At 50.7% G+C, this 70,147-nt stretch overlaps 4 protein-coding genes across 4 annotated transcripts in view; 1 reads left to right on the plus strand and 3 right to left on the minus strand.

The window, feature by feature from the left end:
- The window catches only part of LOC309973551 (antileukoproteinase-like), a gene marked incomplete at both ends in the record, with an annotated part of 12,556 nt that extends 12,004 nt beyond the window's left edge, over positions 1–552 (minus strand). Inside the window, one exon of the mRNA XM_082857837.1 lies at positions 471–552. Coding sequence (XP_082713963.1) covers positions 471–552 — 82 coding nt within the window. The remainder of the gene's footprint in view (positions 1–470) is intronic.
- A 12,104-nt stretch (positions 553–12,656) lies between these two features.
- Positions 12,657–24,713, minus strand: MATN4 (matrilin 4). Its single transcript, XM_082856642.1, has 11 exons — positions 24,674–24,713; positions 21,877–21,990; positions 20,562–21,131; positions 19,707–19,829; positions 17,765–17,887; positions 17,553–17,675; positions 17,337–17,459; positions 15,358–15,771; positions 15,104–15,256; positions 13,051–13,158; positions 12,657–12,971 (listed from the first exon to the last, which is right to left on the minus strand). The coding sequence occupies exons 2-11, from the start codon at positions 21,953–21,955 to the stop codon at positions 12,913–12,915; spliced, it is 1,875 nt and encodes a 624-aa protein (XP_082712768.1). The 5' UTR covers positions 21,956–21,990; positions 24,674–24,713; the 3' UTR covers positions 12,657–12,912.
- Positions 24,714–25,028: 315 nt separating this feature from the next.
- On the plus strand, positions 25,029–32,976 carry RBPJL (recombination signal binding protein for immunoglobulin kappa J region like; the record flags this gene model as incomplete). The annotated part of the gene is made up of 11 exons (XM_082856643.1): positions 25,029–25,201; positions 26,020–26,145; positions 27,341–27,411; positions 27,581–27,696; positions 27,965–28,139; positions 30,365–30,502; positions 30,917–31,026; positions 31,300–31,452; positions 32,201–32,356; positions 32,489–32,592; positions 32,703–32,976. 11 exons carry the CDS (start codon positions 25,029–25,031, stop codon positions 32,974–32,976), a joined length of 1,596 nt encoding a protein of 531 aa, XP_082712769.1.
- A 7,323-nt stretch (positions 32,977–40,299) lies between these two features.
- On the minus strand, positions 40,300–60,743 carry SDC4 (syndecan 4). The gene is made up of 5 exons (XM_082857488.1): positions 60,655–60,743; positions 47,763–47,901; positions 46,611–46,657; positions 45,592–45,790; positions 40,300–42,348 (listed from the first exon to the last, which is right to left on the minus strand). Exons 1-5 carry the CDS (start codon positions 60,721–60,723, stop codon positions 42,197–42,199), a joined length of 606 nt encoding a protein of 201 aa, XP_082713614.1. The 5' UTR covers positions 60,724–60,743; the 3' UTR covers positions 40,300–42,196.
- Between the last annotated feature and the right edge of the window lie 9,404 nt (positions 60,744–70,147).

Raw genomic sequence — 70,147 nt, forward strand, 5'->3', positions numbered from 1 at the left:
CCAGCCAAGGTTTCTTTCCCCAGGGAGAAGCAAGGCTCCACACAGGCAGAGAGGCAGGCTGAGCATGATGGAGATGGAGGGAAATAAACAGAGATAAATAGAACCGACAGAGCAGGTGAAGAGCTCGAGCCAAAGACAGGAAAGCAGAGATTAACGGGAAGAACAAGCAAGAGTCAGACTGATGATTGGAGAGCCACTGACCGGGAAATGAGGCAGAGAGAAAGAGAGAGGAATAAGAATAGAAAGGCAGTGAGACCTGGGCTGGCAGATGGCTGAGGAAAAGAATTTCCAGATGCTCAGAAGCTTGCACAGAGACCTTGGAGCCCAGATGGACATGAACACACCCCCAGGGACGTCTCCTGAAACTAAGCTGAGAGATTACAGTCTAGAGAAGGGGCCATCCCCACACCACTACGAGCCCCCGTCTCTGACCCTGCAGCCAGGATCATACCAGGGTGACTCCAACTCACCATTTCCAGCACCTTCCACAGCCCAAGGTGCCAGGGTTCCCAGGGCAAGAAGCACGAAGGGGAAGAGGCCACTGAACGTCATGGTGAGGGCAGGGGTGGCTCTGCTGGCCCAGCCGCCCCCATTTATACCTTCCCTAGTGGGCGTGGCCTCACGAGCATTTCCTCGGCCCCTCCCAGCTTCAATGGCATAAGCAGGAAGCTTGGCCAGAGACCGGGAAGCTTGATACCGGTCATTCCTGTCCCGAGCAAGACTGCTAGGCCAACAGAGTAAAGGCCAGAGAAGAAATAGGAGAGGCTGGCCTGGGAGATGTCGCCAGGCTGATAAGGAAACCATTTCAGGTGGCCATCTGAGCCCTGAGCATTGTAGGGGCCCCAGGCTCCTTAGCCTTGTTAGTGGAGATGGAGGGTAAAAGGTCAAATGCAAAAATGCTATTTAGACCTGGATTCTGAGCTGAGACGTTGGGCAATGCACCCCTAGTTCTCCCACTCCTGGGGGCACTATGCCAGGCCCTGGGGATACAAAAGTTAATGGGACACATAGATACGACACAGTGTAGTAGGCAAATGTATGAATGTTAGTGTTAACCTAATCTGGATTCAAACCTTGGTACCACAACTTACTATCCGTTGCCTTGGACAAGTCAGAAGACCTTCTAGTGTCAGTTTCTGTAAAGTAGGCACCATTATACTTTTTCTTCTTATAATTGTCATGGGGAGTAAATGCGCCTCTGGCCCAAGGCCTGGGATATAGTAGACACTTAAAAATGGTAGCCATTATAATTATTACTATTATTACAAAATAGTCTCTCTCTGATACACACACATGCACGTGCGCACGCACGTACGCACACACACATACCTCGGAGCTCACAGAAAGTTATCAAGTCTTCTGCTAACTCGGATTATTTATTATATCTCAAAAGATCCTTAGTCCAACTGACTGTCTGTGGAATCTACTTCTGTACTCTAGAGCCTCTGTCACTGACTCGCTGTGTGACCTTGGTCAGAACACTGCAGCTCTCTGAACCTCCATTTCCCCATCTGTACAATGCGAGGGTTAAACTACGAGGTGAAGTTCTCGTCTAGAACCGGTACTGCCATGACTCAACAGCCCCACACTGCTGACTGAGGGCACTGCTGGTAGAGGCTCTCCTATTCTCAAAGCCCATCTGGGCTGTGCTCAGAAGATGGCCTCTTAGGATCGAGGGTAGGAAGAGAGACCAGGAGAAAGACTGGCGGCTGTTCCTTCGTAAGGAAGGCTACCATACCTCATCTCTGGTTCTTGGCTGTAAGACTCAGTCATGCCTCTGGTTGGCTCTCTCTCTTTCACTCACAAATACCATCTGCCTTGCCATCCACTGGTGTTGGGGGAAGGGAGAGGAGGGGGTCTCCGACATCCTTTATGTCAGATGCTCTTCTCTGGGCCTCGCTTTACCTACTTCTTTGCCTATTGATTTGTTTCCACACAAGACTATGATTTCTTTGAGGGAGAAAACATGTCATTAAAAGATCACAGACTTTGGAATTACACTGACCAGGTTTCAAATCCTGACTCTCCCACTTAATGAACGTTCCTTTACATAATTATAGCTAATAATTACTGAGAAGTTGTTGCGTTTCAGGCACAGTGCTGAATACTTTGCGTGATTTAGCACCCTTAAACCTCATGACAATATATTAAGTAGGTAATATGAGTCATCCAGTTTGGTCTGCCATACAAGGTGAGAGGAAGAGGAAATACTTTGGGCGAGGTTGGTCAGGGACGGCCTAAGAACTGATGCTTCTTGCCTAGACATGGAAAGCAGCCAAGAGGTACCGTGAGTCCAAAGCTGGGGTCAGAGGAGAGAACCCCTGTGAGGTTCACATCTATAGTTTGTGCAATTCCTGTGCCAGATGTGCAGATGATAAATGAGCTCCAGAGAGAAACATCAGTTAGCATAAACTTTGTGTTTGGTGTCATCTTTTAAAAAGGATAGGGAAATCTCTGGTGGTCCAGTGGTTAGGACTCGACACGTTCACTGCCGTGGCCCGGGTTCAATCCTTGATGGGGGAACTGAGATCCCGAAAGCTGTGTGGCATGGCCAAAAAAAAAAAAAAAGGATATATATTTTTATTTTGATGGAGTCAGTTTTACCCATCTGTCCCTATATGGATTGTACTTTTTTTTTTTGCGGTATGCGGGCCTCTCACTGTTGTGGCCTCTCCCGTTGCAGAGCCCAGGCTCTGGACACGCAGGCTCAGCGGCCACGGCTCACGGGCCCAGCCGCTCCGCGACATGTGGGATCTTCCCGGACCGGGACACGAACCCGTGTCCCCTGCATCGGCAGGCGGACTCTCAACCACTGCGCCACCAGGGAAGCGTACTTTTTACGTCAAACCATCCTTACACAATCCTTTCCATTTTGTTTAAATATTTTCACAAGTTTTGTCTTCCACATTCAAGTCATGAATCCATCTGGAATTTATTTATTGTGAATGGTTTGAATTAGGGATCTTGTTTCCATTTTTTCCTATTATGGAATGCCAGTTGTTCCCCCGTATCATTGATCCCTTATTAATTTATAAAACCACATCTATTTTGTACCAAGTTTTTGTATATAGATGGATGTGTTTCTGTGTTCGATTATTACTCAATTTATTTATTCTCAAACCAGTCTTCCTTGGTGCTCTTTTCATTAACATCTCCGTTTTACACACCTTGTTGCTTTGCAGCACAAGTCTTTTCTGTTTTACTTATTCAGAATTGTTTTGTCTATTCTTGCACTTTTCCTCTACTACATAAATTTTAGGATCAATTTCTCAAGGTCCTCAAAAAAATCTGTTGAGATTTTTATTACAATTACATCAAAGCTATAAATTACTGAGTGGAACCAAAATATTTACCATATTAAGTCTTCACAAATAAAAAAATGAGCATTACTCTATTCAAGTCCTCTTCAAGTCATATAATAAATTTTAATTTTTTCGTGTAATTCTTGCAAACGTTTTCTTGGTTTATTTTTAGGTAGTAATAAAATTCATGACTATTGTGAATAGGAGCTTTTTCTCTCTTTAATTTATTTGATAGTTTTTGGTGTGTAAGCATGCAACTGGTTTTTTGTATATTGACTTTTTAAAATAAATTTATTTATTTTATATTTGCCTGCTTTGAATCTTTGTTGCTGGGCGCGGGCTTTCTCTAGCTGCGGCGAGAAGGGGCTACTCTTCGTTGTGGTGAGCGGGCTTCTCATTGCGGTGGCTTCTCTTGTTGCAGAGCACGGGCTCTAGGTGCATGGGCTTCAGTAGTTGTGGCACATGGGCTCAGTAGTGTGGCTCCCGACTCTAGAGCGCAAGCACAGTAGTTGTGGTGCATGGGCTTAGTTGCTCCATGGGATGTGGGATCTTCCCGGACCAGGGATTGTAGCTGTGTCCCCTGCATTGGCAGGTGGATTCTTAACCACTGCACCACCAGGAAAGCCCTGTATACTGACTTTTGTAATTGCAAACTCAATATATTTTCTCATGAATTTTAATAGTTTACCCATGACTCTCTTGAATTTCATCTGAAGACATTCATATTATCTGTACGCATTAACTATTCTATCTCTTCTTTTCCCACCCCTATTCCTCTTTATTTTTATGTCCAGTTTTATTGCATTGGCCTACGATCACTAATTTGATATTGAATCAGAGTGGTGATAGAGGGCAGTCTGGCCTTGTACTGACTTTAAGGATGCTGCTTCTAGAGTTTCACCACTGAGTATAATACTTGCTGTAGGGGCTTCCCTGGTGGCGCAGTGGTTGAGAATCTGCCTGCCAATGCAGGGGACACGGGTTCAAGCCCTGGTCTGGGAAGATCCCACATGCTGCGGAGCAACTAGGCCCGTGAGCCACAACTACTGAGCCTGCGCGTCTGGAGCCTGTGCTCCGCAACAAGAAAGGCCGCGATAGTGAGAGGCCCGCGCACCGCGATGAAGAGTGTTCCCCACTTGCCACAACTAGAGAAAGCCCTCGCATAGAAACGAAGACCCAACACAGCCATAAATAAATAAAATTTAAAAAAACTTGCTGTAGGTATTTGTAAATACCCTTCATCGGGTGAAGAATATTCTCTTTTGTTCCTAGTATAGTGTGTATTTTTATCATGAATGAACATAGAACAATATGGAATGGTTTTTATCAATCAATTTAAAGATTCATTTGAATTCTTTTCTTTAAACTTTTAATTTACTTAATCACATTGATAATTTCTGGTTCTTGAACTACCCTTAAACTCCTGGGATGTACCCTATCTATTTACAAGGTTTTTTAGCACACTGAGAAATTCAACATCCTAACATGTTATTATACTTGTCACTTTGAAATAATGTCAAGCATATAGAAAAAATTGGAAGAATAGTACAAAGAATTATCATCATATTCCTTTCACCCAGATACACTAAATGTTAATATTTTGCCATGTTTATCATTCTCTTTCTTCCACGTGTGTGTGAAAGATAATGGTTTATTCTGACCATTGAGAGCAAGTTGTGTACATCACACTCATTTATACATGAGGACTTCAGTGTATATTCCCTATGAATAGCTTGATTACATCATTACAGTAGCCCTGATGGAACATTTAAATATTGGGGTACATATCACTTTACTACAACTTTTCCTTTGCTTTTATTTCATTCCTATAATTACAGTTAGGACACCATATTAACCTGTTTTTGATATTGCATGTATAGCAAAGTTATATTAGATATTAATTTCATTTCAGATTAGTAAAGGGGATATGACTAAAATAAAAAAGGCACCAGGGTCTATAGGGTTGAAAATCACTTATATAGATAATCTCCAGAGAGCCTCTGACTATGGTACAAGTTTGGGCTTGACTCTAGACAGCAACCCCTCATCCATTTCCAACCCACCCAGAGATCCCAGCAAACAGGGAGGATCCCAGCAAACCGTTTCAGAGATGGAGAGCAGAGGCTGTAGCAGAATCTATGGATTGACTTACTAACATCCGTTTCAACCTTTTTGCTGTATCTCTATATAGACCAGAGGCTGGAAAATTAAAAGCTACAATTCTGAGACCAACACTCCGCCCCACTCCCAGAGCTGTGGTTCTGGATGTGATTTGAGTTTCACCAATCAGGTTCATTCTCTAAAGTGTCCAACCAGAACTTAGTCTGGAAGGAAGCCAAATGCAGGGCACAAACCGTGGCAGAACAGCATTCCTGAACTGTGGCCAAGGCAACATGACTCGGGATGTGTTGGGGAGTGGGGGGGAATTTATCCCAGAACCTCAATTTACAGCCTCCTTCTCCAGCCCTTCAAGCGATTTTATAGGATACCAATTCATGATAATAAATAGCTTTCTGCTTACGCTAGCTAGAGTCACTCCTGGTTTTGCAACTGACGCTTAACCAATATCAAGGATGAGAGAGATACAGGGCTTGCCTGTAGTCAATCAGCCAGTCGATGGCAGAGCTGAAGTTCAAACCCAAGGCTCTTTAGGATGTGGCCTCCTGCTCTCCATTCTCAAGCAACCCTCACTTCCAGGACCCTGATCAAAAGTAACCGGGGTAAAAGCACTTCTCAGGGAGACCCCATTGGTGAGGGAGTGACTCCTACCCTAGGGTATGAGGACAGCCAAACACATGATCCCCAGCACTGACTGGATGAGATCAACAGCAGTTTATCGGTTCTCAGCTCGAGGGAGAACACCACACACCACACAGGACCACGTGAGGTTGCACTTGGGGACAGAGTGGGCAACCAAGGGTCGTGGGAGGCAGGGTTAGTAGTGTCAAGAGGGCGGGATGTTCCCTGGTTCCCATATGAGGATGTGATTGGCTTGTTGAAATAATTCCACGAGCTAGCAGGGAACTGAAAGGCGTTACTCAGAGGTAAGCAGGAACCGCGCCTGGTCCTTGATAAGGGGGTTGTTTAGCTAGACGATCTTATCAGTGGGAGCAGAGTGGATAGGGGACCCTGAGGTTAGGACATTCCAGGTGTCCTCCTATCTTACCATATGTCAAGGCAACGCGTCATATTGAATCCTAATTTGAAGTCTTGCATCACAGCTCCCTCGTACAAAATTGTTAAAGTGATGGAAGAAGGTGTTGAAGTTAGAAATGTCAGGTAGATGCTCTCCCTAAGGGGGAACGGGCAGGTGATCTCTTATCCATCCATGGTCCAGGGCAACAGAGGCTTGTGCTCACAAATGGGTTTTGTGTGAGGTCAGCCTCCTTTGATCTTTCACGATGGGGATACACGGGAAATACACACTCTTGCAATTGTGTGGGGGTTTGAGGATCACATACTGGACTCTGGATACATCTAGGCTTGCATCACAACAGGGGAGCACAAAGCCACAGGTTATCTCCATCACTATGCTTCTACCCAGCTACTCCCATAGGTGCAGTAGAGCCTGAGGAATACTTTCAGGCATGGGAAACCCAACTGTTGGCCAACGTTGGACTTGCCCTGCCAGTACAACCTGTAACTTAGTCAGCTTCTGGCCTGTTGGCTTCCAATCAATGCCATGGACTCGCAAGCTTCTGGAAAGCAGCTGAATTGAGAGCACTCACCCCAGCCCTTTCCCCAGTCTCCTCTCTTCTCCCAGACCTCTGCCTTTCGGCTGCTGGTACTAAGTCAGGGGAAAGCCTCCCAATTTCACTCCAAACATTCTCCCCATTACTGATAAAGTGGAAAGAGCCCTGGACATAGATGTGCTCCCAGAATGGCTTTGGGAACATCTCTTCCCCTCTCTGGCCTCAGTTGCCTTTTCAGTGAAATGGAACTGGTGATACCAGCCTCACAATGTTGCCATAAGAATGACATGGGATCGTATAGGATAAAGAGCCCATCACCATCCCTGGAACATAGGATGGTCTCTGTTCAGGTATGTGACCCTGACTGCCTGAAATCCCACCGTGAAGAGTGTGCCCTGTGGGTGAGCCTTACTCCCTTCCTTCCAGGCTTCTTTTAAAGTGCAGATGCCCCTGGGAGGGGGACACAGAAGTCACTGGTCCCTCAAGGCATCAGAGGCTGTGCAGATGTTTCCTCCCATGCTGAACTGAGATGATGAAGCCCAACAGGGGGAGGGGAGGGGTCTGGGCATGAGGGGCCCAGGCTGGCTGCCCAAACACACCTGCCTTCCCAGAATCATCTGTCACTCCCTTCCTGGCCCACTGAGCTCCGTGCTATTCTAAACGTTTGGCCAATCCTGCCTTGATCAAACAGGCAGAGGATCACAGCCACCATGTGAGCCTGTGGATGAGGTCACTTCCCACCCAACTGTGAGCCTGTGGGGGTAGGGAGAGTCAGAGATGAGGTTACAAGGGCTGGAAAATAGGTTCTAAGAAGCATGTCATTGTGTCTGTCTGTGGAATGTCAAAGAGCTATAAATTACCCAGAATCCTCCAATAAGGGGTGCTGAAATGAAATATGACACCTACATAGAATGGAATACTATGCAGCCCTTACAAAGAATGCAGCAGGGCATGGCCAGAGGTCTTGGGTGCAAGCAACAGACACACCAAGCCTGGCTCGCTAAGCAGAAAGGGCTCTATTGGAAGGCTAACGAGAGGACCATTTCACAACGCTAGGGGGCACCATTCACACTGTGTTCTGAGTATACGCCTCTCTCCCACCAAGACTTTCGAAACTGTGCAACTTGGAAGCCTTGCCAGGATATCAGGTAGTTTGTGGAAATAAAAGAAACCAAGAAAATCGGCCAAGGTCACCAGCAAGAATCATCTGGTTAGGGCCCCATCAACGGACTCTCAATACAGTAAGTCCATACATACGAACAAGTTCCGGTCTGAGAGTGCGTTCCTAAGTCCAATTTGTTCGTAAGTCCAACAAAGTTAGCCTAGGTACCCAATTAACATGATCGGTTGTATAGTACTGTACTGTAATAGGTTTATAATACTTTTCACACAAATAATACATAAAAAACAAACACAGAAATAAAGAAAACATTTTTAACCTTACAGTACAGTACCTTGAAAAGTACAGTAGTACAGTACAACAGCTGGCATACAGGGGCTGGCATCGAGTGAACAGGCATGAAAAGTTACTGACTGGAGGAGGGAGAGGAGGTGGGAGATGGTAGAGCTGAAGGATCGTCAGCAACAGGAGACGGAGGGCAGGCTGCCATTTCACTCACGCCTGACGTTGATGGCTTAGGTTCTGCTTCCTTGCTGGATTCAATTCTATCTCCCCCCTTGAAAAAGTGATCCAGTGATGTCTGGGTGGTAGCTCGTTTTTTCTCTTCATAGATGACACGGTAGCACTGGATCGCATTCTGAGTGGCTGCTGTAACCTTTGTATACCATTCTACGTTCGGGTCCTGTGACTCAAAAACTAACAGTGCCGGGCTTCCCTGGTGGCTCAGTGGTTAAGAATCCGCCTGTCCCCAATGCAGGGGCAGGGGTTCAAGCCCTGGTCCAGGAAGACCCCACATGCCGCAGAGCAACTAAGCCCGTGCGCCACAACTGCTGAGCCTGTGCTGTAGAGCCCACAAGCCACAGCTACTGAGCCCATGTGCCACAACTACTGAAGCCCGTGTGTCTAGAGCCCGTGCTCTGCAACAAGAGAAGCCACCACAATGAGAAGCCCGCGTACCACCGTGAAGAGTAGCCCTTGCTCGCCACAACTGGAGAAAGCCCGTGCACAGCAACAAAGACCCAACGCAGCCAAAAATAAACAAGTAAATTTATAAAACAAACAAACAAACAAAAAAACCAACAAAAAACTAACAGTGCCTCCTCAAATAAAGAAAATTCCGTTGCCGCTTCCTGTGTTGTGAACCTCTGGGGTTCTTCAGTTACTTCTTCTTCCTCTTGTCGCTCCACTCTCTCAATTATTTTCACTTTTGTTTCCATCATTATCACTTGGCACTCCTTAGCAGTACCAGCTACAACACTGCTGCTTTTACGCTTGCTTCCGGACATCCTGGGCTACTGCACAGTACTGTACAATAAAGTTCACAAAAGCACAACCACTTGTACGGGATGCATGCATGGACAATGTACGCCAGACACATGAACTAACTTACGTGATTGGACATGCGAACACACGTTCGCATCTTTGAAAGTTCACAACTTGAAGGTTTATATGTAGGGGACTTACTGTACTATCACTGCACTGTCTTGAATGACTTCCCAACTGTCCCTGAACCTTGGCCTTGTTCCCTCAAGACTCATAGTCCAAGGAGAAAGCATGGAGTTTATTAAACCCCAGCTGTGCATTTTTGTTTTTTGCATTTTGTACATACGATGTACCAAGCGGAGTTCTAAGAATATAAAATGGATTATCTCATTCAATCCTCACAAAAACCCAGTGGCATCGGGAATACTATCCTCTCCATTATACAGATGAGAAAACTGGGTCTCCTTTGACAGAAGCACAGAGAAATTCAGAAACTTGCCTAAGGTCACACAGCTCATGGCAGAGCTGGGATTCGGATAGGCAGTCTGGCTCCCATGTCTGTGCTCTTAACAGCTGCACTGTGCCCTCATGCCCACATTCTAGCTTCCAAAGAGTGGATAAGGGAGTTCTGCCTCCTGCAGCCTCCCCAAAAGAGAATCAGGAAATGGACAAGGGAACCAGCCCTTGTCAATACCTACACACAGTTAGTAAATAGCAGGGCTGGTCTTCCAATCCAGGGGTGTGTGGTCACTGCCTAGGAAATGAAGCAGCTTCTAGGCTGGGGTGGTAGGGTCCGCCAGAGTCGGGGGAGGGGTGTGAAGGGGGAGGAGGGTCTTTCGGAGAAGGGCAGGCCTGGCTCAGCACAAGTGCCAGCCCCCAAGGCCTGTAAGGGCTCTGGGACCCAACTCCAAATCAGAGCTCCAGGCGCCATCCAGTGGCTACTGTGGAGATTACAGGAGAAGAGCAGGCGAGAAAAGAAACCCCACGGAAGACAGTCCTGGCCAGCTCCAGGGAGGAGGCCTCACCTTTGCCTCAGTGCCACCCCATCGTTGAAGTCCCTGTTACAGTCAGACCCCCGGTTCTCTCACTGTGATCTTGGGCAGACAACTCTGCCCTCTAGGCCTGGTTTCCCGGCCGCAAAACAAAGGGTTTGGACGGGCACTTTTGCTCATCTGACCCTCAGGTCCAGGTGAGACCTCAATCATCCTGTCATCCTGTAGGTTAAGGTTTGGCTGGAAGTCCCCTCCTCTGTGATTTCTCCCTCCTTACCCGCCCTTTGCTCCATCCCTTCACCTGAAGGGTCCTCTTTCTGTTATAGTCAGGTGGACTTTACCCCCTCCAGCCCTGGGCTCCCCCAGCTCGGGGGCTTTTCTCAATCATCTTTCTCCCTCCTCGCCATGGCCAGTGAGGGGCCAGGCATGTGCGTGCTTGGAAGTGCCTGCTCTGAGCTCTGTCCTCCTGGCTTCAAGCCCTGTGTGGTAGGCAGAATAATGCACACGCACGCACACACCCAAAGATGTCCACATCTTAATCTCTGGAACCTGTGAATATGTTACCTTACATGGCAAAGAGCGTTTGCAGACGTGATGAAGAGCTTGAGATGGAGAGATTATCATGGACTATCTGGGTCAGCCCAGTATAATCACAAGGGTTCTTATGCAACAGAGACAGGAAGGTCAGAGTCAGAGAAGGCGGTATGATGCCCAAAGCAGAGGTTGAGGTGATGAGAGGAATTCGGTAGTCTCTAGAAGCTGGAAAGGGCAAGGAAACAATTGTTTCCAGAAGGAATGCAGCCTTGCCAGCCCCTTTTAGACTGCTAACCTCAAAAACTATTTGTGTGTTTTTTAAGCCACTAAATTTGTGGTGATGTTACAGCAGCCACAGGAAATGAAAACACACGGGTTCAGCTTCTTTTTTTTAAATCATTTTTATTTGTTTTATTTATTTGTTTATTTATGGCTGCGTTGGGTCTTTGTTGCTGCGCGAGCGGCGTACGGGGGCTACTCTTCATTGTGGTGCACGGGGTTCTCGTTGCAGTGGCTTGTCTTGTTGCGGAGCACAGGCTCTAGGTGCACGGGCTTCAGTAGTTGTGGCACACGGGCTCATCAGTTGTGGCTCATGGCTCTAGAGCACAGGCTCACTAGTTGTGGCGCACAGGCTTAGTTGCTCCGCGGCACGTGGGATTTTCCCAGACCAGGGCTCGAACCCGTGTCCCCTGCATTGGCAGGCGGATTCCTAACCATTGCGCTACCAGGGAAGCCCTGGTTCATCTTCTTACTTGTCATGTGACTCTGGGAAACTTAACCTCTCTTTGACTCAGTTTCCTTGTCTGTAAAAGGGAATGATAAAGGCAATAATTCCTACCTCACAAGGCTGTGAGAATAAAATGAAAATACCTGCAAATCACTTTGAATAATGCCCAAGACTAAACATGTTAGCTATTAATAGTTAAAAGCTGCCATCTGAGAGCCTAATACGTAGTACCAGGCACAAGGTCAGATGCCTTAGAATAATTTCCTCCATTCTCACCATCACCCTTGGGCATAACGATTTCAATCCCCATTTTACACATAAGGAAACAAACCCAGAGTAATTTGCGCATAATCACTCTAGGACTGGAAGGATTTTCATCTTTGCACTTGGGAAATTGTACCAGTTTGTGCTCTTTACCTAAAGAGGATTCGTTTTTATTTTGTTTTTTTGGAGGTAAAACACAGGCTGGGAAGGCTACGCTGGGCCAGAGGTCCTGGCTGACACCCCCTCCTTTTCCTATCTAGTGCAGGGAGATAAAATCCGGGCGAAACTCACCTATCCTCCCCGCTCCCGTCCCTTTAGGGGATTCGATTACCGCCTCCCGCTTCTCGCCAACACCCCCGCCCCCGCCCCGCCCAGTTCGAACAGTTTTTGAGCCAGACTCGGGGACACCAGGAGATAGGCACGGCCAGAGAGCGAGGTGTCCGATCCGCTGGGGGATGGAGGGGCGCAGACTTGCCCAGACCCCCAGGGTACCCGTGGAGCCCCCTCCCTTCCCGCAGCCTGCATAAGGAGCCATCTGTTCTCAGCTGAATAAACAAGCGGGGGGAAGCAGCTCCCGGTCCCCTGCCCCCCGGCCCGACCCCCGCACAATGCGCCTTTCTCCGAGGAGACGCCGCCCGGGCGCCGCCGGAGCGCGCTCCGTCTGGCCTCCCCTCCGCCTGGCGGCACAGCAAGACACGCACACCGACCCCGTGGAAACCAGATTTTTTTGTTCTTTTTTTTTTTTTTTGTAAGAAAAAGAAAACAAAAAAAGAAATCCTACAAAGAACTGAGCGCAGCACGCGTCCCCCACATCCCCTCCCACGATCCCCCGCAGTCCGGCTTCTGGTCCAGGCGAGGCCAGCTCGAGCGCAGCGCTGGAAGCCCGCCAGCGCCTCCCCCCCGACAGCCCAAGCCTGGGGGACCCAGCTTCTGCCCGGCCCCAGCGCCCGGAAGGCGCACGAGGGGGCCCAGTCCGTGGGGCCGCCCCCCTTGCCCGGGTCCGGGCCACCCGCGGCCCTCACTTCTGGGTGGCCAGTTGGTTCTCCACATCCTCCAGGCGCGCCGTCAGCTGGGCCAGTGAGCGGTTAAGGAAGCCACCGGGCCTCGCGGGGGTCCCTTCTCCCCTCCAGTCCGCGCCCCTGGACCCAAAGGATATGATTCTGCGACAGACTCTCGAGCGCCCCCAGCGTGCGGCCCTGGAACTCCACAAGACTTTCGCACTCGCAGGGGCTCCGAAGCTCTGTCCCCGCGCTGATGCCCTCCTCTGGCAGCCGGGCACAGAGAGTGGGGGAGTGAGAAGCTGGAGGAGGACCAACCAGCCCTGGCTGAGGCTCTCCGATATCCCTCCACCCGGCCTACGGCTGAGTGTTCGGGTTTGGGATTTGGACAGACCTGGGATGAGTACCAGCTAGGTAGCTGTGAGATATTGGAAAACGCCCTCAACCTTTCTAAGCCTTAGTTTCCTTACCTGTAAAAATGGATACAATGAGAACACCTTTTCGTCCGGCGGTGCTCAGGATTCAGTGATTTTCGTGTGTGTACACATCTTAGAAGGTTTCTCAAACCTTGATGCTCATTGGAATCACCAGATCTTGTTAAAATATAGATTCTTGTTCTTAACAGGGAAGGGGCTGAGACACTGCATTTCTAATAAACTCCCAAGTGATGCTGCTGCTGGTCTGTGGACCACACTTTGAGTAGCAAGAGTCCACAGCAGCACTGTCCAAATGAAACTTTATGTAGTGAAGGAAATGTTCTGTATCTGCCTTGTCCAGTGCGGTAGCCACAAGACACAGGCGGTTATTCAACACTTGAAATGTGGCTAGTGCACCTGAGGAACTAAATTATTTAATTTAATGTAATTTAATTTAAATGGGTGTATGTAGCTAGTGGCTACCTTATTGGAGGGTGCAGATCTAGAGCATTTCCTGATGCAAGGAAACACTTTATAGGGTATTTCAACTAGGCCAATGGTTCTCCAAGTGTGGTCCCTGAACCGGCAGCATCAGCAATGCCTAGGAAGTTATTAGAAATGCAAATGATCAGATTCCACCCCAGACCTACTGAGTCAGAAACTCTGGGGTTGGAGCCAACAATTTGTGTTTTAACAAACCTTCCAGGTGAGTCTGATGCACACTAATGTTTAAGAACCACTGATCCAGGGGACTTCCCTGGTGCTCCAGTGGTTAAGAATCCCCCTTCCAATGCAGGGGACATGGGGTTAGATCCCTGGTGGGGGAACTAAGATCCCACATGTCGCAGGGCAGGGGGGGAATAAGCCCATGTGCCACAACTACAGAGCCTGTGCGCTGCAACATAAGATCCCATGAGCCCCACGCAGCCAAAAATAAAAAATAAAATAAATAAATATTTTTTTAAAAGACCCACTGATCCAAGTCTATTTCCTCATACATTTCAACATCTCTGAAATCCAAATAGTTGCCTTACAATTAAATTTGGCATCCTTTTTTTCTTAGCAGTATAGAAAATAATGAATCTTACAAGGGATGGTATCTTAGATTCACTGAATTCTGTAAACGTGTGCCATTTTTAATATTACAGTACAATGCCTGGCACTTGGCCTTCAATACAGAGCTGCTGTTATGATTTAAAAGTTGTATCTTAATCTGTATGTCATGTTTATCAATGGTATTGATAACAGGTCCAGAAAGGCTCCTAACTGCAGATGGGGAAATCAAGGAAATAAATATATATTAAATATATATACTTAATACACATCTTTGTGTACCTGAAACACACCCAGTCCTGCCGCTTTGCCAGGTCTGTAAAGTTGAATCCCAACAAGGTAAAGGGCTTATGATGTGGCTCCCCTCACCAATGCTGAGTTGGGCGTGCCTTTGAAAAAATTCCCCCCAAATTATTCTGAACGCCCACTAATTTGGGGAACAGGTAGTTTAGTCCAGTGCTTCTTACACTTTAACATAATGCTAATCCCCTGAGGGTCTCGTCAAAGTGCAAAACTGTATTCGGTAGGTCTGGAGAGCGCTGGAAATGCTGTAGTTTTAACAAACCACTAGGTGACAGCCCTGCCGCCGGTCCACGGACCACACTTTGAGTAAAGAGGCTCTGTCCAGCGAGCCCATCCCCTGGCTGTCACTCAACGAAGGGGGCGGGAACGAATAGGACCGGGAGATCTCGGAGGGTAGGCAGTGAGAGAAGGGGAGGGGTCCCGAGACCAATGTGCTCACCCGGGCAGATGCTGCCTTTGAGGTTCTCCAGCAGGTGCGTCATGGTGCTGAAGTCGGGGGAGTAGGACACGTGCAGCTCCGCTGGCTCCGAGGCGATCTCTCGCAGCTCCTCCTCCACCGCCTTGCCTACGCCCACGGCGTACATGACGATGCCTGCAGCGTCGAGGGACTCAAGGGGGCACCCTAGGCCTCGGGAAAGCCGCCTCCCCGCATCCAACCCAACCTCAGGCCAGCGCGGCCCGCGCCAAGCCCACCTTCCTCCTTGGCGCGCGCCGCCCACACCGAGACGTCATCCTGGGAGCGGCCGTCGGTGAAGACCAGGCCCACGCGGGGCACGTTGAGCGCCCGGGGCCGCGCGCCCTGCGCCTCTGAAAAGCTGTGCTCCACCATGTGGCGCAGCGCAAGCCCGGTCATGGTGCCGCGCTCCATATACTCCACAGCCAGGACCGCCTGCTTCACCTCGGCCGCCGTGCCGTAGCGGCCCAGTGGGAACTCGGTGCGCACGCGGCTGGAGAACTGCACCAGCCCCACGCGCGTGCCTTCCGGGGACACGTCCAGGAAGTCCACGATCTGGTTCACGAAGCGCTTCACCAGCTCGAAGTTCTGCGGACGCACGCTCTTGGAGCCATCGACGAGCAGAACCAGGTCCACGTGGCCTTCCTGGCACCCTACGCCCACCCGAGCAGAAGAGCTGGGATGAAGGGATCAGATCCTTGGCTGGCAGCAGCCACCTGCTCATTCATTCACTCGCAAACATTTATTATATAACAGATACTATGTGTGAAGTCCTTCCTATGCCAGGCACTGTGCTAACTAATAATAATTATTATTATCATCAGTGGCATCATTATAATCTTTGCCATTTATTAAGCGCTTACCACAAGCCTGCTAAAAGCATCTTTTTAATCATCATCATCACAATAGCTACCATTTATTGATCTTCTACTGTGTATCAGACAGAATTCTAAACTTTACCACTACTAACAATAATAAATAAAAACAAAAACATTACTATTTGACAGCTTACCATGCACCAGGCACTGGGCTAGGTGCTTCATATATTTTTTCTCAATTCTCCCAATAACCTTGGGTATTATCCCCATTTTCTAAGAATCTGAGATTCTGAAGGATAAAGTCATTTATTTGCTCTGGATTCCACCACTAGTAGTGGCTGAGCCAGGATTTGAAGCCAGGTCTGTCTGACCCCAAAACCCAAGCTCCTAACCACTCTACAAGATTGCCTCCCCTGTTCTGAGACAGGGACCTTGCTAGGCCCTGAAGGAGGTTCGCCAATAAATGAAACATAATCCTGACCCATAGGATATCAGGATAGAGCAGAGCAGCGAGGCATGCCATTTGCCACCATCAAGGAAAGTGCTTGAATAGAGGGGCTTGCAGGGAGCAAGGTAGGGGTAATTCATTCTTCCTGGAGTTAGTGACGAAGGCTGCATGGAGGTGGTGACATGTGATTTGATCTTCAGGGATGAGTAGGAGTTCTCCAAGGCATGAAGGGACATTCTAGATGTTGGGGGCAATGTGTGTGGAGGCATGGAAGCTGGGAGCCCTGGACACGTTTGGGAATGGGCAGGCCAGTATGGCTCAAATGTTCAAGTTTGTCAGGAGACAGGCTGATGGGGTTGGCTCAAGCTAGATTATAATGACCTAAGGCGGTGGTTACAAAAATTTGACCACAACCCACAGTAAAAAGAAAAATAATTAATAATAATAATGTAACAATACATCATGATGCACTTATACTCACATATAATTAAAATTAAGTTTCGTGAAACAATACTTACTCTTTCTACATCCATGCAGTAAACTCTATTTTTTCTCTCTCTTTTTAAAAAAAATTTCTAGTTTTTAACCCACTAATTTGATTTTGTTATCCACTGTGGTTACACCCGCCATTTGAAAAACTCAGGGGTAAGGCATTTGATCTTTATTTTGTAAGCACTGGTGAGCCACAGAAGGCTTTCGAGCAAGGGAGAAATGAGATCAAATATGTATTTTTGAAGTTAACCTTGGCAGCAGGGTAGAAGATTGAGGGGAAAGACATGGAGGCAGGGCATGGCACACCCTTCAACTCCACCACCACCAGCGCACACACACACACACACACACACTCATACCACATTCTTGGGCCACAGCAAGGACAGGACAGAGTCAAGGATACTCAGAATGTGGGCAGTGGGTCAGAGGCAGACAGAACCCCCTCCCACCCATAACTCACGGCTGCAGCTCTTGCCATCTGCCTGGAGCTGCCACCGCTCAGGGCACAGGCAGCGGTAGGAGAAGCCCTCACTCACGCACTGGAACTCGCATCCATGGTCTACGCCGTTGCAAAGGTCCTGGGCTTAAAGGAGAGACAAGACAGAACGAGTCAGGGTGGACTCCACCAGCTAAGATCCCTCGTCGCTCTGCACAAATGCAGGAGACCCCTCCTCACCCTGACAGCTCCTGCCGTCGGGCAGCAAGTTGTAGCCCCCTCTGCAGCGGCACCGTGGCCCACCAAAGGTGCTAACACACTCATGCTGGCAGCTGTGGTTCCCAAAGCTGCAGTGGTCAATGGCTGGTGGGAAGGAAGAGACAGCAAGATGTCACTTCTGACTGGAGCCATCAGAGACCTTGGTCCAGGTGCTAATTGGGGGGTTCGCTCACCCCTGCAGCTCCTCTGGTCCTGCTGGAGTACAAAGCCAGCTCGGCAGCGACAGAAATAGAAGCCCGGGGAGCTGACACAGTGATGCTCACAGCCATGGGTCCCTTCAGTGCACAGGTCGAGGGCTGAGGAAGAGGTGAGGTCAGGCTATGCCCTGGGGCTGCCCTTGTCAGCCCTTACAGCACAACCACCTGGGGAGCTTTTTAAAAATACCTATGCCTGGACCCCAACCCCCCAAAATCCTGACTTAATAAGTCTGGGGTGGTACCCAGGCTTCTGTAATTCCTCCAAGCAAAGGCCCCCTTCCTACTGAGCCAAGCGGCCCTCCCAATTCAAGCTCCAGATGTATCCCAGTGGGCCCATGACTGAGCCAGGCATAAGAATGGGAATCCACAGTTGTAGAAGACAGGACCCCTGCCCTCAAAATGTTCACTAACTCACAGAGGAGGACCAGAGTTAGTGAGGCTCTGCCACTTTACCTGTCTGAGCCTCTATTTCCCCATCTGCAAAATGGGGATATAATGGAAGAGAACAGTTGTTATTTACAACTGCCTTCTGAGGAGGGTGAACTATTGCCGCGCTGAGTATTTTCATGGTTTCGATGTGCAAATATGGCCTAGAGCTGAGCTGGGGAATAGGGGCTGGAGAGAGATGAGATGCCCTGCATAAAAGTGTGAGAATGTGGGGTTCCTAGAAAAGAGATGGGGAGTGGAGAGAGGAAAAAAAGGACAAGAGAGATGGTGTGGAGATGATTTACTGTGGGTTGAGTTTGCCAATGGAAAATCCCCTATAGAGGGGTGACTGAGGACTTTCGGGATCAAGGGTGCCTAATATTCAATTATAAATAATGGGTGTTTCTTTTTCTGTGTGTATGTTTGACTTCACTTAGATGTAAGTCACACCTCTGTCCACCCCCCAACTTTAGTAAAATAGACGTATGCACGACTTAACATATACACGCCCTTGTGTGCACAAGTGTGTCAACCAAGGAAGAGGCTGAGTTACATCCACAGGACAAGAACAGCACGTGTGGATTGAGAAACTGCGCGAGGACCCATAAATTGAATTCAGCAGAAGCTCAGAGCTAGAGGTGACCACAGAATGTAAGCACTTGGGGAATTCCCGGAGATCTTGGGAAGGGTTTTGAATGTTCACAGGTTATCAAATGGGGCTTCACGCCAGCCTTTTCTAAGCCCCAGAAACAAGAAGACCCCAGCTGACATCTGGGTTATTGGAAACACAGGACCTCTTTTTCCAGAATGTGGTGAGCTTGAGAGATGATGCATGTAACTAACGCTCCTAGCTTAATGTCTGATGCTAACCTGGCATACAGTAAATGACAGCTGCCGTTATGATCAAAGGATTGGACATATGTACACAGGGGGAAAAATCCTAACTGTATAAGCAAGGCATTGTGTGTCATAGCTTTTCAGAAAGCAAACATGAAGAACCAGGCCTTGAGAGATCTGCAGCTGCAAAGAGGAGTGGCAAGAGCAGCCCAGGTGAGCAGCCCGGAAGGAACTGAGATGCAGAAGCAGGAATGAGCAGCGTATATGGGGGTGGGGAACGTAGGAGATGTATGGAGACCCCAACTCTGTCAAGTAACAGAAACAGTAAGGATATGCCTGTGAAATTACACAAGTTTGGGAGCTGTTTTGAAGCCAGGTAGGAGATGAGCCTGAAAGAGGGGGGAGACAAGGCGATAGAAAATACACTTAACTGTATTAACTGTATGACCTCTGTGAGGTCAAGATATCTAGCCCTGGTCCCACCAAGGACTTACATGACCCCAAGCGACACCTTCCCTTTCCTAGACTTGTAAAGTAAGGGAGCTGGACTTTGACCTCCAAAGGCCCTTCCAGACTCATTGTACTGATGCTAGGCCAATGGGGAGCCACAGAAGGCTCAGGAGCAGTGAGACTGGAGGGTGGGGGTAGCTCTCACCCAAACAGCTCTTGTCATCTGCTGCTAGCCGGTAGCCGGGGTTGCAGGCACAGTGGAACGTGCCGGGGGAGCTGACACATTGGTGCTGGCAGCCGTGTCCCCCCTCAGCACACAGGTCCTTTCCTGAGGACATACAAGAGTAGAATCAGCAGGGGACAGATGGGGAGAACCCTCCAACAAGAGAGAGCTGAATGAGGTCAGAGCAGACCCCATGCTCAAGGATGTCTTTAGATGGAATATGACTTGGTTGAGAGGGGCCAATACAGGTGGGAGGTCTTAGGGAAAGTATAGGTCCTCAGTGGCCCCTGTGAATAGGCTCGGAAGACAGGAGCACGGGGCCAGAGCTGTCAGTGGGATAAGGGAGGACTATACGGTGTAAAGTAGAGGAAGAAGAGAGATGCTAAATCAAGGTAAGCGGCATAACTCAAGGTGTGACGAGAACAGATCTTGCAGCATTGTGGGAGGGGCTAAAACGAGAGGGGGAGGGGTCATCCCCAAGTGGGCGGGGCTTGACGCCCGAGTGGGCGATGGCTCTCAGCCTTGAGGGGTGGTGCTTCTTGTGTAGAGAGGCGGTTTTGGAGTTAGACATTAAGCCTGTGGTAAACCACAACAGCTCATCAAGGTACGCGGGCACGCTAAACGTTGCTCCTTGTGGGCGAAGCCTTGAGCAAAAATGGGCAGAGCTGGAATTCCACACAACCCGCGGTAGGCCAGGGCAACTCCACGGCCTGTTGGGAGGGGCTAAAGATGGCGTGGGCGGGGCCAGCCGGGAGGGGGATAGGATTCACTGTGGTGGGAATGAGAATCGGAGCGGTTGGAGAGTTCGAGTCTCGCTCCAGCGCTCCCCTCACTCACGACACAGCCGGCGCTGGAACTGAAGGCCAAATTCCTGGATACGGTCGAAGGACTCGACGAGGAAGACGTGCTCGTCCAGCGGGGGGGACGCCATGGCGCGCAGGGAGGCCACGTCAGCGCGCTGAACCCCCACGGCGTAGATCTCGATGCCGCGGGCGCGCGCCTGCGCCGCCACTTCGGCCACGCGATCCTGGGGCCGCCCGTCGGTCACGATTACAGCGACGCGCGGCACGCGCGCCTCCGGCGGGCGCGCGCCCTCGGCCACACTGAAGGCCACGTTCATGGCGTACTGGATTGCCAGCCCGGTCATGGTGCCCTGCGCCAGTGGCACTAGAGTGCGGATGGCGCGCTCCATATCCTCGCGGCGTGAGAAGGTTCCGAGCGGGAAGACGCTCTGCACTTGACTCGAATACTGGATCACGCCGACGCGCGTGGCGTTGGGCCCCACGTCCACGCTGCGGAGGAGGCTCACCAGAAACTGCCGCATCATCTGGAACTCGAAGGGGCGCACACTGCGCGAGCTGTCAATCACGAACACCAAATCCAGGGGCCCAGTTCGGCACCTGGGACCTGCGAGGAGATCAGGGAGGATTTTCCTAGGTTAGCCAAGCCTCACCTCCCGGGAGAACCCCACAGAAACCCAGGGCGGAATGGTGCTCTCACGGTGTAACAGCGCCCAGCACAGTCTTAACCTAGCAAATGCAGGTTAGCTCCATCCACTCACGCAGCATTTGAGGAGGGCCTGGACTGGGAGACTGCACCAAATCTCTATCCTACAGCTCTGAGGGCTATACTGAGGAGGTGTTATCCACTTGCGAGGAGGGCGAGGGGACGTCGCAAACTCAAATGCCTACAGGAGTTAGGCAGGCAATATAAATAAATATAAATAAATGAGTGAATGTGACGGGTTAGGACGGAGGACCCAGAGAGCCTCTATAGCTCATAAAGTGGGCAGCTCCAGACAAACGTTGCCTTGCAGCCGTGAGATCTGCCAACCCCATGTTGGCAGATCTTGGGTCTTTTCAAGAGAAGCCCAAAATTAGGGTTTTTATGTGAAATCTCCTGATTTTTTTCAATTAACTTAAAAAAATTAAACACCAACTGGACAGTTCTGCATAAGCCCAACTTGGGTACCTCCAAGCCACATCCTACAGATGGGAAAGCTGAGGCCCAGAGAGCTGAAGCTGTGAACTCGAACCCAAGCCCTATGGTTCCAAAGCTCTTGTTCTGCTCTCCCCAGCAGGCAGTTGGCTGCAGATGGAGAACCTGCTTTTGCTCCCCTCCCCCTGCTTCTGAGGGCTGGGCTCTGGCTCACCTGCGAACTGGAGCTGGGTTTCCCAGGGCTGGAGAAGGAGCAGGAACATGGGCAGCTGCGAGCATAGACGCCCCCTCATCGCCCTCGGAGAACAGAGAACAGGGGTATCAGAGCCTGAAGGGAGGAAGGAAAATAGCAAAGCAGTAGAATTTGCAGAGTTCTTATTCTAGGTGATGGGCATTTTGAGGGGGAGGAGGGTCATGTGTTTATTTTACTAATCTCTCTAGTTTTGTGTATGTTGAAGTTTTTCGTAATAAAAAAATTTCATCACGGTGAGATTGCTGGAAACACAAGGAATTCTGCTTTGCAGAACTGCAGAATAGTAAATATATAGAAAGTAGATTAAAAAGATACAGAATTTAGGGCTTCCCTGGTGGCGCAGTGGTTGAGAATCTGCCTGCCGATGCAGGGGACACGGGTTCGAGCCCTGGTCTGGGAGGATCCCACATGCCGCGGAGCAACTGGGCCCGTGAGCCACAACTACTGAGCCTGCGCGTCTGGAGCCTGTGCTCTGCAACTAGAGGCCGGGACAGTGAGAGGCCCGCGCACCGCGATGAAGAGTGGCCCCCGCTCGCCACAACTGGAGAAAGCCCTCGCGCAGAAATGAATACCCAACACATACAAAAAAAAAAAAAAAGATACAGAATTTAAAAAGGAAAAGCCTTGGACTTCCCTGGTGGTCCAGTGGGTAAGACTCCGCGCTCCCCATTCAGGGGGACTGGGTCTGATCCCTTGTCAGGGAACTAGATCCTGAATGCCACAACTAAGACCCGGTACAGCTAAATATATAAATAAATATTAAAAATAAAATAAAATAAAAAGGAAAAGACTTTCCTTAATGCCAGCCACGATATTAAACGTTTTTCATGCATCGTGGCATTCATTGAACCCTCTCGACAATTCTATGGGTCTAAGGCTGTTGTTCCCATCGCACAGATGAGGAAACAGGCTCAGAAAACTTCAGCGCTAGTACCCGAAGTCGCGCGGCAAGAAAGTGGCTGCACCAGGATACAATCCTACGTCTGCGGGGTTCCGAGAACCAGCCCGCGTGAACCTTTGCAGAGGGAAACGATTCCCCACCGCACCCCCTCCTCTCTGCATACAAGGCGCCTCTGTGTGACTGTCCTCCCGCCCACCCCCCCAACGCACCCCACAGCCAAACGGGCACCGCCCCATTGCAGGCCTGCATCGCGTTGGTCTAAACCCTCCACGCAGATGAAGTCGCGACTTGGCGCCGCCCCTTCCCGCCAGCTCTCAGGAGAGGCCGCCAGGGGACGCCTTCGCGCGTCTGGCTGTGTTGGCTAGGTGGCCGTGGGAAGCCCACATCTGCCCAGCAGGTGCCCCTGCCCAAAGCAAATAGGGGGCTGGGAGCCCCAGGGCCTTGGAGATAAGGCCCGGGCAGAATATATCCGGCGTTAGGGCCAAAGAGCAGAAGTGCGCAGGGTTCCGGGGACAGTGGCATTGGACGCGCCCCGGACGCGAGCCGGCCCGGGCCTCGGAGCGCAGCCATGGACCCTGTGGGGGCAGGTGAGCGCTCAACTCTCCCGCGGCCCTTGGCGACGCCCCTTGAGAGTCATGAAGGACTCCCATTATACAGATGGGAAAAGTGAGGCCCAAGAAGGTGGCCCGCCGAGCTGCAAAGGAACCTAGGACTCCTGGCTTCCCTTCTCCCTTCTGAGCTGTCTGGCAACCTGGCCCCTAGGCGTCACCTCTTTTCCTTCCATTCGCTCCCTGGGTCCCTACCCCACCCCCACCCCCACCCCCGCACCCCCTGCTGAAGCTGTGTTAGCCATTTTTCTGTTTCTGTTTCTTGGCAGAGGGGGCCAGCTGACCCTAATCCAACCGCAGCCCCGCCCCCTCCCCAATTCCGTGAATGGTCCTATTCTGAGCAAGGTCGGGTGCCTGGAGGGAGCGACAGGCGCCCTTCCCGTCCTGGATCCTCACCGTCTTCGCCTTTCAGGCCTGGTAGAGGAACAAAAATCCCTCTGGCAGGACCCATCGTGGGAGGGTGACTAAGCCAGATGTGCCAGCTGGAGGTGGGAGGGTGTGGAATGCCTTCTCCAGCTTGGGCCACAGTCTAGGCAGGCGAGCACCCTTGCGGAGTATGAGGGTAAAGGCACAGGGGCCTTCGCTGCCTCCCATCCGTTCCTACCTGCAGAAGCCTCTGAGCCCCCAAACCTTGATTAAGTTTCCCCTTATCTTGCTCTTGGCCTGAGCCAACATCTCGTCTGGCACCCCACCTCCACCCAATCCTAGAAAGTCGAAATAGTCCTTGCCTCAAAGTTCATCACCTTTCCAACCCCTCATTCTACAGAGGACGAAAGCAGGACCAGAGAGGGTAATGTCTTGCCCAGGTCACACAGCAACGTGGCAAGGTGACAAAGCTGACACTAGAACCCGGAGCGCCTCTGAGGCGGTTAATCATAGCTTTAAGAAGAAATGCCCTTAGGGCGGGGAAAGTGGACTCTTGAGGGAGGAGAGGTCTGCGAATAATTCCTCAAGAGTTGGCTGAAGAATAAACACTTTGAGGACGTTCCGGGGAGCGGCGGGGGGGGGGGGAGCCGGGGGGGGAGGTTCCTGGAGGGAGGAGGTCAGGGAAAAAGTCCCCCCCTCTCCATTTTGGCGGCCGTGCTGGTGGGGCCTCAATTTGGAAAGGACCCTACATAGGTGGGGAAGGGCACAGCAGGTCGGACGGGGGCATCGTAGGCGGTGCAGCCGCACTTAAATATGGTCGCCTGGTCTGGCTGGATGCCTGCTCCCCGCAGACCCCTCAGCGCACCCAGGCCCTCTGACTCACCTAAGCCTGCCGGACAGCTCGGAGGCGCGGCCGCAGAGCGGAGCCGACGGGCGGAGCCTCCCGGGCAGTTGGACCAGGTAACGGCGCAGGAAGCGTGCCCGAGGTGCGGACGGCCAGGCAGCTGGAGCGAGCGGAGGCGGCGGCCGCATTTAACCCGGGGGCTGGCGGGTGGGGAGGGGGAAAGCGGGCCGCGACCCCTCCCACTGGTAGGGAGCGACTCCCCTTCCTCCAAGGGCTTGGGCGGGGCCAGCGCGGCGCCCCCTGCTCCCGCCACCCCTGGAGCCGCAGACGCCAGCTGCGAGGCCGGAATCGGGCTACGGTTGGAGGCTGGGCGGCTACGCTCTCCGCAGCTGGAATGCGTTGGAAGCCTCCGAGGCCCTTCCCCGGGGAGAGCCCCAAGGGGCGGAGCGGGGCCTGGCTCGGCCGCCGGCTGCTTGGCTCCGCTTCCGAGGGCGCGGCCCGGCTCTTATCCCCCACCGTCCCCTCCAGGGGTGGGGAGGGGTCCCGCACTCTGATCCTGCGAAGAGGGTAGCCTCAGGGTTCATTGCTCTTCCCAGGCCCCACCTGGTAGTCCCTCAAATTCCGCCATCACCGACGCCTTTCCACGGTCTCTGCAATTACTTAGGTCTTGGGCCCATCACCCTCACCCATCAAAACTCCCAGGCGAAGACGCCACCAGGCCCCTAGGCTCTAAGTGGCCCACTCCACAGGGCCGATGGAGGCCCTGTAATCAGGAGAAGGAAAGCTAAGACAGCAACAGGCACCTTCTCTAGGGAGAAAGGGGGCTGAGAGTGTTGCTTTAACCTGGAAAAGACGAAAATATTCCCCCAGGATCCTGGGCACACAGTTTGGGGGCCCATCCATTTTCCCAGGCATCTGCAGGTAGGCGAGAGAGCACTCTGGTCCAGGGGTCCAGCAAAAGCTCCCCTCCATCAAGACTGCACCGGGGTGGGTCCCCCCAGGGTGCAGGGATGACAGGCGCCCTCACAAACTCTGCCTCCATCACAAGACCGGCACAAGCGGGGCCTTTGTGGCTCTGGGGCCTCTCCCTAGTGCTCCAGGCTGCAATGGGAGTGGAGCCAGACTTGCAGAATGGCGCCTGGGTGGTCCCGGGTGGGCTCCAGGCAGACCTCAGTGAGCACCACGCAACCCAAATATTGAGCCCACAGCTTGCACCCAAGTCCCCTCCCTTGCCTAAGGCTTCTTCTCTTTGACCCCGAGGGGGCAGACCTAGAACGGTCCCTTCCTCCCATTCATTGCATTCCACCTGCCCCCTTCGGGCGCGCTATGCCACCTCGCCCCTTGACGCTCCCTGCTGTGGGCGGCCCGTCTGTCCCCACTCCCAGGTCATACCCAGAGCCCGCCGCGGTCCTGAGGGAAGGTGTGCGCCAGTGCCTACAGCAACAGTGCGAGCAGACAGTGCGGATCCTGCACGCCAAGGTGGCCCAGAAATCATATGGAAATGAGAAGCGGTAGGTCCCTCAGTGGCCCTCCAATGTCCCTGCGACCCGACCTTCTGCCCTGTGTGCCCCTCCCTTTTTAGTGTCTTTTAGAACCTGGAGAGGACTCAGGGCTCAGCTATTGGCCAATCAGGGGCCTTTTCCTTCAGCCAACATCAGCCCTGACTTCGGTTTATAGCAGAACCTCCCTGTGAATCTCTAGTCCCCATTCACTCCCTCATTCACCCATTCATTCATTCTTTCATTCCACAACTACCTACTGAGTGCTTATCATGTGTCAGGCTCTCTGGCACTGCTGGGCACCAGGCATACAGTTGAACAAGACAGCTATGGTCCCTGCACTCCTGGCATCTTCACTGTCGTGTGGGAGAGACAGACAATAAACTCCTCACAAATCAGTAAACAAGAGGCTTCCAGATTGTGGTGAGAGCTAGAAGGGAAATAGAACCAGGAAAGGTGATAGAAACTGAGGAGCGGGGATGTACTTTAGCTAGCAAGGTCAAGGTGGTAGAAAGACCCTTTAAGGAGGTGACATCTGAACTAAGACTTGAATGTGAAAATGGAGCCAGACATGAGAAGATCACGGGGAAGCGTGTTCCAATTAGAAGGAACAGAAAACACAAAGACCTTGACACAGTACTAGCTTGGACTGTTCCAGGACAAAAGAAGTCAGAGTGGCTGGGATTAAAGAAAGAGGTGGGCATTGCAGGAAGTAAAGTTGGAGAGGCAAGCAGGGGCCAGATCATGTGAGGACTTTGAATTTAAACGGCTGGAGGATTTTAAGAAGATGAGTAACATAGTCTAAAAAAATTTTTTTAAAAACACATTCTGGCTGCTGTGTGAAAAACAGGTTGAAGCGGGTAGGAGTGGAAGCAGAGAGGCCAGTTGGAAGGCTGATGCAGAGGTCCAGGCAAAAAGCTATGGCAGTAGGGACTAAGGTGGAGGTGGTGAGAAGTCAGTGGATTCTGGATATGTTTTAAAGGGAGTGGATAGGACTTACGGATGGATTGAATGAGGAATGTGAAAGAAAGAAAGATTCGGGTGTTCATGGGGTTCACAGTCATGGAGAAGCCTGGGGAGAGCGGTGAGAAAGATGTGTGTGTGGGGGGAATCAAGGATTCTGTCTGGTCTTTGCTACCTTTGAGACGCCTACAGGACAGTCAAGGAGAGATGGATACACGAGTCCAGCGCTTACATGTCTCCGCAGGTTCTTCTGCCCCCCGCCCTGTGTCTACCTCGCAGGTCCCGGATGGAGGGTGAAGCCAGTGCAGGGCCAAGGTGAGGGCGGACTCCAGGGATGCCGGGCGCCACCCTCTGTAAGGGGACCCTCAGTAGGGCTCGGGAGCGGGGCGGTTCTCAGTCGCAGTCTCAACGCGCCCTCTGGCGGCGAGAACTAAGCTTGCCTGACACTTGAGTCCCTCCAGAGCCCGCTCGCGTCCCTTTCCAGCCCACCAGGCAGGGGAGACCGGGCCCAACGTCTGCGGTTACATGGGACTGGACGGCGCGTCCGGCAGCGCTGCCGAGACGCAGAAGTTGAATTTCGAAGAGCAGCCGGACTCCAGGGTGAGAGCGCATGAGAAGGGGGTTCGATTCTTGCTCCCATCCTTGCCTCTCTCTTTGGTGCAGGGGGGCTCCTTTACTCCCCTGCAGAAGCCAAAAGATAGGTGAGGATGCCGAGAGACCGGGGTTCTGCCTTGAGGGTGCGCCCAAGAGCTTGGACGTGCAGCTTCATGTCACGTCCGACGGGGCGGACGTCAGATAACTGGGGAAAGTCAGTTCATCCAGGGACTGAGGGCTGGGGTGAGACGACCCATCTCCGCCAACCCTGTAGGAATTCGGTTGCGCCAAGACCCTGTACATCTCGGACACAGACAAGAGGAAGCACTTCCGGCTGGTGCTGCGGCTAGTGCTCCGAGGGGGGCGGGAGCTGGGCACTTTCCACAGCCGCCTCATCAAGGTCATCTCCAAGCCCTCGCAGAAGAAGCAGTCGCTGAAAAACACCGACCGTGAGCGGGGTGGAGCCTGGCCGCTGGGCGGGGCGGGGAGGTGCCCCTGGTCTGGAAGCTGCTAGGTTTGGGAGGGGGGAGGGGGAGATGCCTGGATTGTAGGGTTGGGGTCAGAGTGGGAGAGGTGGAGTTTGAGTCGGAAGGGGGCGGGGTCTGGGTAAGTAGGTGTGGCTTAGGTCGGGGAATGGGAAAAGTTGGAGAGGCAAGAGCAGAGGGAAGGGGACAGAGGCCGACTTGAGGTTGGGGGGTCCCCAAAATGGTCGGCAGGTGCTGAGCCAAAGACAGATTAAAAGTGATAATGAGGGCTTCCCTGGTGGCGCAGTGGTTGAGAGTCCGCCTGCCGATGCAGGGGACGCGGGTTCGTGCCCCGGTCCGGGAAGATCCCACATGCCACGGAGCGACTGGGCCCGTGAGCCATGGCCGCTGAGCCTGCGTGTCCGGAGCCTATGCTCCGCAAGGGGAGAGGCCGCAACAGTGAGAGGCCCGCGTACTGCAAAAAAAAAAAAAAAAAAAAAAAAGTGATAATGAAAGGGCAGGGGAAATTCAGTTAAAAATATTTATCCAGTGCCTGATGTATGTGCAAGTATCTGTTCTGGAGGAACGGACAGCCTAGCAGAGGAGAGAGACACACACAGCTGATCAAAGAGATAGTTTGAGATAAGTACTGCCCTGGATGCCAAGTGACAAATCCCAGGGCTGATGGCTTTGAAAATACGAGGAAACAAAGCCTGAATGACAATGACAACATCACTGCTACCCTCACTGGAAGATGGAAGGGAGAAGTAGGGGACGGGGGACTTTCTTGGCAGGTATATACATACATCACCCTGTTTGATGCTCATCCTTGTAAGGTGAGTCATCGATGAGGAAAATGAGGTTTGGAACGTTCATGCATTCATTTAAGAAATATCTGGGCCTAGGACTTCCCTGACGGTCCAGTGGTTAAAACTCAGCGCTTCCACTGCAGGGCACGCGGGTACAATCCCTGGTCAGGGAACTAAGATCCCACATGCCATGCAGCGTGGCCAGAAAAGAAAGGAAGAAAGAAAGAAAGAGAGAGAGAGAGAGGGAGGGAGGGAGGAAGGAAGGAAGGAGGAAAAGAAATATTTGGGCCTGTCACCTTCAGGTGACTTGCCTAAGTTTTCCCAGCTAGAAAATGGCCCACCCAGGGTTTGAACTTGAGTCAATGTGACTGTGAAGCCCAGCTCCCACCCCTACACCTTACTGTCTGTTAAAAACCTTGAAGAATGTCTCAGATCCAGGCAGTGCTCTGGCTGGCCCTTGGTGTCAGGAAAGGGCCAGGGAGGGTTAAAGTGGTATAGTGTGATGGTTTCGAGTGCAGATTCTGGGGCCAGGCGGCCTGGGTTTCAATCCTGGCTCTGCCACTGGCTAGCTGTGTGATCTAGAGGGAGTTGTTCTCTTGAGTAGAGATAATATTATCTACCTCCGAGGGTTGTTAAGAGAAGCAAAAGAGCTAACACATTTTAAGCATTTAAAACAGTACCTGAAACACAATAAGCATTAGCTATCATCATTATGCAATGGATAGGAACTTGGGTTAAGTATACATTGCGCACCAACAGTATGCCTAGCACTGTGAGGGGAGAGAGGGCGATGACCCAGTGTTTTCTCCCCAGGTGGTCAAAATCCAATTAGAAAACAAAGTGGCTGCTCTGAGCCTGTGTTAAAAGGCTGGAAGAGATCAATGTCAAGCCCTAGAAATGTACTGCTGTTTCACACCACGCAGCCTTTGCTTATGCAGCCCCCTGAGCAACTCCTACCTACTTCATGCTTCCCAGCTGAGAGTATAACCTCCTCCAGGAAGCCCTCCTTAACCCAGCCAGCCCTCACTATATCATATGGAAATTTTATATTTATTCCCTGTCTCCCCTCTGAGACTGTGAACTCCTCTGGAGCAAAACTGGGTCTAATTCACCCTTTGGCACCCAGTACCCAGCACAGTGCCAGCCACCAAGTAGGCACTTAGTAACTACTTGATAAAATTCTGTTTATTGAACTGAAGGATGCCCAGGCAGCAAAAAGAACCAGACAAAGGTACAGAAGCAGGACTACAGCAGGTGCTAGATAAATAGCGGTGTCATATGAATGCCCAGTGTGTCTGGGAATTTGAGCCAGACTGGCTCAGGGGACAGAGGATGGGAACTTACCTGGCAAGTCCAAGGGACCAAGCCAGGCAGGGGCACTGATTCCACCTCCCCTCACAGTGTGCATATCCTCGGGCTCAAAGGTCTCCCTCTTCAACCGCCTGCGCTCCCAGACGGTCTCCACGCGCTACCTCTCTGTGGAGGATGGGGACTTCGTGGCCAGTGCGCGCCAGTGGGCTGCCTTCACTCTCCACCTGGGTAATCCCACCAGCAGGCCTGGGGCTGGGCACTTCACATGCATTCCCTTTTTAAATCTTCACAACTCCTCAAGGAAAGTAAAATTTGCCCCATGGAACAGAGGCTCAGAAACACAAAAAGACTTGCCAAAGGTCCCAATGAGTTGGTGACTGATCCAAGCTATTCAGACTCCAGTGTCCAGCCCCTTCCCTCAACTCAGCCCCCACCCCAGGGGGCAGACATTGGCAAGGATGGCCACAAATGACATCTCCAGGCTGAGAATCTTCAGCCTTAGCTGCCTTCCTGTGTGCCAACCTTGCCCATAAGACCCATGTGCAATGTGAGGTGGAGCTAGAGGCAAGAAGGGTGGGATTTGGAGCAGAAGCTTGGAACCCCTGAAATCCTCCTTCCTTCCCTCCTTCTTTTTACTCCCAGCTGATGAACACTGTTCCCAGGGAGACTTCCCGCCTCGAGAGGGTTATGTCCACTACGGCTCCCTGGTGCAGCTGATCTGCACGGTCACGGGCATCACACTACCTCCAATGGTATGGGAAGGAAGGGCACAGCTGGAGGGGTCCCCCCAGATCCACACAGAGGGTGTGACCCACAAGTGCAGCGCTGGAGAGTGAGAGCCCAAAGCATGATGACACCTATCCTCACTTGGGATACTCAGTGCTTTGTGGGGCTGGGTGGAGGTCGAGCGCTGGCGTGGGGGGAATATGCCAGTGTCCTGCCTGGCTACCGAAGAAAGAGAGAAGGGAAGCCTGTGGGCACCCAGGCAACTTGCTGCCACGCTTCCTCCCACCTTTTTGCTGTAGATCATCCGCAAAGTAGCTAAACAGTGTGCACTCCTCGACGTGGATGAGCCCATCTCCCAGCTGCACAAGTGTGCATTCCAGTTCCCAGGTGGTCCTCCAGGAGGAGGTGGCACCTACTTATGTCTCGCCACAGAGAAGGTGGTGCAGTTTCAGGTGAGAAGCAGAGAATATCAGCACCAAGGCGTCCCAGATAGTCAGAATGCTGAGAACGTAGAACGTAAGGTCACCATCAGCATCAAGGCTGCTACTCACTGAGCAATACTGCCTCCCGTGGAACGTTAGAATCGTAGACTATCGGGACAGAATCAGAGAATGTAGACAAAATAGTGATCATGGTGTTGAGCAATACTCCTTCCCAAAGGGTATTAAAGTCATAGAATGTTGTGATATAAAATTGTAGAATGTAAATTAAAATAATAATAAGTAATAGTATTGAGTATTATTGAGCAAAGACTATTAGAATCGTAGAATGTTAAGACAGAATTGTGGAAAATTACTATTATTATCATAGTAATAATATATTACTATAAATATAAATAAACTATTATATTATCATAAGAGAGAAAACCATAACATGTAGAAAATAACATTATTATTCAGCAATAATCCCTCCCAAAGAATTTTTAAATTTTGGAATGTTAGGGCAGAGAATTGCACAATGTTTAAAAACATGGAATTCTAGAATTCTAAGAAAATACACCTTTAGAAACCAGCTAGTCCAGCGAGCTGATTTAACTCTAAAGAGAGAACTTAAGGGTTTTGTCCAAGCTCACAGGGCAGGTAAACCGCAGAGCCGAGGACCAGAACGCTAGGAACGCGGAAGCCTCTGCACTGCGCTAGATGGACGCGCTGACAGTCACCATCCGCGGCTTCTGCCCCATCCCCTCGGATCTCCCCCCAGGCCTCCCCCTGCCCCAAAGAGGCGAACAAGGCGGTGCTCAATGACAGCTCTTGCTGGACCATCATCGGCACCGAGTCAGTGGAATTCTCCTTCAGCACCAGCCTGGCGTGTACCCGGGAGCCTGTCACTCCGGTGCCCCTCATCAGCACCCTGGAGGTGAATCGGGCGCTGGGGGACGCTGGCGGGCGTGGATACCGACTGCGCTGGAGGGTGGGAGCGCAGGTGAGGGAGGGCTGCGGGCTCTCGGCCACCGCTTCTCCCACACCCCCTGGTCTCACCCTCCCCCAGCTGAGTGGCGGGGGCGATGTGGCAACACTGGAGCTCCACGGTGAAAACCTCCACGCGGGGCTCAAGGTTTGGTTCGGGGAAGTGGAGGCCGAAACCATGTACAGGTATGAGAAGGGGGGACTCCCATGGGTCCCAGGGAACGAAGCAGGTTAGGGGTGGGGGGATGCATGTCATCACTCTCACTGCAGCCCTAACCTCGATGCCCCACCCCCAGGAGCCCGCGGTCCCTAGTGTGCGTGGTACCAGACATAGCCGCCTTCGGCAGCGACTGGCGCTGGCTGCGCACACCCATCACAGTGCCCGTGAGCCTCGTGCGTGCCGACGGCCTCTTCTACCCCAGCGCCTTCTCCTTCACCTACACCCCGGAGTACAGCGTGCGGTCCGGGCCTCCGGGTGCCTCTGCGCCCGCCGCCGACGCCGATGCGCTCCTGGAGAGCATCCACCACGAGTTTACACGCACCAACTTCCACCTCTTCATCCAGACGTAGCAGGCGCGGCCTGGACGCGGGGCCTGATCCCCGGCCGGTTTTCTGGGTCCTGGGCCCTGCCCTCTGCCCCTGTGCTGCGGAATTGAAGGCTGCAGCCCGAGCAGCAGAAGGCTCTCGCCCTAGAAACCCGTCCCTATGGGTCTAACACGGGTCACTCACTCATCCTTTTCCAGCTAGGAAGACACGACCTGAGTGACGCGCCCTTTGTGTCCAGTCAGGAGTGTGGCTTTCCCTGCCTTTGTTTCTGGTTCACTCTCTAAATCAATCACACACTCTCCCTCCCTCAGGAACTTTGTAAATCTCTCTTATTTGTGCATCCCTATCCCTCCATCTTTGTCTTTCTCCATCTCTCTATGTGTCTTGCATACAGTTCCACACACTCTGAAAAGTGTGTGAAATTCCCAGCCTAGAGCATTTCCCCTCCCGGCAGCTGTGTCTCCCCTAAAAGAGGAAATCCAGAGTTTCACACATCCGGGCAAGGGGCAATGGACTCCTGAGGCATGGCCTGCTTGCCCTGATGCACCAGGTCTTACGTGGAACACTGGATCCCACTCAGAGCACTGAGTCCCTTCTGGAGCATGGGGCCCCTGCCCCGGAGTACCGGGTTTCAGCCTGCAGTACAAAGCCCTAACCCTCCTTATTCTTCCTATGGCTGGAGCCAGGCACAGTACCCATGCAGGCTGTTTGGTCTCTGGTCCACAACTTTGGTGGCTGGTTAGATCCCTGGTGTGGTGGTCAGGTCTTGCCATCTAAACTGTCTACCCAGGCATTTCTCTCACAGGCCCAGTAAAATGCAGTCCTGAGGGTCAGAGATTGCTCTGCTGTCCTATCCAAGGCAGAGTCTGATCTGTATGACCCACCTCCACACAGAGGGAGGTGCCCCAGTGTACTTCGCCCCCCGTACACACAGAGGAAAGGACCACACGTGCGATGGAGAAGATAGCTTACATTTGTGACCCTTTCTGGAGGAGGAATGGGGGTTCAGAAGCAGCCAACATCCCTGAGTCCCTGTCCCTGCCCTGGGGACCATCTGTTGCCTCTGGGGATAAGTTACCCTACTAACTATCCCTCCACCTCAAGCAGAGTGGCACCCCAGGCCCAGGGGCAACCACAGGACACAAAACAAAACTTTCCGAAGACAACTCCAGGCAAAACTCCTGGGATCGACTGGGCGCTAAGCCAGCCAAGAAAGTAGCTTCTTTGCTTGGAGTCCAGGGACCAAATCAAAATTCATCCCTGCCCAGCCTTCCCACCCTCTGCCAAGTCCACGCTCTACAGGGAGGGTCCTGGGTCGGGCTTTTGGAACAATGAGGCAGATCTCAGAGGTGCCAGCGACTTGTACCAGCCCCTGGGGGTGCCGAATGGGGAGAACTGGTCTGAAATGTGGGTTGAGAGCTCTCACCCGTCTGGGTCTTCCTTTGAACTCTAAGTTCATTTCCTGTGACACTCTTCCCCTAGAACATGGAAACCCCGTGAAAAAGAAGAAGCTGACATTTCCCAAGGGGGCGAAATGGGCTTTGCTCTTAGGCTCCCCAAAGTCTTGGCTAAGTTCTGTCCTCTGCCATCAGCAAGCTGAAACCCATGATGATGGGAAAAGAGAAGCTTGTTCAAAGCCTGGCGTGGCCCCGAGAGTGGATCCTGGCTGAGGAACGCAGAGAGCAAATTGATAGGAAATGTCCTCGACATGAGTGCCTGCCCGAGGAGAGTTTGAGCTCACTGCCCCGTGAAGATGTTGAAGCAGGAAGCCACTTGTAAAGAGGCTAAGAGGAGTTTCGTAGCACATCACACGGGGAGTTAGGGCTCAAGGGCCTTTCCAGCCCTGCCCTCAAGAACTTCCTCTACCACTCCACAAGGCAGGAGTCCTAGAAGCCAAGGACCTAGGTTGACCTGAAAGGCCAGGCCCAGCCATGCAGCTCTGTCTTTTTTTGCACTCCCCTCAGGGCACCCCAGGACCCTTGGTTCCACCTACGCACCCACCTGAAAGTCTGTGGCCTCAGAGCTCCAACCCTGGCCCGTCTTCTGAGTTCCAGCTGCTGGACTGTCCTTGGACGTCTTCCCTGCTGCGAGCCTGAATCCATCTAACATCAAACGCCCCTCTCTCTCTCCTTCCCTTTGGTAGAATAGGTTTCTTCCTCTACTCCACTGCTGCCCTGTTCTCCAAACTCAGCTCACAGAGTAACTTCTTCAAGATTTCCACAAGGCAAGACTGGCTACATAACTTGTAGGACCCAGGGCAAAATGAAAATATATGGCCCCTTGTTCAAAAATTATTAAGAATTTCAAGACAGCGATAGCAGAGCATGAAATCAAGGCAGGGCCCTGCTAAGCACAAAGCCTTGTGTGACTTTCAAGGTCACAAGCCCACGAAGCTGGCCCTGGCCCCAGACTTTCCACCTCTTTTTCCCATAGAATCCCACTGGGACCATGTACTGCCCACCTTGGATCAAAGAGCTTTATATATGCGTGAATTGTCCCCGCTAGACTGTGACCTTCATATGGAAAGGAGCTCATTCAGGTGTGTCTAAGAGGTGCATTACAACGCCTTGAACAGAGTCGGCGCTTAATAAATACCAAATTGCATGGCATTGCATTGGCAGGTATTTGGATTTTCCAAGTGCAAAGTGAAACCAGCAGATGGCACTGTTCTCCTCTCAAGAATTGAGTTTGTTTTGTTTTGTTTTGTTTTTTTGCGGTACGCGGGCCTCTCACTGTTGTGGCCTCTCCCGTTGCGGAGCGCAGGCTCAGCGGCCATGGCTCACAGGACCAGCCTGTCCGCGGCATGTGGGATCTTCCCAGACCGGGGCACGAACCGGCATCCTCTGCATCGGCAGGCAGACTCTCAACCACTGCGCCACCAGGGAAGCCCAAGAATTGAGTTTTCATTTATAGCTGGAAGAACTGTTGGGGTCCTTAAAGATAATCTTAACTCTTCCATGCTCTCAGGATTAGAACTCCACAGGGTTGAGAGTCATTACTGTGGTCCATATTTCCTCCTCATTTTACACATGGGGAAACTGAGGCTCTGAGAAAGTCCATGAACCTGAGAGCAGGTTGATGGCAGCACCTGATTTGAATCCTATACTTTTAATGCTAAGTCTGGGGCTCTTGAGATTCTTTTAGTTTTCTACTTAATACTCTTAATTCCCTGCTACGTGTAGGTAGAATGTGTGTTTTACAAGGGGCGGGGGGTGGGGGGATGAGGTAGGGCACATAGTGTACTCTCACTACGAATAAGGTCAAAATCTCCGTTCCAAAATCTCCCAATTTACCAGCTCTCATGCTGCCTGAGACCCCACTGGGAAAAAGCTAATCTTCCGGTTTAAGCACTGACCTTTGGGTTTCTCTCTCTGTTCCGTTTCTTTTCAGTTGTTTCCTCAAGTAGAAAGTCATTATATAACCAGTGTGGGTAAAATTCTCATACCCCTCCTCCCTGAGGATGCTGACAGCTGTGGGCACAGACCGTGAAGATGGCAAGGGAGAGAGGAATTAGCTTTAAGGGGAACGAAACCAGTAAGATGATATATACTAAGTTTTGCAACGTCAGCCCTGACCATATTCACCCAAAAAGGCCCCCCCAGGCAGACCTGGCTCTGTTCCAGACTCCAAGGGACAAAAGGCAGGCCGGGCAGCGGTGCTACGATAATGATTTCTGTGGTTAAGTGGTAAACACCTGTTACGGCTGGCTGTTCGCCTCCTGGGGGGACGGGAGGGGCAGGTAAAGTTCAGGGATGGGGGCAGGGGGTAAGGCAGATCCTCGTGACCAAGTTCTCTATGGACTCACTGTGGTTATAGGGCATTGAAGTGGGCCTCACTCTGCCAAGCTCATCCCCAAGCCGCCATCTGGTTCTAAGTATCCTCCCCCCGACCCTGGCTGGGGTCCGGAAGTACACCAAGAGCCCCTCATCCAGGATGGGAGTATCCTGGGCTTGGCTGGTTGTGTCCTGGTATACACATATACAGATGGTCCCCAACTTACCATGGTTCAAATTACGATCTTTTCACTCTGCGATGGTGCAAAAGCAATACGTGTTCGGTAGAAACTGTACTTTGAATTTGGATCTTTTTCCAGGCTGGCGAGATGCAGTCAGGTTTTCTCTCCTGATGCTGGGCAGCGGCAATGAACCTCAGTTCCCAGTCAGCCACGTGTTCGTGAGGGTGAACGGCTGATACACTGACAACCATTCTGTTTCTCACTTTCAGTACAGTATCAATAAATTACATGAGAGATTCAACACTTTATTATAAAATAAACTTTGTGTTAGATGATTTTGCCCAACTATAGGCTAATAGAAGTGTTCTGAGTACATTTAAGTTGGGCTAAGCTAAGCTAGGATGTTTGGTAGGTTAGGTGGATTAAATGCATTTTCAACTTATGATATTTTCAACTTACGATGGGTTTATCGGGACATAGCCCCATTGTAAGTCGAGAAAGTATAGACGTACACTATATGTATATATATACATTCCCTTCTCACACTAATGACTCGTATGTATTTTCAGAGAAGTCACCTTAAAATGAAGGAATGCAGAACTAACAGTGACATTTCAGACGACAGCCAAGCTGTATGTACTAGGTGGGTGAGTTTGTCTAGTTCAAGGCACTTGACCTCTCTGTGCCTCAGCTTCCTCTTCTGTAAATGGGGAAAATAGGATTGGTTTCGTAAGATATCATGAATAAGATAATACATGGAAAGTACGGTCAACAGTGGCCCAGAGTTAACCACTTTATATGGGCCAGTTGCTGCCATTGTTACTCCAGAGGCACTTTTAGAGACGATCCAAACACTGCAATTTTCCTCCGACAGATGAGGAATCTGATGGTCCAGAGGAGGCAAGTGACCTTCCTGTATTCGTGTTGCATGTTACATAACTAATTACCACAAACATAGCAGGTTGAAACAACATGGCTTACTGTCCCCCAGTTTCCATGGGTCAGGAGTCCACACACAGCTTGGCTGGGTCTTCTGATGAGGGGCTCCCAGGGCTGTCATCAAGGTGTCAGCCAGGGCTGCAGTCTCTCCGAGGCACAGGGCCCTCTTCCAAGCTCACATGGTTGTTGGCAAAATCCATGTCCTTGTAGCTGCAGAACTCAATGGCAGCTTGCTTCTTCAGGGCCAACAGGAGAGCATCACTCATCAGGAAGGTCCCAGACCCTCTTATCCATATCTTCAACTGATTAAGCCTGGCCCACCCAGGATAATCTCCCTTTTTACTAACTCAAAACCCAACTAATTCAGGACCCTAATGACATCTGCAAAATCCTTTCACCAGTGCTACCCAATGTGCCCTTACCATGGGGGTGACATCCATCATATTTAGAGGTCTTGCCCACACTCAAGGGGAGGGAACAGACAGGTTATGTACTCCAGGGGGCAGAAATCTTGGGGGTCACCTTGGAATTCTGACCATCCCATTCCCCAAAACCACATAGCAAATTATTGGCAAGGGGGAATCCATTTGGCCTGTAGGCCTCCCTCTGCCCCAGGAAGGAACTGCCCCATACAGGGGTCAGTGCTTCTGGTGCTTCAGAAGATCGGCAGGATCATGAACAAAACTGGCCCAGTACTGTCCAAAACCACTCTGCATCCCCTGCCCAATTCTCAGAAATAATATGATACCAAGCTCCACTCAGAGTTAGCATTCCACATAAATTAACCCCTGTCCAGAGTTGACCAGCTGTGGTGCTGTAAGAACCAGCCTTTAAGATGGCTTCTGACGAGTCCTGCCTCCTGCCTTCTGTAGTCCCCTCTCACAATGAATAGGGTTGACCCCTTTGATCAATGGGATTTAGTAGAAACGACAGTGTGCGACTTCTGAGGTTCGGCCATAAAAGGTGTTATAGCTTCCACCTGTCTCTCTTAGATCACTCTTTGGGAAGAGCCAGCTGCTGTGTCATGAGGACACTCAAATCAGCCCTATGGGGGTCCACATGGCAAGGAACTGAGGACTCCTGCCGACAGCCAGCACTGCTTGCCATGTACGTGCACCATCTTGGGAGTGGATCCTGCAGCCCAGTCAAGCTTTCAGATGACTGCAGCTCTGGCCAACATTTTGACTACAATCCCATGAGACTCCAGAACCACCTAGCTAACTCCTGACCCATGGAAACTATGTGAGATATTTACATTGTGATAAATCCCCAAGTTTGGGGGTAATTTTACATGGCAATAAAAGATACAGGGCTTTCTGGAACTAATACCTCACCCAAAAGATGTGTTTATGATGAGGATAAGGTGCCACTTATGGAACACTTCCTAAGAACCAAGTTCTGACCCACCTCCCTGGAGCCCATTGGAGCCCAAAGTAACAGCTAATGAAGCTGAAATCTAAATCCTGGGATCCTGAGCTAATCTCACACCATCCAACCTAGCCCTACCGCAGTCGATAATGTTCTATATCTGCTCTATCCAACAGAGTGGGCACCAGCCACGTGTGGCTGAGTACTTGAAATGTGACTAGTGCCACTAAGGAGCTGAATTTTAATTTTTTGAATTTTAATTAATTTTAATTTAAACACTCGCATGTAACTACTGGCCACTGGATTGGATAATGCAGATCGAACAGATGGGAGGAACTGGGACTTCCCTGGTGGTCCAGTGGGTAAGACTCTGCACTCTCAATGCAGGGGGCCCGGGTTCCATCCCTGGTCGGGGAACTAGATCCTGCACGTATGCCGCAACTAAGAGTCTGCATGCCACAGCTAAGAAGTCTGCATGCCGCAGCGAAGATCTCACGTGCCACAACTAAGACCCAGCACAGCCAAAATAAATAAAGATAAATTAAATTAAATTTAAAAATAAAAAAAAGGATCTTACCCACCTCAGAAGGTTGTTATGAGGATCGAGAGGCATCAATGGTATCTGACCAGAGCCTACCAGCTTCGATGCCCAGAGGCCAAGCAGGTGGACAGACTGTGGCAAAGCAGAGAGCCTGCATCTAAACAGGTACCCGCCCATCAGCAACTCCCAGCGGTTGCCATGCAGCCTGAGAGTTGCCAAATCTTGATTTTTTTCCCCCAGGGAGAAGTAGGGAATCAGTCTGGATTTTTATGGGAAACATCCTCACTTTCATAGTCGGCAACTAATTCAAGGATTTCTGCGTTTGTTTTTGAAACACGGTGCCTCCTAAACAAAAGTCCGAGGTAGGCAAGACATGGCCCACCGGCCAGTGTGCATGTTCTGACTTTCCTCCCTCCTGTCCGGGCTCTTTCCTGGCGTCTTACATCTCTGCCTCTGGTGTCTGGTAGCAATTACCTCAGGCTCCACTGAGATCAAGGGAAAGGATGACGTCTGATGAACTTAAAAATGATAGAGGCAGGCGATCTAGAAAGTACCAGGTTTTATTATCTTTTTATCAAAAAATCAGTAACAGACAACAGTGTGAGGTGCTCACTCCCAACATGGCCAGAGGAAAAGGACACCAGGGGAGGAAGAGGACCCAGCCGGCTGGGACCCTGGGGTTATGGTGATGAAAGGTGAGGGAAGCAAGGGTAATCCCCCCCCCAACCCCAGCCAATGGGGTCAGGAGGTGTCGCCTGCCCTGGCTAAGCCACTAGGCTTCTCCAGGCCTCTCCTCTCTGGAGAGGAAGGGTCACAGATAACAGGGCCAGGGCCTGATCAGCCCTCTCCCATCCCCCTTTGTCTAGGGAGACAAAGGTCATCTCAGCAAAACTGGGGCTGTGACTTGTTAAACCAGCTTAGTTCTCGAGCTGTGCTGTCCAACCGTCGCCAGTGGGCTCTGCCCACATGTTTGGTACACCAGCCACCAGCCACACGTGGCTGCTGAGCGCTTGAAATGTGGTTACTATAACTGAGGAACGAACATTTGACTTCGTGTAGTTTTAATTGATCTCAATGTGGCTAGTGGCTGCCATATTGGATAGCACTGCTCTCCAATTTTTTCTTAAATCAGGAGACAGCGAATGAAGGAACCCCAGCTAGGCTCAAAGCAAAAGCTGGAGAGAAGGTTTCCAGCCCAATCAGGAGAAGGCACCAAAGAACAGGACCAGAGAAAGAGGCAAAAATCCACTCAGCCACACAAAAATTCACTCACTCAACCACCCAGCTTTACGTGGGAATATCATAGCACACTATTTCCTGAAAAAATATATTTATCTATTTTGCTAGAACCAAGGAAGAATAATAATATATTACATGAAAAAGAGACACAAATATCCCATCCCCTAGGTTATGTTTTGGGATCTGCTAGAAAACTATATTTCAGCAAAAGCTTCTTAGAGGAAGCAGCTTTAGAAAGGGCCAAGGTCATAAGCAGGGAAGTATGAAGAATTAAAAAAACCAAAAACACGGGGAGGGGATTTAAAGAAAAAGAGGCAAGAGGGAAGGAGAGGCCCTGTCTGAAGCTATAAATAGTAAAAAAAAATTAATAAAAATTATATCTCCAACTCTGCTCTCTCTTTCGAGTAACAAAAACAAAAAAACATTAAATACAAACTTAGCAAGTACTGTGGAAAGGTGCAAGAGGGAGGAGAATGCCTCGGCTTCTGTGTATTCTTGCCCAGGTAGAGAGGCTCTGTACAAAGGAATGAACCATTAAAAAAAAAAAATCCCACTAAAAATAGATTTATGAATATTCTACAAGTCCATTTCACAATGAACTTTCAGCTCTTCTCCCCACCCTCCCCAAATAAAAAATGTTGATTTCCAAAAGTCACTTGGAAGAGGCTAGAATGGCCCAAGGTGTACCACAGACTCTCATAGTGTGGTTGCAGGTGCCCTTTGAGGGACACATCTCCAGGTGCAGATAGATGGTTCTGGTTCCTTCTCCCAGCTCCTGGCAGAGGGGCCAGGCTGTGGAAGGAAGGGAGGGTGGGAAGAAGGCCGGGGGTGGGGGCCCCCCTCCAGCAGGATTCACACAATAGCTTAGAAAGGCTCTGGATGAGGCCTGTTCAGTACAGGCTCTCAGCTGGGCCTCGATTCTAAACCGGAAGATGAAGAAACGATCCAATCCCAGACTTGGCCTTGAGAAAGGCCAAGTTTAACCCTGTTTTTCTGCTGGGACAATGGAGGCCCAGAGAATCAAGAAGAGGCAGGCAGGGACAGTAGAAGATGATGTCTCTTCTGACACTGAAATCCTAATCGGAGCTGGAGATGCTGATAGATCAGGACTGGGTTGCCCTCCCCCTCCCCTAATGTCCACCCTTCAAAATCCTTCAGCGGCCCTTCCCCATGAAGTCCAAGCAGGTGCTCAGGAGGAAGCTTCAGGCATAGAACTCGTTGGTGGGGGCTTTTTTGTAGATAGGTTTCTTGCCCAGGTCGTAGCTGCCCTCGTCCTTCTTCTTCATGCGGTACACCAGCAGCAGGACCAGGAAAATGGCAAAGAGGATGCCCACGCCACCGCCCACAATCAGAGCTGGAGAGGAGAGAGGGGAGCGGTGAGGTGAGAGCTGGCTGCCCGTCGCGACCTCGGGGTACACTGGCCACTTCCGCCTGGTCGGTTCTCCTACCACTAGACGTCCTCGCCATCACTCCCCTGGGTGTGCTCTGCTGATGCCTTACTGAATTTGATTCTCACAACCTCATTAATGAGAAGGGGGTCACTGTAAGTCACCGAAAAAACCATAGAACCAGAGTGACAAAGGCACCATTCCAACCCACATCTGCTTGAGTCCAAAGCCAGGCTCTTTCTCAACACCAGGCCAACTCCCAGCTCAGCCCTGAGCCAGGAAGAAGAGAAACTGCAGGCTGTGGAAATCCCCCTTAAACCTACTTACCCCATGGTCCTTAGTACAGCGAGCTCTCTAGCTGACCCCGTGTGCATGCCTCCCTGTGCAGACCTACATGTCTATAGACTGGTATATACAGTCTATACACACGCAGGTATATGCTACCATACACAGTTACCACATGCAAATGTGTCCACACTCCTACGTTATAGATAATTATATATGTGGTTTGGGACTTCCCTGGCGGTCCAGTGGTTAAGACTCCATGCTTCCACTGCAGGGGGCATGGGTTTGATCCCTGGTCGGGGAACTAAGATCCCACATGCCGCACGGTGTGGCCAAAAAAAAAATTGTACATGTGGTTTATGTCCCTACATACGAACTCAGTGCTTAAGGCCTACGTTCCATTCCTATCTCTGCCACTTAACTGGCTGCGGGATCTAAATAATAAAATTCCTTCATCTCTCTCATTGCAAAATGGACACAATAGTGCCTTTCTCATAGGTTTGTCCCCAGGATTAAATAAATTAATCCACTTAGAGAGCTCAGAACAGTGCATAGCATATGCTCAGTACTCATTAATGATGAACCTTCGTGGTTTATAGCTGTGTCCCTAGCACCCTGAATCATTCTGGCACAACAGTAGGTGCTTAACATATGACACAGTTTGGCTCAGAGAGGAGCACTGGCCGAGGGCACCTGGTTAGTGTCAGGCAGGTGTGGGCTTTTCAGGTGAACGTTATGTTCTCTCTACGACACCAGGCTGCCCGGAGGGCTCACTGCTGTTTGTTGAGCAGGCAGGGATATCTCCCAGAATCCTTTCTGTAGCAGATTGAGTCCCCTAATTCAGTCTTAACCTAAGAAGATTAATTTTCTGCCCCTGCACACACTCCAAATCCATGCACAGAATGGGGAGAGAGTGGCAGAGAACCACATCAGGCTCTTTCTTGACTAAAATGACGAAAAAGCAGCAACAAAGTACCCCCAGGAAATACCAGAAAAAGGACGTGGACTATCAGGTATCAACCCCCTTCCCGTTTCTATCGCCTTTCCCTCTGATGACTCCTGTTAGACCCTTGGTCTGTGCTGGGATTCCCCACAAGGTCAAGGGCAGTCTCAGAAGTGCCTGTCGTCCTAGGTTCCAATGCCAGGTCTACCACTGTCTGGTCTTGTGCCTTTGGACAAGTGACTAGGCTTCTCCAAGCTTCAGTTTCCTTATCTCTGAGAGTATAGATAACCATACCTGGCGGATGTGGTTGTTATGGGGACTCAATGAGGCAGGTGCATTAATCACACGGCACATGACAAGCACTGGATAAAGTCCCAGGTGCTTTTTAAAAACTACTGGAATGGAGGGTCCCACCTCAGCTAGCTCAACAATATAACTTTTCAACTGAAGATCTCACACTTGTGTAATTCTCCATTGGAAGTATTGAGATAACCCGGTTCTCTCTTGCTAAATGACCCAAAGTAAGCGGTTTGCTTTCTCTGGGTCTGAGTCTCTCTATGTATAAGAAACACTTGTTTGGACTAGATCAGTGGTTTTTACGTTTTTCTTTAAAAGCAGTAGAATGCTTAGTTGGTAAAAGCCAAAACCTTATGCTTATCCCACATCCACCAGATAAAAGTGAAACTCTGTGGGTGAAGAAAGACGGGGCAGGCTTTACCTCTGAACTTCCACCAAGTAGTTTGAAACTTACAAAGATTAAAAGGTCTCTAAGGGCCCCTCTAGTTTCGACAGCATCCCTCACCCCACCCACATCACACATAAAGTTCAAAGAACATTGACTCTGGGACCCGTGGGCCAGGGTCAGCGCTGAGCTGGGCCCAATGTCCCCAGGGGTTATACCCTGGCAAGATGCAGGCAAGATCCTTCATCTGTCCTGGTTGCAGGCAGCGCACAGGGCTCTTTCCCTGTACCTCCAGCCTACTCGGAGCTGCCGGCCCAGCTGCTTGCCAGAAGACAGGAAAAACCCAGCCTGGGCCCAGGGTGCCCCTTCACCAGGCTGGTTCATCCAGGCTGGCCCTCGGCCTGTAGAATCTGGCCAGAAAGGGAGTTCCCTCTGACAAAGCCCCCCACCCAGCTTTGGGGACCCCCACAGCTGCCAGGGAAGAAGAGAAGAAGCCAAATACCACCCCAGCTGAAGACCCCACAGCCAGGCTACACAGAGCCACTCCTGAAGCCTCTCCCCGGGACAGAGCTTTCGCCACACAGCACATTACAGTCAAGAGTGCTACAGCTCTTGCCAAACACGTACTCTCTCTAGGCCTCTGTTTCTTAATCTGGCCCATGAAGTTTCCCTGGGCGCCACCTACTACTAGTGTACTGTACTGTACCGTCTACTATTGTGAACTATACTGACAAACCAGAACGGCCCTTTACAGTTTGCCAAGTTATTTTAGATTCTACTTTTCATGAAGTCATGAAACCCAAGGGGATAGCACTGTACCCATTTGCAGACAAGGAAACTGAGGGTCACTTCATCCACTGAGGCTGGAAAGCTTCTCAGCCTAGGTCACAAGGCTGCCAAGTGACAGCAGGGGGAGGGGAAGACAGCCCAACCCAAAGGAGCCTCTGGGCTTTCAGGGGAAGTTTTCAAGGTAGGTTAAACTTTTAATAATTGACTCCCCAGGTGCTAAACTCAGGCTGGGAAAGTGCTTTGTAAATAAGAGAAGGACTTATGGCAAGTGAATGACTCAACATCTATTTTTTTTAGCCCTTGATATGTAATTCTTCCTCTCTGTGCAACAGGCACACAGAGTCTTTGGGGAAGTGTCATCCTTCAAGGCCCCAGGGCACCCAGGGGTTGTAAGGAAGGGGTACCAAGTTGCCTAATGGGCTAGAGGCATCCTTGCCTGCAGCTCTATTCTGCCCCCACCTGAAGCCCTCTCCCCCTTCGGGGTATCTTGTGGGAAGCGTGGGCCCTTACCTGCCAGAACCTCTGTCCTCTCAAAGATGTTGCTGCCCTGGGCTGTGCTGGACATGGACACCTTGTTGTACACATCCTCGTCCCCACCAAAGGGTGACATCCTCTTGGGGATGACCTCATTCTCCTCCAGTTCCTTGGGTTCGGTGGGGACCCGGCTCCCAAGCCCTGTCTTCTCAGGTATGTGGTTATCTAGAGGCACCTGGAAAGAGGGAAGGAAAAGAGACCAACACTCAGCATGGTTGGGGGAGGGACCCAGGGCAGGGGACAGGGACATTCAGCCAGGTGAGGAATCTGGTTCTGCATCTCGCTGGCCAAACCACGTGGTCCTAGAGCAGAAATCAGCAACAACCTCTCAACAATTATGCTGTCAACTTTTCTAGTAAATCTGTCCCAAAGGGGGAATGAATAATGTGACCAAGGGCACAGGGAAGCAGGTGTTCTAGAATATTCTAGAGTAATAGAATATTACTATTCTATTCTGGAGGGTGGTTTGGCAAAACTGCAGAAATAGCTTCTCCATTAAGGCAGCAATTTTGCCTCTGGGACTCTGTCCTAAGGGGCTAATCAGAGATTTGTGTAAAAGATGCTTGCTGTAGTGTTGTCATTGAAGGATCAAAAAATCATAAACCTCTTTTCCATCAGTAAGGGAAACTGGGTGAACTCTGATTACGCAGGCCATAAAAATGAATAGGAAAAACATTTAATTACGTGTGGAAATACTCATGATCACTTTAAGTGAAAAACGAAGTACATAGAACTGTATGTATAAATCGATATTAATGTTGGGAAATACCTAGAAACGCACACTAAAAAAGAGGCTGGAAACACATCTAGTGTTTATCACTTACTGATTACCCCTGCAGAGAGGATGGCTTGCCCATGACCCACAGTTGTGCCTGTCCCACGAGTCCAGGGCCACAAATAGAAGCCTTCTTGCAGAGTGAGGTCAGACTCCCACTTATTCTGCTCCCCTCAAGAGGTACTAAGAACAGGAGAGGCAAAAGTGTGTAGCTGCTTACCAAGGGATGGATCACTTCCGGGAAGATAGGGCTGTCCTCTGAGTCATCTGTAAGGACAGAAAGGCCGTGTGAATGTGAGGTCGGTTACCCCCAGGTCAATGACCCAGGGCTGGTGGGAGTTCGAATTCACAATCGGCCCCCAAATGTTCAGTGTCCAGCAGGTGATCATTCCCACCCCAGCCGCAGCCATCTCATCTGTAAAATGGGGCTCCTGAGACCTGCCTCCCTGGCTCTTTCACAGGAATGTTGAGCTGGTAACTGGGCAGATTTTTTTTGTCAGCTCCAAACTCTTGCTCCATATAGATCCCAGGACCAACAGCATCACCCAGTAGCTGGTTAGAAATGCAGAATCTCAGGGTCCACTAAATCAAAATCTGTATTTTAACAAGATCTCCAGGGGATTCATTTGAGAAGAATCTAGATTGCAACAGTAGATATTAGAAATTGCAATATTCGTGTATTTCCCGAGGGTGTGGTAAATGCCAAGGGCTTTCACTCAGTCCCAACTCCACAACACAGACACCGATGCACTGTCATTTCTATTCCCATCTTACAGATGAGGAAACCAAGGCTTAGAGGTCACCGAGTGGCAGTTGGAACTCGGGACTACGTGTCTCCAAAGCTCAAACTTCAAATTATTACACCACCTCACACATAGGAGGGATGCTTCTTGCAGTTCTGTCTAGCCCGGCAGCCGGAGCCAGGAAGTCACAGACCAGGAGAGTTGCCGGCCCCTGGTCTGGGCCCCTTCACTACTCCCACGCCCTCCGAAGCAGGGGGTTTGCTATCCGTTCCCACCCACACCGCTCTCGTCACCTTGCCCCCAGGCTTCTGAGCTGCTCCCTTTCCTTTTCAAAGGAAGAAAAACACTCAACAGTCCTCCTCCCCACGCCCACCCCACCCAACCCTGTCCGAAGGTGGACAGGTTCGGGCTGGCGCAAAGATAGAACTAAAATTGAACTCAAAGCAACAAACCATTTGCCCAGAGAGGGTTTCAGGGATGGGTTGATCTGGCAACTTTGGTTTCCCCCCTTTTTAGGGGGAGGGGCACGATAGGAAAATCCAACTTCAAGGCGGGGTCACCCTTGTAGGAGCAAGAGGATGGGTTCCCTCCAGCCCTGGGCCCTGGCCTGCCCACCACATCCTCCGTACCCAGATCTCCAGAGCCAGACAGCTCAAAGTCATGGGGCTCCTGCCCAGGTACCCCAACATCCTCGTCGTCCGGTAAGTCTCCGGAAAAGTGTCGGCCTTCTAGGAGGTCTCGGGGGTCGATGACCTCAGTTTCTCGGATCTAGGGTAAAAACAGGAGACACATCAGTCAGTTGCCTCCCAGTGCTCTATAGCAGCCCCTGAACCCTGGAGAGGCAGTGAAGTGGGCGTTCAGGAAGGTGAGCTGGGGTGCTGGAAGAGGATCAGGTCAGAGCCTGGAGACCTGGGTCCTGGCCCCCTCCTGGCCCCTAACTTGCTGTGTGACCTTAGACAAATCCCGTTCCCATTCTGAGCTAATAAAAATATAAAGGTGGTCATGAACCGAATATAAATACCTTAGGTGCCCTGTACTGAGGCACTTGCTATATGCCAGGCTCTGTTCTTAATAACTCTAAAGGCCAGTCTTTAACTCCATTTTATAACTGAGGAAGCTGGGTATCAAAGATATTAAATCATTTTCTCTTGGTGACGGGAGTAGCAGATGGAGAAGTGAGGACTCCACATAGGGCTGCCCGCCTTCAGAGCCACTGTTCCCCATCCACACTCCAGGGCGCTATGATGCTATCACAGCTGATTCACCCACGGCAGGGAGAGGGCCACTGGTGCTGGTCACGCCCTGTCTAGGACAACTTTCCCAGCTGAGTCGGACGGGGCTGGGACAGGCAGGGCTGGCCCACCCACACCCCAGGACAGCTTCGGGTCAGGGCTCTGCCTGGAGCTAGGGACTCAAGAGTACATGAGCACACTCGTGTGTTCAGCCTTCCAAACATCTCCCACGGAGTCATTCTGCCATGTGCTAAGTGAGCCCTGCCTCTGCCCTCACGGACCACCCACTCCAGGACCCATATGTATCACTCAGCTGCCACCTATTGGGGCTAGCTGTTCACAGCAGAACCTTAGGTCCATCCCCACTGAGAAGCTTTCAGAAAGAAAGTATGAAAGATCCAGGAAGGCGAAGAACTTTCCCCAAGTCCTACAGAACATCAGCTACCCTGCTCCCATCCCCTCAAGTTCAGCTGAGTGTAAAACAAAGCTCCTTCAAGAGAGTCGGGAAATATATGGGATGCGCACCACCCTTCCCCCTAGCTTCTGGGTTAAGCCTTCCTCTGCCCACAGAACAGCAGCCCTGGGCAAAGTTCATTCTTTCACTAATGAACTCAAATATTAAAGTGCCTATTATTTCCCAGAAGCGTCAGGGTTTCGAATACATTCAATACACACCCCTGCCCAAGACATTCTCTTTTCCCCAACCCCCTAACTGCAGGGGGTGGAAGGTCTCCTCAGAACCAGGAACACCAGCTGGAGCCCAGGGAGGCCCCTGTCCTCCCATTTCACAGAATTTGCAAGATGAGTCCCGGACACAGCAGTGACTTGCCCAAGGTCACACAGTGAGTTACCTACATAGCTCAGGAAAGAGGCCAGGGCGTGCTTCTGACTGCCCAAGCTGTCCTTCACCCAGCAGAGACTTGCCAGTAACACAGGGGAGAGCCTGAGAAGGAACATCCGTTCCTAAGACAAGGTTACCATCTGTGGGAGAGGCCCAGGCTTCCGGGGAGAGGTGGGCGGAACCGGACTATCATATCAGGTCCCCTTCCACCCTGTCAAGGGCAGCTGGATTCCGGGAAGGGAGCAGGGTCAGGCCGGGAGGAAGGCAGTGGGCAGGCAACCCCCTCCCACCGCCAAGGCGAGAATCTCTGCTGAACGCTTGGTACACGTGGGGGTGGGGAGCCAGAAGGGGTTAAGCCCTGGTGGGGGATGACTTCATGACTCGGGAATCAGGAGCTGTGGGGTTGCCGGCGCTGGAATTCCAGCCCCCGCACAGCCCCATGCCTGTGGCTTCAGTTTGGCAGCACTGGAGGAAGGCTCCTCCGTGGTTGCGCAAGCTGCCTGTACCTAGGGTGGGGTCCCTGTGCTCTACCCCCATCTCCTGCTGCAAATTCCCCTGGGGCCCAGAATCAGAAACAGCAGGACCCCGGCGGCTTACTAGACTAAGCACTTAGCGTGAATGAGCTCTACCTCATAGCCCTTATTTGCAGAAGTATTAAGAGGCGGGGGGGGGGGGGGGGGGGGGGGGAGATGCTCAGAAAATTAGTCACTTCCCCAAGATCACCCAGGCAAGAAAGTCCCCACACTGGACCAGAACCCAGGCATGGGTCACCTGAGCCTTTAGCCACATACGGATAAACACATGCATGAACACACGTGTACACAGAGTGCCCACCTACCTCGGTTAGGAGGGAGTCCTGTCAAGCGGAGGTCAAACCCAGCCCAGGAGGGAAAGAAGGTACTTTGGCCACTTGCTTATCTGGCCTGGAGACAAGTCAGAGCTCAAAGTCCTCAAGATGGGGGCTGGGGTCCCAACACTGTGTTGTTTCAGGCTGAGACCTTCCCCTACCTTCTCATTCCCAGGAGCCACGACTGGTTATTTATGAATCCTGCCTTTCTTTTAGTGGGTGAAAGTGCTGAGGAGTGTTTCAAAACAACCCACGGGATCAGCACACTGACTGGTTGGTAACAGCTCTGTTTTACATCAGGAAATGAAGACCAAGTCTGCAGCAAAACCCAGGCTGAAAACTAGATTGATTCCTAGTTCAGCCATCTTGGGGGTCACCGGGTCATCCCTAACCCTTCATTTTTTGTTGTTGTTGGGGTTTTTTTTGGTTTTTTTTGCTGCGGTACACGGGCCTCTCACTGTTGCGGCCTCTCCCGTTGCGGAGCACAGGCTCCGGATGCGCAGGCTCAGTGGCCATGGCTCACAGGCCCAGCCGCTCTGTGGCATGTGAGATCTTCCCGGACCGGGGCATGAACCCGCGTCCCCTGCATCGGCAGGTGGACTCTCAACCACTGCGCCACCAGGGAAGTCCCTAACCCTTCATTTTTATACCAGGTTCCTTGAGAGCATAAATGACTTTTCTTAAGGTCAGGAATGGCCAGAATTAGCCAGGATTAGATCCCATCAGACACCTATCTCAGCTCTAAAAGGACAGGGATTGGGAATTCCCTGGCAGTCCAGTGGTTAGGACTCCGAGCTTCCACTGTAGGGGGCACGGGTTCGATCCCTGGTTGGGGAAGTAAGAACCTGCATGCCATGTGGTGTGCCACAAATAAATAAATAAATAAGCAAGCGGACAGGGATCCCTGAAGGAACCTGCATGGCGTGTGGTGCGCCATAAACAAACAAACAAATAAATGGGCAGGGATCCCTAAAGGCTGCATTAGAGGAGCCCAGGTGCCCTCTTCCAGCAAGTCAAAGGGCTTAGGAGGAGCTCTGTGAGGCGTACTGATGGAGGACACAGGAAATTAAATCCTCTCCAACTACAGAAGTGGCCCCTTCTCTGCCCAAGACCCCTGACAAGAGGGAAATTCCCAAGTGGGCAGAATCCCTAAGACTAGACCAGCAAGACGCAACCAGGCTCCCTGGGGTTGTGGGCAAGTACCCCTTTTGTGTCTGTGTGCGGATGGGGGGGATGCCAAGAGCCCTCCCTTCCCCCACCCTCTTTTCAGACAAGGCCCATTCAGTCTGAGGTGGCTTTGAAGAACCAGGCCCCCCAGCAGCCAGGCCGAGCCCTGACCAGAGAGGGACTCCACCCTGCACCTGGCTCACCCCATCCCTGCCCGGGGAGCGTGTGCACGCACAGGCACCCTCTCTGGGCCCTCAGGTCTCTCTGTATCTTTGTCCTACTCATAGACACACAACAGAAATCAGCAGCTGAATCAGCAGACCCTGGTGCGCACCTGGGGCTGCTGCCTGGAGGTTTAGAGATGCTGGATGCTTCCCCAGATTCTCCATAGCAAAGAAGAGGGGTAGGCGCTATTTTGTGCTGTGAAGACTAATGCCTACCTACAGAAGGTGTCTGAGGCCCAACCATCTCACTTTATTACCCAGATTAAAAGATAAGGGCCTTTGCCAAGGTCACCCAAGCAGAACTGGACTTAGAACTTAGGTCCCTAAAAAAAAAAAAAAAAGAACCTAGGACAGAAATAGAGACACAGATGGAGAGAACAAACGTATGGACACCAAGGGGGGAAAGTGGCGGGGGGTGGTGGTGTTGGGATGAATTGGGAGATTGGGATTGACATGTATACACCAGTATGTATAAAATGGATAACTAAGAACCTGCTGTATAAAAAATAAATAAAAATTCAAAAATTAAAAAAAAAAAAAAAAAGAACCTAGGTCTCTGGACTCCTGGGTTGGACTTGTCTTCCTTTCCCACTTCTAGGGTCTGGGTTGCCCCTAAAGGGCTCAGCAAATGCACGGGCAGCAGCTGTCACTCCAGATATAACCCACATCCAATCCTTAGGCGATTGGCATGAAGCTAGGAAACATCAGCAATCCTACTGCAAAGTCCTACAGCTTCAGTCACCCAGGAAAATCATGGGGCCAGGCACTAGTACCCACGACATGCCAGGCACCAAACTGGGTTTTTCTCCGTATGAGCTGTTTTTATTAACACAACAGCCTTGTAAGGTGCTCTACCCATGTTGCCGGAAAGAGAGCTTCAGTTGAGTCATTCATGTAAAGTCACAGAGCTAGAAAGCGACAGAGATGGGATTCAAACCTAGATCTTTCTCAAGACCATGTCTTAGCCACAACCAGACTTCTCACTGCCACCCACAATTTACCTCTCCACCCCAGTGCCACAGCCCAGAGCGTACAAATTCCAGGCCAGGGCTCCAGGGCACCCCTTCCCCTGGTCAGGGAGTAAACAGAGGTAAAAGTGATATTGCTTAAACAAAAGAACAGAAACTTGGCTGGGACACCGGGGAGAAGTTCAGGGTCAGAGAACGGGTGGGAGGAAAAGAGAGGCGAGCCTTCCCCCACCTGGCCCTTCCCCAGGGGAGGAAGCCACCCCCAGGGGTCAGGGACACACTCGACCCTTCTTTCGGGGGTGAGACCAGAAGGTCAATTGGGCAAGCCAAATTTGGGGGGAAGCTGGGATGCCGAGTACCCTGGGCCCTAACTGCTGAGCCCAGCACAGTGGTCCCGGCAGGAGATCCCCAGAAGGGGCCACTGATCCAGGCATGGTCCTCCCCCATCCTCCTTCTGAAGGGTCAGATATCCCCTAGAATGAGCAAAACCTGGGTGCCACAATCAGGACTCTACATGTTGGCAGAAATGGAAGGATCTACCACCAGAGTGGTGACCTGTGAAGGCAGTTCCACCAGCAAACCGCAGTCCTATCACTCCCTAACTATACAAGCCTGGGCATTTATTTCACATCTTAAAGCCTCAGTTTCCTCTTTTTATAACCAGGGCTAGTAGCACCTTGCTGAAGGATGAGGATTAAGTGAAACGCATTGGGGTGTGCAAGGGACCCAGCACGTGGCCTGGTACACAGCAGGTGCTCAGTGAGTAGCAGCTATTATTAATCCCCATCTGCCTTCCTTCTGGCTAAGGGGATTAGTGCTCAAAGGGTCAGAGAGACCTGGGAAAAGTTGTAGAACCAGTTGCATTGCTAGAAAAGTGGTTGGTGGGTGGGCAGGTGCTTTGCAAACTGCGCAGGGACATACCCTATAACTTGTTATTTATTTTGCTTCCGAGACCAGAGACTCTTTAACAACCAGTCAGGCCCCCTGATAGAAGAGAGAAAGGCCCAGAGATGGGCAGAGCTCTGCGCAAGGTCACACAGCTTGGAGCACCTGTCCTAAGCAGATAGAGGCAGAGGAGAGACCAACTGCATTTTTCCAAAAAGAGCAAACGGCAGTGACCAGAGAGACACTTGAAACTCTACTTGGGGACCTGTATCCCCAGAGTATTTCCTGACCTGCCTTGAGGATGAAAAAAATATCTAGAAGGCCAGAAGAAACCACACACAAATCCAGGACCTGGTGTGCTGGTATGGGAAGGGTTAAGCCAGGTCTGGGGATGGGGGTTCGAATGTCGGCCCTGCCCACTCCAAGGTCGGGTTACTAGGAACACAATCGCTCAGGAGAGAAGCCAGGCCTGGCATTGCCAGCAGCTTTTCACCAATCCCCCCTGCCCATCCAGGGCAGCTCCAGGACCCAGGGGTGCCAGCTAGTAATAGAGACTGGAAGGGGAAGGGTGGGGGGAGCTTCTGGAGCCTCTGGACATCCCCCTGGCCGAAGCTGATGCGGCATCCTTGTCACTAACACCCCGGATAATCGTGGGAGATTCTCTCTCTGGGCCTCGGTTTCCCCACCTATGAAAGGCGATTCTCAAAGAGACAAGCCTTCCTCTGTCTGGAGGCCTGGTAACCAAGCTGGGGACTGCTCCGATTACCGATTACCGGTGGAGACAGCCGGGAGGGGGCTGGTTCCCTCAGGGCCGCAGAGACAGAGGTGCATTGAAGCTGGGCTGGTAATCTAGGCAGCGGATCCGAGGTCCCTGCTGGATCCGAGGGCAGGGTATAAACAAGCCTCCCGTGTTCTCTAGGGCAGAGTCGATATAGCCTTGTCTCGGTCGATTAGATCAGCCCTGGGTGCTGGCTTCCTGCCCCTTCCCAGCCTCCCCCGCCGCTCGGGGAAGCCACAGCTCCAGATCGGGTCAGTCTGTCCTGCAGACATCTTTTGGCTGGGTTTCCCCAGGGCAAGGAGTGTCCCAGCCGTTGGTCACCACTGCCCCCATGCCCTGAGGTTGAACAGTACAGCCAGTCCCCCGCAGGCCTGGCCACGACCGGCGGGCCCCACCAAGTCACTGTTTCCACACATACCAGCCTCTCCCTGCCTCCCCTTTCCATTACCCCAGGTGTCACCTGACTAGCAGCCTCTGCTACTGTGCCAGAGAAAACTGGGGCAGCCGAGCTCCAAGCCTGAAGGAGGGGGAGGGGGGGTGCAGAGTAAAGCAGGAGGGAGGGGGCTGAGTAGGAGGGCCTGGGGCTGGGGTGGGAGGTAGGGAGTCACAGGGGTGGGTAGAGGGGACCACAGAAGGCTGAAGCTGTTAAGAACTGTTAGGATCACAGAGTGATCTTTTTGGGGACTCCTGGAGCCCTGTGAGAGGGATAAAAAGTTCTGAACCCCAAGAACCATAACTACTGGTTTACATTTCTCAGCGCGCACACACAACCGCCTCCCCATGCCAACCTCTGGCCAGGTCAAGAACCCTTGTCTAGCCACTAATAATAAACTAAACTTAAACCAGAACTTCACAAGTCTGCCAAACACTGATGACGACCCGGAGTGACACAGGTGTTTTATAGAGGACGCTGGGGCTCACACCGGCCAAATGACTTATTAACTAACTGCGTGTCCCTGGCTGAGCAGTAGGGCTGAGACGGGAACTCAGGTTTTTCTGACGTGAAACGTACCCATTTTCCAGTCTCCCAGCCTCCCAGGGACAGGGCCAGAGGGGACCACGCCCAAAGATCACCAGTGAGTTAATAACAAACCCGCCCAAGTCAGGTTGCTTGAACTCTTAGGGTTAAATCAGGCCCCAGCTGTTGACACAAGCCTTCTCTCTCCCTAGGCATCACACGATGAAAACATCTGAAAACTGGCATTCCAGAACACTGTACCTTTTCTGTCCACCATCACACTCCCTCCCCCAGAGCCCAGGGCGGTTTTTTTTTTGCAATTCCCTCGGCCTCTGGACTGGAAACACCGGCCCTCCCCCTACTGCACAAGGCTCCTCCAGCATGGGAGGCCAACCCCTGCGGCCCGGGCAGTGTCCTGGCTGTCCGGTCCCCCTGCCCCGTCTCTCTCCAGGCTGAAAATTGCTCAGCGGGGGGACTCCTACCGATCCCCGCAGGAGGGGTAGGGCTGCCGGGAACTGGTTCTTGTTTAAATATCAACCCATCCGATAATTAACAAACTTCTAAGACAAACAAATAGGAGATTTGGGCTCTGTCAGCCCCACCCTAGACTCCTCCCTTCCCACCTTGCAGCTGTTGGGGGGAGGGGAGAGAGCTCTCCTGGGGCCCCTGAGGGTGGGATCCTCTAAAGGAAAGGACCATCTGGCAACAAGGCAGCCTGGGCAAAGCTGGGAACTTTCACTGAGGCCTCCTGCCTACCAGGCGGGCTCCTAAGAGCTCCACTTGCGGCCTTGTCATCTCCTACAAGCCTCCCCACAAACCCCATCTTCTTATAGACCAGAAAGCAGAGGCTTGGAGCGGCCCAGTGGCCTGTCCCAAGCCATGGGGCTGGTAAGAGGGGGGGGCTTCACATCTCTGGAGTCAGGTCTGCCTAAATCCAAATCAATGTTCCAATCCCAAGAAGCAAGAGAGAGCGTCAGAAAAATCAGAATCCTGGGATCAATCTGGACTGTACCAGCTTTGCTCTGTAAACTCAGACCAATGGTAGCTTCAGTTTTGCTTTAAGGGAGGCGGGGGGGGGGGGGGGGGGGCGGGGAGCACTACCTGCCAGGGGTCACTTATTTTCTTCTCTTTTGCTCTACGTAATCTTTTTTTGTTTTTAACTGAAGTACAGTTGATTTACAATGTTGTGTTAATTTCTGCTGTACAGCAAAGTGATTCAGTTATATGTATATATACAATCTTTTTTATACTCTTTTCCATTATGGTTTATCAGAGCATATTGACTATAGTTCCCTGTGCTATAGAGTAGGACCTTGTTGTTTATCCATTCTATGTGTAATAGTTTGCATCTGCTAACCCCAAACTCCCGCTCCATCCCTTCCCCACCCCCTTTCCCCCTTGGCAACCACAATTCAGTTGCAGAGGTCAACTCTATTCCGTCAGAGGCCACACACAGGCAAGGCGCTGTGAAGTTCTGGGGCCTAGTACTAGTATTTCCTGTATGTCCTTTCAAGGCCCTGGACACTAGTTGACTATCCCTAATAGGCCCCCAAAGGACAAGGTGAAACTCTGGAGCCCATGCCAACATGCCCACTGCAGGGCCATCCTATTAGCGAAGAGGCTGAAAGGAAATGGGTGACTCAGGCAGGCCAGCTACCACTCTCCTCCAGTGACTCACAGAGCCCTGTCCAGCCCCTTCCCCCAATTTTAAGTCGTCACTTGGAAATCACACCCACCAGTCCAGGAGGCCGAGGACAGCTAGGAGCCAATTCCTCCCAAGAGGGACCTGGGGCGGGGGAGCCAGGCCAGGCTTCCCACCCCCTCATTCAGGCCAGCTCAGCGCTCCAAGTACTTGGAAAAGCCCTGTTTCCAGGAGCTGGGGATGGAAGGAGCTGAATGTCTCCACCAGCCGCCTCCCCACCGTTGCTTCTTGCGTAGACTCTTAACCAAGGATGCCAAGAAAGCTCCTCTCCCCCCGCCAGAAAGGACCCTTTAGAGGGCTTTGGTCCAACAACCTCATTCCAGAGTGGGGGACACTGAGACCGAGAGGGCATGTTTGCTCAAGGTCACCCAGCGATTCAGAAGGAGGACCCAAGGCATCTACTATCAAACCCAGCCAATTTCCTCATCTGGAATGTTCTCCGAGGACCTGCAAATCAGACACCTTGTGTTACCTGACAGACCTGGTCCTGACCTTGGCAAGCCCCTACGTTCCTCTGAGCATCACTTTCCTGTAAAAATGGAGATAATAATACCTACCTCACAGTATCACTGCGAGGCAATCATGTCAGTAAGAAATAACCTCAGTGCGCCTTTTAGAATGAAGTTACATGCATACATTTACTTGTTCATTCATACACACATTTCCTGAGTACTAACTATGGGCCAGGTATTTCACTGAAAGTGAATAGAGCGGAGTTCCTGGCCTGGGTGTGTCGGGGGCTGGAAGAGGGGCGGAGGAGGAAGGGCTCAGAATTTGATGGGGTATGTTAATACCCTCATGAGCCATAAGTTTCTTCAAGGGAGGGAATGCCTTAGATGTCTTTATGGTTTCCACAATGCTTTCAAAGAGTAGCTACTTAATTATTAATAGAATATCCGAGCTGGAAGGGGCTCTCTATTCAGTTCAAACTCCATTTTACACTTGGGGGATGTCAACCCAGAGAGAGAAAGAAAGGGACCCAATCTCACACAGCCCTCCAAAGCATGGCCCAAATATTTTCCTTTGGTAGCTCTCTGGGCTTCTAAGAATTCCAGAGAACTCTCTCTGGCCACTCAAGGGTCCTAGACCCCCTGGGCTTCCGTCCCCACCGCTACTTCCAAGGAGAGAATTCTCAAGAAGACCAGAAACATCTCTTAGCTAAAGTACACGGGGCGCGTGGGGGACACTTCCCCAGGACTGACTGGGCCTGGTGCCACGTCTGTGCCCCTGGGCAGCAACACCACGGGGCGGGGGTCCAGCTCCCAAAACAAGGCTGCCTTTAATTGGCCAGGGAGGGAGTGGCAGGAAGGCAGATCAGGGGAATGCTTCCAGCTGGACAGGAAGAACTGGTTTAGGACGGCAAGCCCCACCTAACAGAGAAGGGTCTGGCTCAGCCTGGGTTCCCTTCCCAAAACCTGTGGCACTGAGGGGGCGGAAAGGAGGGCACTACCCACGGGGAGGACAGGCCTTTGGCTTAAACCTAAACTTTGGGCAGTGGCCCCAATAGCATTATTGGAGGGGGACTACAGGACAAGAGATTCTGATGGCCTGGGAGCTCTCTGCTACCCCAAGATGGTACCATCTCACCTCATCTGTAAAGTGGGCATAATATAATCCCCACATGCTAGGGTTTTTATGAGAATAAAATGCACCAGACCTGGTATATGGAAAGCACTCCATAAACAACTGTTATTACCAAAACCGTTCTCTCTGGGCCTCAATTTTCTCCGCCTGCAAAAAGAAAAGTGTCGACCGGATCATCTCTGTGGTCTAATCCAACTGTGACTAGGTCTGATTTTTCCAGCCACAACCTTGGGAGGAAGAAAAGTGCTGGGAGCAGGGTGCGGGGGAAAGGGGGGAAGCCCTGGGACCCAGTTCAAGGTGGAAGATGTCGTAACATTAGCCAGGAAGGGAGCGCTGAGGTCAGGATGAGAGAGACGGACATCTCTCTCAGGAAGCAGCTGTCTAAGGCTCACTTCTCCAGCTGACGGGTCACCACATACCCTCCCCCAAACCACATCCTTCTGACTGCCCCCAGGCACAGCTGCCTGCTCCTCCCCCGATTCCCCCAAGCACCTGCAGGCTTGGCAGCCCCTGAACCAAGACCGGCATGTTACCTCTCAACCACCAGGGTCTTTCCCCTTTTCCCCACACCACCCAGGCCGATGCGACATGCCATGCCATTCCTTCGGATGCCTCCACAGCTGTGACGCCAACACATCCTTCAGCGGCCTAGTTTAGAGCACTGCACGGGGAGCAGCAGGCTTGGGTTCGAGTCCTAACTCAGCCACTCACCTTTTGGCAAGGTTGCCCTTCTTAGTTTGGGGAAGTCATCACCTCACTCTGGCCCTCGGTTTCCTTCTACCCCAGAATTCCTTGTGGCCGGCCCACCCCAAATCTTTTATGGATTCTAAAGAGTGACCCAGGGATGAGACATAACAGCAGCCACTCAGAGTAGCATCAGACTACACGTCAAGATACGTGCAAAAGAGAAAAAAAGGGACCTGGAAGCCTGTCTGCTTCATTTGCATCTGACTCAGCCTCTTATCAGCTGTGTGACCTTGGGCAGGTTAGTTGACCTGTGTAGCCTCAGGACCAGTTTAAAACAGTAAACAGAAGGGCTGAATTAAACTAGCTGATAGAGCCATTACAACAGCTATTAGAAAGCTATTAGAACAGTACCATAAGCGCTAAATGTTTGCTGTCATCACTCAGGGCTGCAGTTGTACGTGGGGACGGGGTGGAAGGGGGGCTGGGGTCAGGGGTGGGTATAGCTCAGGGTCTCACCCATACCTCAGATGAAGCCTGCCAGGCAGAAAGGAGCACCCCTAAGTAATCCCAGAGGAACAGGAGCCCATAAAGAATCGACATTAATGATTAAACGCCACTGGACTTGCTCTCCCCAAAACCGAGGTTTAAGGGCACCAAGGAAGCACAAAGCCCAGGCTTTTTTGGGGGCGGGGGTCAGATTGCCTCTCAGCAATTCCTGCACCCCAACTTCCCAGATGTGATTGGCTCACTCCTTCCCAGCTGGCTGCTGGGACGAACGGAGCTTCTGGTGGGCCCCAGGCTTTGTAAACTACAGCAGGGACCAGTAAGCGCTGAGAAGGACGCTCCTCGGGGCTCACTGAGACCTTCTCTTCCCCCAGCCCCCCTTCACCCCACCCCAAAGTGGGAGCTTTAGGTTTCCCCAGCGCTAAACGCTCTTCTGGCGGAGAGCAGAGACTTGACTCCTGGCCAAGTGGTGAGCCTAAACCGTCCCCTCCAGTCCGCCCTTGAAAAATCAGCGTCCCAACTTTGTAGGGACCCTAAAGAAGCACTGGTCACCTCCTGTCCCAGTCCCCCATACGCTTTGGGCCGATGGGAAAATCGAGACTCAGAAGGGGCAGGGCCTTGCCCGGAGCCACAGGCCAGTGGCAGGGCTGCGGCCAGAACGGAGGTCAGGGCTCACTCCTTGCCCCGGTGTGTGAAACAAGGCCCTGCAGAACCCTAAACCCCTCCCCATTCCTAGTACAGGCAGCCCTCTTCACTCCCAGGACATCTCGGATTCTAGAGGGCGAGAAGGGGCGTCAGGGCTCCGAGCCTGCCCCAGGATCACCAGGGAAGGGGCGAGAGGGTGAGGGGAAACGAGGTGACACCAGCTTAGTCACGTCCGAGCCTTGAGCCCGCGGCGGGTCTGAGGCCAGAGGGAGACGGGAAGCGCAACAGGCTGGGGGCGCACGGCGCGCGAGGGAGCCCCCCACCCCCCCCTCTCCCCGGAGCCTCCCTGGGACCCTGGAGCCAAGTTTCCAACAAAGTATCTCTGGCCTCTGCGTCTAGCTGGGGCCGGCGCATCCCCCTCCCCATTGCCCCCGCATCGCAGGATCCCAGGAACAAAGGAGGCACCAGTCCGCCCCCCCGGGGATCTCCCAGTACCCACCGACTCGGCGGCGACGGCAAGGGCGCCCACGAGGAGCCACAGCAGCGAGAGCAGGCGGGCGGGGGCCATCGTACCAGTGTCCGGAGAGAGCGCGAAGGCTGGTGGCCAGGGCGGGCGCGCGTGCCCTCTTATAGGCGGTGATCGGTCCCGCCCCGGCCCCGCCCCGGCCCGCCCCCGTCGCCCGCACCCGCCAGGAATTCCCCAGCGAAAGCTGGGCCTCCGGGGCGCTACGCCTGCCCGCCCAGCTGGAAACCCGAGGGACCCGCCCCGTGGACCGCGCCGCTCAGTGCACCCGAATCCCTGACCTCCAGCAACCCGGATCCCCGATCCCCTGCTAGGCAGGTGACGGGAGATCACTGTGCCTAACCCCATTTTACAGATGGGCAACTGGGGAAACTGAGGCCCACGGAAAGGAAGGACTTGTCCAGGGTCGTGAATTTAGATTAGCGCCCTTCCAACCGGGTACGCTGCCCTCTGAGTGACAAAAGACTTTCCAAATGGGCAGTGAATGCGGGTTGTTTTAAGGCAGGGGTCAGCCATCATTTTCTGTAAAGAGCTAAATATTTTAGGCTTTGCGAGCCAGATGGTCTCTGTCACAATTACTCAAACTCTAGCACAGCAGCTCAAAGGCAGCCTTAAATGTTAATACTTAAAAGAAGGACAGTGGCTGTGTCCTGATAAAACACTATTATGGACTCTGAAATTTGAATTTCATGTAATTTTCACGTGTCACGAGATAGCATACTTCTTTTGATTTTGTTTTTCCCCCAACCATTTAAAGATGTAAAACTATTCTTAGTGGACTGAACACAAACAAGCCGCAGGGCAGACTTTTTAGTCTTAGGGTGGCTGACCTCTGTTTTAAGGGATTTGTTTTCCAGATTTTGAACTTCTTGAAAAGTTTGATCTCGGGCTTCCCTGGTGGCGCAGTGGTTGAGAGTCCGCCTGCCGATGCAGGGGACGCGGGTTCGTGCCCTGATCTGGGAGGATCCCACATGCCGCGGAGCGGCTGGGCCCGTGAGCCATGGCCGCTGAGCCTGCGCGTCCGGAGCCTGTGCTCCGCAACGGGAGAAGCCACAACAGTGAGAGGCCCGCGCACCGCAAAAAAAAAAGTTGGATCTCTTTGAGAACCGGTGGACAAGTTTATCTTAATTCTGAGATCTGCTCCCACCCTTTGTAAAAGATAGTTTCATGTTCTCCTTATCCCCTGAATATCCTCCTTACAGTGTGTATTTGTGTGTGTGAGTGTGTGTGGGGGGGGAAGGGGTTTGGTAAAATTCTCTGAGGCCCCAAGTACAAGTACTGTTGGAATGATTAGGGGGGTAGTATTCTATGACAATCAATCAGTGCCCAAAGTGCCTAGACTTGGGCACTGATTGATTGTATATATATATGTATATGTATACACACACACACACACACACACCTGTATATATACCATAAAGATATGTGTACATATAATACATATATATATCTATCTTTCTAAGGCTGAAGCATGGCTTCAGAACTGGGGTATTTGGCCTCTGTTGGCACATTATGAATTCATACACGAAGTGGAGACTTGGGAGTAACTTTCCCTCTTCCATACCTTAATTATTATCAAAGGATGAAAATCTTTTTTTTTTTTTTTGCAGTACGCGGGCCTCTCACTGCTGTGGCCTCTCCCGTTGCGGAGCACAGGCTCCGGACACGACAGGCTCCGGACACGCAGGCCCAGCCGCCCGCGGCATGTGGGATCTTCCGGGATCGGGGCACGAACCCGCGTCCCCTGCATCGGCAGGCAGACTCTCAACCACTGCGCCACCAGGGAAGCCCCAAAGGATGAAACTCTTTTGAGGCAGAGAGCCTTGACAGTAAAGCAAGCTTCCAACCCTGATCATGTTTTTCCCTACAGGTTTAAAGGTGAGCAATCAATTTCAGCTCTTCTCAATACTCTTCCTTAGGATTTGGAAATAAACTGAGAAAATAAATGAATTTCAGGCCAGAATAAGAAATCCTTTTGCAAGTCAGATGGTTTTTGCAATCCTTGATTTCCACAGAATGGAAGTAAGGTCTAATCCAGTTGTCATCAGGTAGATCATTAAAAATAATTTTTGATGATAGGTCACTATGCAATTTCAGGTATCTGTCATCACATCACTGTAACAACACTCCTTTTGTTCCCATCACCTTCATTAACTGAAGAAGGTTTCTCAGCACTTACAAGCCCTGTGCTGGTAAATGTACAACAATAGGTTGGGAGAGGCGGGTAGTGCTAATTTGTACCATTGGCCAATTTCTGTGGTGTAAATACTCTCCCAGGGCTGATTTCAAGCTACCAATGTGATGTCACTGAACACAGAGTTGGTTAGAGATGAGCAGTATTTCTACCGCACAGACACAATAGTTGCAGATAATATCAAGAGCATAGATAACAGTAAAATGTAGGGAAATAATTAGTAAGTGATGAGTTTTGAGTACTTATTTCCTTTGTTTTAAATACAGTTCATTTAACTGTAAGTTTATATAACTTAATTTTTTGTAATCATTATGTGTTACAACTACCCACAAAATTTCCCCAAATTGAACCAGTACAAGCTGGCTTTGGCACACCACTGTTTGACCGCAAGAAAAAAAGAAAAATGGGCATAAAATTATTGCTAAAAACCTATCTCATTCTAGCACAAGCAATATTCATTCAGGGATATGTGACTCATGGAGCGGGGAACCTCACTTTTTCTGCTTAATAATTATCTAAGTTTGTAAGACAGTTTTCCGAAGTGTATACAGATGTCAAACGGTATGCTTTAAATACATGTCATTTATTTTATGTCAATTATATCTCTATAAACAGTTAAAATTTTTGTAAAACCTCTTTTTGAATTGTATTTTATTTATTTTTTATACAGCAGGTTCTTATTAGTTATCCATTTTATACATATTAGTGTATACATGTCAATCCCAATCTCCCAATTCATCACACCACCACCACTACCCCCTTCCCCCGCCACTTCTCCCCCTTGGTGTCCATACGTTTGTTCCCTACATCTGTGTCTCAATTTCTGCCCTGCACACTGGTTCATCTGTACCATTTTTCTAGGTTCCACATATATGCATTAATATACAATATTTGTTTTTCTCTTTCTGACTTACTTCACTCTATATGACAGTCTCTAGATCCATCCATGTCTCTACAAATGACCCAATTTCGTTCCTTTTTATGGCTGAGTAATATTCCATTGTATATATGTACCACATCTTCTTTATCCATTCGTCTGTCAATGGGCATTTAGGTTGCTTCCATGACCTAGCTATTGTAAATAGTGCTGCAATGAACATTGTGGTGCCTGTGTCTTTTTAAATTATGGTTTTCTCAGGGTAGTATGCCCAGTAGTGGGATTGCTGGGTCATATGGTAATTCTGTTTTTAGTTTTTTAAGGAACCTCCATATTATTCTCCATAGTGGCTGTATCAATTTACATTCCCACCAACAGTGCAAGAAGGTTCCCTTTTCTCCACATCCTTTCCAGCATTTGTTGTTTGTAGATTTTCTGATGATGCCCATTCTACATAGTTTTTCAATAATCATTAGCGAGTAACTAGCAGAAAGGATTGAGGAGTGCTAAGTTGAGACAGTTAGTGAAAGCTCTTCTATAAATCTATCCTAACCTGAAATTAAGAAATTAATCTCAGCTAACCATCAAAAAAAAAAAAGAAAGAAAGAAATTAATCTCTGCTTGTCCAAGTTCTGAGAATCTCTCTGAAGGCATCCAACATGTTTGAATGTAGTTATTTGTGAATTTGTGGGATTTTAAACTGTGCTCCTTGGATTGGGGATAAAAGTATGTGGATGGTCCCTACGTCTGTTGGGTATGTGTCTCTATGTAAAGTTTTCTGGGGCATAAAATTTGAGTCTCTCTTCAGATCCACAAAGTCCTGACCCCGGAAGAGTTAAAAACAATTTGACCGGACCCTGGGCCCCTTTAAAAAGTTCTAATCGGTTTTTTCTTGGCTCTCACAAAACAAAATGCAGTAGTCCAAGGTTTGTAGAACTGAACTGAAGTCCCCAATTCCCTGCACCAGACTGAGACACCAAGTTCAAGAAGCTACAACCAATCCTGTGCTTAATGACCCACCTCCAAGGCCTCCTCCTCCAGGAAGCCTTTGAAAATCCCTCATTCTTTCCTTCTACCTCTCATCTCTCCTTCCCCTGAGATAACTTGTATTTCATTTGTCCCTCTCCTTTGGCATACATCCCTTTCTCACTCGTGTTAGAGTTAGAAATTAAGATCCCAGTCTTCAGGGTCAGAAAGATCTGGGCTGTAATCCTGGCTGTGTGACCTGGGGCAGGATACTTTACCTCTCTGTGTCACAGTTTCCTCATTTATAACTTGGGAGTTGTCATAGTTCCCATATCATGAGTGTTGAGAGTATGGTTCTTAGCACATACCTTGCACATAGATGTTACCCGTTGTTATGATAACAGAGGTCTACCTGTGACAGTCTCGAGTTGGGAAGCTCCCTCCGCAACAGGTCTTCACACACAGTAAACAACAGGGAATCATGTCACTATTTTCAGAACATCTGAGAGAGTGAGTCCTGGGGCCTTCTCTCTCCCAGAATGGCACCAGCCCTCTCTGGTCTTCTTTGCTCCATGCAAATCTCTCTTCAGCTCCAGATAATGACAACCTGGGGTTTCCAGAGGCTGTGGAATGTCCAGCCGCTGCCTTGCATAGCCACAGAAACTGGGAACACTGGGCTCAGAAGGATTCTCCCAGCCCATTCAATCCAACGGCACTCCCACTGAGACAGGCAAACCGAGGCCCACACAGTGAGTCAGCATCCACAAGGTATGTTAAAGAATTCTCCAAACAGCCCTCCCCTCTTTCAGTCACTCTTTTTCCTTGCTTTGCTTTACTTTTTTTGTCATAACACTTCTCTTACCTGACATCATATATTGATCCTTTTTCTTGTTTATCATCCACTTCAACTTCAGACATAAGCTTCACGAGAGCAGGGATATTGTCTTGTCCACGGAGAGATTCCTAGCACCTTGTCCAAGACCTGGCACAAGTGGATATTCAGTGACTCTTTGCTCTTTGCTCTGTGGATAAATGGATAAATGCCATTTGAATGTTTTTCCATAGGGGCTCAGACATAGAAATTCACTCATTTGGTCATTTATGTAATAAACTTTTTTTCTTTTCTTTTTTTGGCTGCATTGGGTCTTCGTTGCTGCGCGCAGGCGTTCTCTAGTTGTGGCGAGCGGGGGCTATTCTTCGCTGTGGTGCGTGGCCTTCTCATTGAGGTGGCTTCTCTTGTTGTGGAGCACAGGCTCTAGGGGCGTGGGCTTCAGTAGTTGTGGCACGCAGGCTTAGCTGCTCCGTGGCGTGTGGGATCTTCCCGGACCAGAGCTCGAACCCCTGTCCCCTGCATTGGCAGGCAGATTCTTAACCACTGCGCCACCAGAGAAGTCCTGTAATAAACATTTGATGAACATCTTCCATGTGAGAGGCCTTCTGAAAAACCATGGTGGATGAGACCCCATCCCTGCTCTTAAGCAGCTCCTTGATTAGTGAACAGTAGCTACCAGGGGCCAAGAACATACTATATGCCAAGCTCAGGGCTGGCAACTTTATATGCATCTTCTCCATGTTAGTGCAATGCTTCCAAGTGTAGGGAGCAATGTCTCACTCAGGACTCTTTAAGAAAAAAGGGCTTGGGGGTTATTAGAGGGATATAGGGGGGCCAAAGACTGAAACTGAAAGGAAGATATCAATAGCTGAGGTGATTCCAGGGGCTGGCAGACTTATCTTCAGCTCTTGAAGCCTGCCTGATCTTTATTTGAGGGTATCTCCTCTTCCTGGATGTGTGCCTCTGTCTCTTTTACTGACTTACTGGCTCTCTATTCTAGTCTGAATTTGGGGGACAGCCAGTCTGATTGGCTTGGCCAGTAGCCTTCATTGTCTCCTAGAGTGAGAGCTTTCAGGTCAGACCACTTCTTGGATTACTAGTGGGTCTAGAGGGTGAACGTCATCTAGCTTCTAACATATCCTGAACAGAGGGTTTGTTTAGTTAAAAGAGAAGGTTGAACATCATCCTCACTCTGACCCTGTAAAGTAGTATTACTTCTATTTTACAGATGAGAAAACAGGCTCAGAGAGGAGAAATGACAGCAAAGCTGTAACAAAGCTGCCCTGGCTGACCTACAAACCCACCATTGAGAAATACATGCTGATTGCCCCTGAGATTTGGGGGTTGTTTGTTATGCAGCAACAGCTGACTAATACAGGATTGAAATCAGGTTTCATTGATTCTGTCTCACGGTGTTGTCCCACTGAGTTTGCAGCTCTCATTCCTGTTCTCCCCTCAAAAACATCTTTGAAGTATACTGTCCCCAAGGGAGCAGAGAGGAAGATGCTAGAAAAGAGGTTGAGAGATTGGTCCCTGAGAACCTCCTGCATACTGCTTCCCCTGCAGTCCCCTACTCTGACAGCTAGAGAAAGGCATAGATATTAGTAATTCCAACCATTCACAGAGTACTATGTAGTTCTACAAAGAGATTTCATCTAGGTTATTGCATCTATACACCCCAAACAGTCCTAGAGGGTAGCCAGGGCTGGTGTTACTATAACCATTTAAAAACGAAAGCTCGGAGAGATGAAGTGAGTTTCCCAGGTTACGAAGCTTTCATCTAAACCCAGATTCCTTGGTTTCTAGCCCTGGGCTCTTTCCACAACACCCTATTGCTTCTGAGTCCCTGATAGAGAGCATCCTCTGAGCACTTAGATGTGGTTGGCTTAGTGCCATGTGATTCACACCCGGCAGCACCAGGGGCTGGAGTGCAGCACACAGAGCAGGGCACTTCCATCCTCAGCCCATCACCTCCCTTCACCAATCATTCAGCTCAACTTACAATTTTCTCCCATCTTTCCTTGTTTCCATGAGGTCTTTTTCCCCTGCCTCTAGCCACATCTAGTCAAGGAAGAGATAGCACAATTATTTTCTAGATGCCACAGCCATTAGAATCTGCTCTTCGCAAACAGCAAAAGCTATTGGTGCAACAGAAGGTAACAGGGCAGGGAGGTAAAGAACCTCGGTGGAAGCCTGGCTTGGCCATTTGATTTATCACATGGGCGATTGACATCCCATGTCTCAAGTCTGTTTTCTCCTTTAATAAACGAGAATCATTGTGTGATGACATAGGGACTGGTATAAATGCGCTGACACATCCTTGTCCTGGCTAACTCCACTCATCTTTCAGGGCTACTCCTTTCATACTACTTCCTCAAACAGACCTACCCCTGAGGTCAAATTATGTTCCTGCCCAAATTCTTTTCCATGGCTTCTTTTATCACATCTACTGCGATTTATCTTTATTCAATTATTTCTTGATTTTCCTGCTTTATTGTGTATGTCCCCCGCTAGATCAGAAGATCCCTGAAGGGAGGAGCTATGTCTGTTTTGGATACCTATAGGCTAACACAGCGCTTGCTACCTAGTAAGCACTCAATAAATATTTGCGGGGACTTCCCTGGCAGTCCAGTGGTTAGGACTCCACGCTTCTACTGCAGGGGGCCTGGGTTTGATCCCTGGTCAGCAAACTAAGTTCCCGCAAGCTGTGTGGCACAGCCCACCCCCCAATTTTTTTGTTATTAAAAAAATAATAAATAAATAAATATTTGTGAACGAGTGAATCTGCCCCCTCTTCCCATCCCTCCCACCTACGCCCACCCAGCTACCCCACTCACCTCCCAGGGGTGTTGTAAGTTGAAAATAAACTGTAAGCTGTCCATTCTTGGTCAAGGGTGATGGGGTAACCTCCGTTCCTCCCTCTGTTCACTCAGATCCTGCCACACTGGCCTCCTTGCTCTCCCGTGAATATGCCAATCTCATTCCTGCCTGAGGGCTTTGCCCTTGAGTTCCCTCTGTCTGGAATATTCTCCCCAGATATCCAGTTGGCTTCATCCTTTGCTTCAGTCAGATCTCTGCTTCAATGCCACCTCTTCCGGGAAGGCTTTGCTGACTGCCATTTCTGAAGTGACAGCTCTCACCCTCCATCCTCTACTGCCTCTGTCCCCTGACCCTCATTTTTACTCATAGTGCTTCTCACTGCTTGATGTTCAATTTTACATTGTTGGTTGACTTGTTTATTGTCTCTCTCCTCCATGAGAAAATAAATTCTACGAGGGCAGAGATTTTCTCTTTATTCTTTTTTGGCTGCGCCGTACGGCTTGCGAGATCTTAGTTCCCCAACCAGGGATTGAACACACGCCCTCAGCAGTGAAATGGCAGAGTCCTAACTGCTGGACCACCAGGGAGGTCCCCATTTTATTCATCTCTATCTGTATACTCAGACCGGTTCTTGGCACATAGTAAATGCTCAATGAATATTTATCAAATGAATGATTGAATGACTGAGAATGAAGACGAAAAGGAAAGTGAAGAAAACATCTTTTCTTCTTAAAATAAAGCCCTGAATCCTTCAACATCAGAGTAAGGAGTAATTTCTAGGGAGGGGAGGGGCAGAGTATAGTACACGGTGGGGTCAGAAAACCTGAGGGGCTGGGGTAACCGTTTCAGAAAATCTCACTTATCTCCAGGGTGTCTTTGGCCTGGGTAACCAATCCCTGGAAAAGAGTTCTTGATTCAAGAGAAACACCCTCTGCTCGGAGGCCCAGCCACCCACTGGAATGCTTGGCAACGTCCATCCTCCACAGAGAGGTGATTTGTAGAAAACACTGACCACTGAGCACAGAACACAGAAAACCAGTTCCTCGACCCCCTCTGGTGTAAGGAAGTGGGAGGCTGGAGTGGCAAGATTAAAGCTCCAGAGGCTTCTTAACTCTGATCATTCCAACCGACAAGACCAACCACACCTCAGCTGTATACTGAGCTGAGTCACTTCTTTCTCTGAGCCTCAGTTTCTTCATCTGTAAAATGGGGAAAATGTATATACCCACCTCCCCAGAGCTGTTGGGATGATAAGATCATGTAGTTGAAAGCTCTATGTAAACTGTAAAGTCCAGTGCACTTTCTATTGTGCGCTGGGAAGAGGTATGTGTGGAGTCAGGCTGACCTGGGTTGGAGTTCAAGCTCTACCAGTGTGGTCTTGGGTAAACTGTCCTTTTCCTCAGCCGAGGTTCTTCATCTGTTAAGTAGCACCATTCGTTGTACCTACAATTCACAGGCTCGTTTTGGAAATTAAATAAAGATTAAATGGGGACTTCCCTGGCGGTCCAGTGTTTAAGACGCCGGCTCCCAATGCAGGGGGCATGGGTTCCACCCCTGGTCGGGCTGCGCAGCGTGGCCAAAAAAAAAAAAAGAAAAGATTCAATGTGATAATATGTGTCTGGCACACAGTAGGTGCTCAGCAAATATCCTTCCCCAGAAACAGAGGCACACGCAGCCCTTAAAACAGTGGAGGTAACAAAGGGTTCTCAGTCCAGAGGAAAAAACAAGCAGGCAATGAATGAACTCTCTCTGGTTTTCCTTCTAAGAGAGTGACTCACTG

This window comes from Leucopleurus acutus, assembly GCF_964270905.1.
Source record: "Leucopleurus acutus genome assembly, chromosome: 16".
NCBI classification, from domain to species: domain Eukaryota; kingdom Metazoa; phylum Chordata; class Mammalia; order Artiodactyla; family Delphinidae; genus Leucopleurus; species Leucopleurus acutus.

Coding starts and splice junctions, on each gene's coding strand:
- MATN4 (XM_082856642.1), bottom strand. CDS start 21,955: ATGAGGGGGCGTCTATGCTCGCAGCTGCCCATGTTCCTGCTCCTTCTC. Junction 15,772..17,336: donor AGATGGCAAGAGCTGCAGCC/GTGAGTTATGGG, acceptor GGGTGGGCGTAG/GGTGCCAGGAAGGCCACGTG. Junction 15,257..15,357: donor GGCGCGCGCCAAGGAGGAAG/GTGGGCTTGGCG, acceptor TCGACGCTGCAG/GCATCGTCATGTACGCCGTG.
- SDC4 (XM_082857488.1), bottom strand. CDS start 60,723: ATGGCCCCCGCCCGCCTGCTCTCGCTGCTGTGGCTCCTCGTGGGCGCC. Junction 45,791..46,610: donor CGGAAGTGATCCATCCCTTG/GTAAGCAGCTAC, acceptor CCCTCTTTCCAG/GTGCCTCTAGATAACCACAT. Junction 42,349..45,591: donor GAGGACAGAGGTTCTGGCAG/GTAAGGGCCCAC, acceptor TCTCCTCTCCAG/CTCTGATTGTGGGCGGTGGC.